General features: G+C 33.3%; 3 protein-coding genes and 1 pseudogene across 6 annotated transcripts; 2 read left to right on the forward strand and 2 right to left on the reverse strand.

The window, feature by feature from the left end:
• Window positions 1-1,045: 1,045 nt before the first annotated feature.
• Window positions 1,046-41,374, forward strand: LOC105331816 (uncharacterized). Of its 4 annotated transcripts, none has more exons than XM_066080318.1 (10): window positions 1,046-1,189; window positions 17,255-17,335; window positions 18,297-18,434; window positions 20,570-20,711; window positions 21,947-23,271; window positions 24,715-24,814; window positions 28,984-29,072; window positions 32,312-32,513; window positions 35,234-35,455; window positions 37,114-41,374. In XM_066080318.1, the coding sequence occupies exons 3-10, from the start codon at window positions 18,333-18,335 to the stop codon at window positions 37,173-37,175; spliced, it is 2,244 nt and encodes a 747-aa protein (XP_065936390.1). In that variant the 5' UTR covers window positions 1,046-1,189; window positions 17,255-17,335; window positions 18,297-18,332; the 3' UTR covers window positions 37,176-41,374. The 4 variants fall into 4 exon arrangements, with proteins under 4 accessions (XP_065936390.1, XP_065936391.1, XP_034336229.2 ...); XM_020068731.3 differs by lacking the exon at window positions 1,046-1,189 and adding an exon at window positions 15,113-15,331; XM_066080319.1 differs by lacking the exons at window positions 1,046-1,189; window positions 37,114-41,374 and adding an exon at window positions 15,109-15,331 and having other exon boundaries at window positions 35,187-35,408.
• Window positions 41,375-45,328: 3,954 nt separating this feature from the next.
• On the reverse strand, window positions 45,329-56,090 carry LOC136273463 (uncharacterized; annotated as a pseudogene).
• On the forward strand, window positions 47,505-50,060 carry LOC136274098 (uncharacterized). Its single transcript, XM_066080321.1, has 3 exons — window positions 47,505-47,958; window positions 48,326-48,566; window positions 49,152-50,060. The coding sequence occupies exons 1-3, from the start codon at window positions 47,643-47,645 to the stop codon at window positions 49,960-49,962; spliced, it is 1,368 nt and encodes a 455-aa protein (XP_065936393.1). The 5' UTR covers window positions 47,505-47,642; the 3' UTR covers window positions 49,963-50,060.
• On the reverse strand, window positions 48,230-55,453 carry LOC105331370 (uncharacterized). Its single transcript, XM_066080320.1, has 10 exons — window positions 54,940-55,453; window positions 54,529-54,825; window positions 54,275-54,414; window positions 53,554-53,628; window positions 52,691-53,264; window positions 52,260-52,429; window positions 52,021-52,137; window positions 51,244-51,456; window positions 50,055-50,963; window positions 48,230-48,559 (listed from the first exon to the last, which is right to left on the reverse strand). Exons 4-9 carry the CDS (start codon window positions 53,566-53,568, stop codon window positions 50,064-50,066), a joined length of 1,989 nt encoding a protein of 662 aa, XP_065936392.1. The 5' UTR covers window positions 53,569-53,628; window positions 54,275-54,414; window positions 54,529-54,825; window positions 54,940-55,453; the 3' UTR covers window positions 48,230-48,559; window positions 50,055-50,063.
• Window positions 56,091-72,089: the final 15,999 nt, after the last annotated feature.

Raw genomic sequence — 72,089 nt, forward strand, 5'->3', positions numbered from 1 at the left:
AATGATTCGTTCACTGGCTCAAAATTCTGTGAACTAACCTATGCACATGTAGATGTTAATAATTAACTTGAACTTATCTAAAACTTACCACAGTACTTGACATCCCTTAAAAACATGTGTGCATGTTAAATAATGTTGAAAAAGCACATTTAGCATGTGAGGTAAGGTTTGCGGCTAGCATTTTTTAGGAGTTGTACCAAAGTTACATTATATAAATAGTGCCTGTTTGGGAGGGTAACTGTTGAAATTGACATCCCGAGAAAACCGCTTCGCGTCGGTTGACAATGGTTTTCGAGGGGTGTCAATTTCAACAGTTACCCTCCCAAACAGGCACTATTTATTTTATTATACTGAATGTATTATTTTTAAAGAAAATTTTACTGCTTTTATATAGAAAAGAAGTGAATTCTACGGCGAACCGTACGCGCATAATTTACACGCATGTAACAATTCGTTGTGTTACCCGTTGCCAAGTGTGTTGCTAACGTTGAGGGTAATAGAACGGATTACCAACTGCGTCTAAACCAATCAGATTTCAGTATTTAACATGAAAGTATAATAAACCATTTTGTTCATTACACTCAAGTCTTTTTTTTCTCATGAAATTCAAATCATTTTGCGCGTCCTGTTTTAATTAAGCATTGAATCATTATTTTTTGAAAGATATAGTCTCATAACTGCAGCGGTGTGTGCATACAAATTGAATAACGCGCGCTTTTTTATTTTTTGCTTTCTTAATCCACGAACTATTAGCGTAGATTCCTACATATATTTAAACGAGAGGTATTAATATCCGCGTAAAATAGCGAGAAGCGCATCTCACGAATCTTAAAATCTCGCTTTTATTTTTGAACTTATGTGACCGTTATTGTTCGACATTTTCCTCATGGAAATTATGTGTTTCAAGATGACAATGCCCCCGTTCATAGATCGCGATTACTCAATGCCTATATGGAAGAAAATAATGTAAACACTACAACATGGCCAGCCCAGTCTCCAGATATTAATATCATTGAGAATATTTGTTTAAAACTTAAAAGACACCTGCAGTGTACAAGAAACACCATCGCGGAAGTGACACGTTTCTGGCAAAACCTATCGGTAGATTATATTCGCCAGCTGTATGACACCATTCCAACCCGTCTACAAGAAGTAATTAAAATGAAGGGCAATCTCACAAAATATTAAGGTAAGACAACGAATATTAAAATCAGGAGAGAAGTTTTATTGAGTAGTTAATGTAAACAAATCGCCGCCATTTTGACGTCACCGACGAATACTTTTGTCCAATGACTGTACATTAAACTATGATAAAAATTCGGCATTCACGATTTTGTGTTCTCGCAATTTGATGGAAAACTGCTGAATCGCGGAATTAAGTACTCGCGTAAAATAAGGAATCAACATTATAATATAGAATTTTTATATTATTTTTATATTTGACTATATATTCATAGCATTCATTTATGTTAAAGGTCCTATTTCTTATATCTAGTGCAAGGTCAAAAGTTACCTAACTTATACGTCAGTAGTGGAATATTCTTGATCCGTGTTTACAAATTGTGTATTCTAGATAGTCAGCATTAAAAAGATGGTCAACATGTTACTTAATTTTTGATTACATTTAAGTATTGGGACCAAGCACTAGGATTATTAATTGATTCATCAAATATTTCATGTACGTGATCACTGTTTGAATAAAGATAAAAATGTTGAATTTCGATAAAGTTTATTATTATAAGCCAATGCTGATATTGGTGTTATGAAGTAAGAATTTGGAAATTTGGCAAAGGAGTAAACTTTTAATTAAGATTATGAAACAGTGATCACAGGATGACCACATGCGGTCAAGTCACATGGGTACTAAGAAAGTTAACAAGTTGTGGAAACGTCATGGAAACCGGTTCTGGGGTATAAAATGGCCATGCGAGCCCTGACAACCTCAGTTGCGGTTTCTCATTAATAAAATTGTAACGACATACAACTTGTTTTCTTTTAAGGTACGTATGTGTAGTTCAAATCATCTTAGCTTTAGAAATAGCATTTATAAGTAAACGCAACTAAGATGTTATAACTTGGAATTTAAAATGTTATTAATTAATTATTTATTTTCAGGATATTTTGTTAAATTGATTTAATTATTGTTACTTATTAATTTGTTTTATTCTGTTGTTAGGAGTTGCGGTTTCTCATTAATAAAATTGTAACGACATACAACTTGTTTTCTTTTAAGGCCAGACAATAGAGGCTGAAATCAAGTACTAAGGTCCATTGCCCTCACAAACCAAGCTTCCCCTCAACTAAAGTCAAAATACAATACAACAATCTGGTGGAGAATCCTTAATCTTCGGAAATGGATCTTAGGAATGGCAAATCTATAAACAATTTCCAGGGAATGTTTCCCGTTAGACCGACGTCGGCTCCAACTACCGCCATCGGGGCAACACCAACGGCGCCACCATCCATCAGGATGCAAAGCCTGCAGAGGGCGAGGAGAATTTTGAGCGACCTGGCTACTCCCTCCTCGGATAGGCAGTCTCCTGATGTGCCGGCACGGCCATCCTTAAGACCAGCTACAAGTAATATTACTTCTGTAACTTCATCTGCAACGCCTCATTCAACTCATTCGGTTAACGTAACTGCATCTTTACCACCCTATTCACTATCATCCACTCATACGCCGCCACAGGAGATTCGGCACGCGCCGAATGTTATAAAATTGTCTCCATACCACCAGGCTGAACCCGCTAGTCAATGGTGGTCTCTTTTCATGGCCATGGTGGCATATTTTAATATGTCGGAATCGGCAGCTTTGTCTGCTTTTCCTTTTTATTTAACGGATATCCCTAAGCAGTGGTACTTTCAGCTTAATGATACGATAAAAACTTCTTTAGAAACATTAAAAAATTCTTTTTTGGAAAGATTTCAGAAACAAAAATCGTCCTTTGATTTAAATTTGTTAAATTTAAAACAATATAAAGAGGAAAAAGTAGACGACTACATGGCTCGTGTAACGCGTTTGACCACTGAGTATGATCTTCCCATGCACTTGCTTGTAGGGATCACTATTCAGGGGTTAAAATCCGAATTGAGACAAATCGTAATGCCTCAAAGTCCGGATACTTTAGAAAAAGTTCGAAAACTTGCTCTTGTGGCGGAGCAAACCATAAGTAGTACAGAAACTGCAAATGCTTCGTTTGCAGCTTCTATTCAGCAATTAGAAGACAGATTAATGTCAAGTTTATCTAACAAACTAGAAGCGACCGCGGCTGCAATTTCCAACACAAACAATTCAAATTTTCGTAACCAATCTTTTCAAAATCGTTTTAGCCAAAACACTCAAAGAAATTTTCGTTCGAATTTTTTGCAGCATCCAAATTCAAATTTTAATCAAAATTCTTCCAAAAACACATTTGTTAAATGCCAAGGTTGTGGTGGAAATTGCGCGAGCAGGCGAAATTGCCGAGCTCTAGGTAAATTATGTCTCAAGTGTGGCAAGCCAGATCATTTTGCTAGTGTCTGTCGATCATCGAGACGTGTTAACAGAACCCAATAGGGGTGCGCGCCTATCCCTGGGTACTCCAAGGATGGGCACAAAGGTCAGAAAGCGGTGGTTTTAGGATTAACTATGGCCCTACAATCGCGAAACACAATAGATGTACAAATTGGTATCAGAAAAACGAAAGCACTGGTTGACACGGGTTCTCAAATAACACTTGTCAGTCAATCATTTTTTCAAAAATCTGAGTATGCAAATTCAAAATTATCCCGCCCGGATTATGACGTGATAAAAGGGGTTAGTAACAATACTCTTCCTATTTTGGGTAAGTTATCTCTCCCGATTGAAATGAACCACAAAATTCTTTGGACTTCCGTTCATGTTGTTAGAGGTCTGAATCAATCTTTGATTATTGGCATGGATTTCATGGAAAAGCATAATGTTTCAATACATCTAGGTTCTAAAACTATTCAAATTGCAGAGGCAAACAACTCTTTACCAATTGTGGACAAGCATCATTTTGCTAGAACAGCTCAGAAAATAACCATCCCAGCAAATCATGAAATGTTAGTTCCCGTCAAAATCTCCAGACTAAAATGTAAACAAACTGTTTATTTGGAACCCACTGAAAATATAAATCATATGAACCTATTAGCAGCAAAAACAATCACGCGTATTCAAAATCAACGCGGTGTTTTAAAAATCTGCAATCCGACCGAAGAGGAAATCATGCTTAACAACAACGCTATTGTTGCCTCAGTTGAATGTGTAAACACACATGACATTATTCCTTTTTATTCCCCAGAATGTGTTCAAACTAATGCAATAGAAACACAATTAAACTCAAAAAGTCAGCAAAAAACTCCAATAACCTTTGACTTGAAAAACTCTGAATTAAATGATACTCAAAAGTCGGAACTGCAAAATTTCTTAAGAGATTACAGGGATATCTTTTCAGTGGATTTATCAGAAATGGGGAAATCGATTGGGAGATTTTCACACAAAATAGAGACATACGACGCTCCCCCCATTCGAATGCCTTTTTATCGTCAACCCCCTCATTTACAAAAAGAAATAGATAGACAAGTTCAAGAGCTATTAGAAAATGACATTGTTGAAGAATCAAATAGTGAATATCATTCACCTGTTGTTTTAGTAAAGAAAAAGGATGGAAAATATAGATTCTGTGTAGACTATCGCAAATTAAATAAAATTACAAAACCTTTGTCATTTCCCCTACCCAGACTTGAGTGTGTCTTTGACACTATTGCAGAGGCAGAATCTCAAATATTTTCTACTTTTGATCTGCATTCTGGGTATTGGCAATTACAAATGGATCCGGAAACCAGACATAAAGCAGCGTTCATTACTCAAAATGGAGTTTATGAATGGAAAAGATTAGGTATGGGATTAAAAAACAGCTGTGTTTCATTTCAAATGGCAATGTCACAAATTTTAAGGGGTTTACATTGGAAAAACATGTTGGTTTATGTGGACGACATTTGTGTCTTTTCAAAAGATTTCAATTCTCATTTACAACATCTTAAAGATCTTTTTGGTCGTTTGAGAAATGCAGGTTTAACCTTAAACCCTAAGAAATGTCACTTTGCGGCCAAAGAAGTTAAATTCCTTGGGCATCTTATTTCTAAACAAGGTATTCAAGTTGACCCCAACAAAACAAAAATTATTGATACTTTTCCGATCCCTCAAAAGATAAAAGATATTAGATCATTTTTGGGAATGTGCAATTATTACAGGCGTTTCATTAAAAGTTTTTCAACATTGGTTGAACCCTTAAACAAATTGTTGCGAAAAGACGAAGATTTCATTTGGAACGAAGATTGTCAAATTGCTTTTGAAACTTTAAAAAGAAAATTAACATCTGCCCCAATTCTTGCGTATCCAAATATGAACAAACCTTTCATTTTAACAACTGATGCTTCCAATTCAGCCATTGGTTATATTCTTTCACAAAAAGATAAGGGAAACAGAGAACATGTCATTGCCTATGGTGGTCGATCATTATCTAAACCTGAAAGAAATTGGTCCGCATCTGATGTTGAATGTCTAGCTGTCATTGAAGGTATAAGAGAATACAAGACATACCTTTCAAATAATGAATTCTTGGTCTTCACAGACCACAAACCATTACAATATTTAATGTCACAAAAATCCACAACTGGCAGATTAGCCAGGTGGTCCCTTGAGCTACAAGGGTACAATTTTAAGATAATTCACAAGGAGGGAAAAAGCAATGTAGTAGCAGATGCTCTCAGTAGAAGAACGTATGAAAATCAAGATGAAAATGTTACCCATTCTCATAGTATTGAAGTTTTTGAACATGGTGCAACTGTAGAAGTTGAGTTCCACTATGAAAGTAGTGTGCAGGTCACTACTGTGGAACCTGACAATATTGAACCAAACTTGTCTTTAGTACATGAAAACATGGGATCTCTTCAGAAAGAATGCCCTGATTTCAGAGACATATATTTGTATTTAGAGTCAGAAACTCTTCCCGATGTTAGCAAAGAACGCAAAAAGGTCATTGCACAATCAGAGTCATACAGTCTTTGCAATGGTGTGCTTTATCACTGGTTCCAGAGACGAACCAAAAAGGTCAAGGATGATGATAGGTGGATTAAACAATTAGCTTTACCCAAAAAACTTCGTTTAGACGCACTCACAGCTTATCACGACAATAAAGCTGGAGGGGCTCATTTTGGGGTAGAAAAGGTCATGGCAGCTCTTAAACGAAAATATCATTGGCCAAGAATGCATCAAGAAATTTATGATTACATACAATCATGTGAAAGGTGTCAAAGAATCAAAAAGCACAAACATAATGGTCCTCCGCCTCTGACATCTATGCCTATAGATGGTCCATTTGAACGATGGCACATTGATTTTTTGAAACTAAGTAAAACAACTGAGGGTTATCAATACTTGCTTCTGGTTGTAGATTCATTTACAAGATGGATTGAAGCTTTCCCTCTTAAAAATCAAGAAAGCAAAGAGGTTGCAAAAATTTTGTTTGAACAAATTTTTTCAAGATATGGAGCACCACTAAAACTAGTGTCTGATCTAGGGAAACAATTTACATCAAACTTAATATTGTCCCTGTGTGAAATCTTTAATGTAAAAAAACATTTCACTTCAGCTTATCATCCTCAATCAAACAGTTTTTGCGAGAGAAACAATCGAACAATCTTACAAGCGATTCGAGCTTACACTGACAAAGAACAAAACAATTGGCCGAAATTAATTCCTGGAATTCTAATGGCACTAAGAAATTCACCTTGTACTCAATCAACAGACCATTCTCCCTTCTATATGGCTTTTGGTCGTGAAATGAACTTGCCTTTTGATTTGAGTGTAACACCCAAAGACTCGCTGCAAGCAGATGCTAAGGAGCATATCCGCGATATACTCGAAAATTTAAAAATTACGCATGAGATAGCTAATCAAAATATAGCGGAGAAACAAGCGAAATCAAAAGAAAGATATGATGAACGGGCAAAAGAACCTTCCTTCAGATTAAATCAAATGGTTCTATTACAGCAATTTAAAACTCCAGTGGGTAAATCACCAAAGCTCATCGACAAATATGATGGTCCATATTACATATCTGAATTGGGACCAAATTTTACATACAAACTTCGAAGATGTTCAAATCACAAAGAACTGAAATCTTATGTAAACGCGAGCAGATTAAAAGATTACGTGCCAGGTGATGACATCAGAGATCAGCAACCTGAACAGGACATAGGCAGATTATTTAATGAAAATAATGACAATAATCAAAATGTCGTTGAAAATGCAAGGGAAAATTTAAATCCCCCTATAGATAACAATGTTGACAAAATCCAAGATAACACGTATTATCCTGTTGACAAAGTATTAAAGCTCAGAAATCGTACTGGTAAAAGGGAATTCTTTGTAAAATGGGAAGATGGTAGCAAATCTTGGGAACCAGAGGAAAATTTAAGCCAGGAACTTGTACGAGAATACTTCGTTAAACACACTAAACAAGGGAAGAAACGGAAATTTCCAACAACGCTTAAAAAACCATAAATACATGTACATCCAATAAAACATGTGGTGCTATGGGATATCTTTTCAAATAACGTTATTTTTTTATTTGGACGTTTTAATAATAAAAATCGTGGTGCATTATGTGCCTGATCAACACATTTTGACAAAACACCACTAATTTTTTTTTATCTTTGGTCTATTTGTAGAAATTCAATGGCCCACAAAATTATTGTTGATGATGATGTTCTGGGGCGTATTTTCCTCCCGTGTGTCAGTATTGGGAATGGTAATACAAGGGTCTCATCCTCTGACAATACCAGGATCAGTTCATCGGCTTAACTATGGTACAATTTTTAAAAGTGAGAAAAATTTTGTACTAACTAACGAGTATTGGAGACAGACTTATGAAATAGTTCTTCCGAAACTACCCCCACGACCTAATTTAAAATATGATTGTATTACATTACCATCTAAAGCTTGCTCAAGTTTTACAAGATTTTTGCATCAAATAGAAGATTTAGATGCTAGAACAATGCTTGAATTTAAAGACACATACAAGTTTTTAGATGAAAATGTACCATTTATTCGAATTTCAAATAGAAAAAAGAAATCTCTCTTACCATTTGTTGGTGACTTATCAAAATCTTTGTTTGGGACTGCAACAATGGATGATGTAAATATTCTAAAACAACATGTAAACTCTTTGATAAAAAGCAACATTAAAGTCGCTAAATTCATCAAGATGCAATCACATCAATTTTCTTCATTTATGTCGGCTGCAGACAATCGATTTGACAATATCCAGGAGAGTGTAAAAGAAAACTATTTGGTCATAACAAATTTATCACAAATCATAACGGAACAAATTCAAAATTTTCAAAGTGGTCTTCTTCAACTTTCCGAACTTTATAATTCTCATATGGAAACTGCACACACATTGGTAAAACAATACTCGGCTTTCAAACAATCCATTGGTAACTTAATTGATGGTAAACTATCACCTGCACTTATATCCACACCGGTCATCACAAATACCATCCAAGAAGTTTCAAAAATTCTAACAGAAGAATATTCAAATTTTTACTTAACGATTAAAGATCCAGAATATTATTATAAACATGGTCAATTTGTATTTGGACGACATTTCGGAGCAATATATGTAACACTTAAATTTCCACTTTCACATGAAAAACTACCACTGAATCTCTATCAAGTTATATCCATGCCAGTACCTGTCAATGAAACGTCCAATCATGCTACGCAACTGCTTGATTTACCGGACTACCTAGCCATTACATCACACCAACAGTACTATTTACTCTTGGACAAGACTGACTTAGCAACTTGTCACAAGCACCAGCTATATCTTTGCAATTTCAATAAAGCCCTCATGCCGGTCACTCAGAAATCCTGTATTATGAGTTTATTTGCTAATGATAAACAGTCTGTAAATGAAATGTGTAATTTCCGATTTCAACATGATTTACTTAGACCTACGGCTATTGAATTATCAGCAGGGTCTACTTTAGTTTACAACAGTTATCACCTCATTGTAGATTGCCCAAACAATCAAACAATTTTACATGGATGTTCTATGTGTATAATTCAACTACCTTGCAGATGTTCCATAACTACAAAATACTGGTATCTTCCACCCAGGTTAGTCAAGTGTCAAACAGAATCTAAAGTTCAGATATTCCATCCAGTTAATTTAGCATTATTGCAACAGTTCTTTAATGACTCAAAATTACTGGCATTACAAGCTGACACTACGTTTGCTTCTTCTTTAAAAGTACAAATTCCTGGATTTGACATGTATAAGCATGATTTTCAAAAAAGGCTAGTCGCAGATTCAAAACTTCATTTTAACATGAAAAAAATGACTGATGCTACTAAAAGAAACGAAAAAATTTTCCAATCACTATCAGAACCAATTTTGACTGGAGATATTGAATTAAATACTATCTGGCCGACTACTAATGATGTATTGACTTATATTTCATTTATCATGACAATTTTGGTATCTCTGATTTCAGGATGGTTATTTTTCAAACAGAGAAAACTTTTATTACTTATTTCGCTTTTAAAACAATCCCCTTATGCCAAAGCTGTTGAAAATGAATATGTTTTTCTACAAACTACAACTGAAAACCCTAAACACATTCTAGACGTTATCAAGGATACTTTGAAATGGGATCATGTCTTATTTGCTCTCTCTATTTTTATTCTTGTCACATGTGCTCTAGTGCTTCTTAATATGAATAAGCGGTATCGGTGTGGAACAACAATTATTCTGGAGGTAACTTCAGGTACTAATTGTGCGATCATTCCGCTAATTTCTCTGTCGTTGTGTCCATCCTTGCTTGAGATAAATCCACCCTCTTCAATTTCAAACATGTACATAAAAGATTTCCCATCGAGAATACTGATAACTGATTGGACAGATTTCAAAGTTACAAACAAATTACAATATTCAACTATAGAAATTCCACCCTGTACTAAACTGTCATGGATAAATCGATATCGAGTAAAGAAAGTTATGAAACAACCTTACATGGCATATATCTTGCTGAAACACGGAAACATAACAATGCCTATTCCTTCAATCAGCATCCAAAAGCATCTTGAGTATTACAAATATTAAGACTTCTGTCTTCTAATGCTTGCTTAGCACTCTCATTGTCATGTTTGTTTCTTATGTTACTCGCATTTTCTTTTCATTTAAACTGATTGTCAAATATTCTACGGATGATTGCAGACCATACTATAATAATAAGTTATTTATATATGAAAATATATTAGTAGCCAACATAAAGATGTATTAATAAAACTACATAAGATATGTGTTGTTTATATATTGTATATTTACTAACTATGTTATTATTTTTTTATATTTTTCATGAATCACTCCGATGATGTTAAATGACGACTCGCCCAAGGTGCTACACCATATTGTACACAATCTAATCAAAACAAAAAGGAGTGCTTTAAGGACTATGTATACAATGACGCTATATTTACCTAAATAGGTAATGGTACTAACACTTGTGAACTGTGCAAATACAAGTGAAACAAAGTGAACTGTGTAACTCCTAAACAACACTGTGTATTTACAAACTGTGATCATGTGACTTTCCACATACCTAACAAACGGTGAACATTATGAACAGTGGTTGGATGTAAACTGTGTACTTACATAACATTTATAGTGAGATGTTGTAATTTTTATCATTGTTTCGAATGGTTTTTATACACTTATAAATGACAAATCATGTAAAATATGGTTGGCACTCAAACTGTTTTTAAATTTGGAGCACCAAATTTTTACGGGCGAGGAAGTAATTAATATAGAATTTTTATATTATTTTTATATTTGACTATATATTCATAGCATTCATTTATGTTAAAGGTCCTATTTCTTATATCTAGTGCAAGGTCAAAAGTTACCTAACTTATACGTCAGTAGTGGAATATTCTTGATCCGTGTTTACAAATTGTGTATTCTAGATAGTCAGCATTAAAAAGATGGTCAACATGTTACTTAATTTTTGATTACATTTAAGTATTGGGACCAAGCACTAGGATTATTAATTGATTCATCAAATATTTCATGTACGTGATCACTGTTTGAATAAAGATAAAAATGTTGAATTTCGATAAAGTTTATTATTATAAGCCAATGCTGATATTGGTGTTATGAAGTAAGAATTTGGAAATTTGGCAAAGGAGTAAACTTTTAATTAAGATTATGAAACAGTGATCACAGGATGACCACATGCGGTCAAGTCACATGGGTACTAAGAAAGTTAACAAGTTGTGGAAACGTCATGGAAACCGGTTCTGGGGTATAAAATGGCCATGCGAGCCCTGACAACCTCAGTTGCGGTTTCTCATTAATAAAATTGTAACGACATACAACTTGTTTTCTTTTAAGGTACGTATGTGTAGTTCAAATCATCTTAGCTTTAGAAATAGCATTTATAAGTAGACGCAACTAAGATGTTATAACTTGGAATTTAAAATGTTATTAATTAATTATTTATTTTCAGGATATTTTGTTAAATTGATTTAATTATTGTTACTTATTAATTTGTTTTATTCTGTTGTTAGGAGTTGCGGTTTCTCATTAATAAAATTGTAACGACATACAACTTGTTTTCTTTTAAGGCCAGACAATAGAGGCTGAAATCAAGTACTAAGGTCCATTGCCCTCACAAACCAAGCTTCCCCTCAACTAAAGTCAAAATACAATACAACAATTATACGGTCTGGATAATGATTTCCTTTCTTTAAAATAAGATTATTTTTTTTTGTTTGTGATGCAAATATGTTAATATCAATGCTCTATTTAAAAAAAAGGGTGAAGCAAACACATAAAATTAATAGCAAAATATTTCTGTAAAACTTCATCAAATCATAGCCAATTTGGAGCAATAAGCTAATATCGAGAAAAGCAGAAATGCATGTAGTTAATCAAAATTGTGTGCAAATAGAGTATAATAAGAGATTATGTAAAATAATGTGAAAACTAAATTTAGAAAAAGGTATAAAAACTATACGCGATAAAAATGACAGGTTATATATTTTACGCTTTTCAGACGACGTTTTGACGTAACGTCATGTTTGTGACGTTATTTCTCTGTTTTGTCAAAAATGTCATAAGCACCCTTTTCTCAAGGGCGCAATCATTTGTATATATTTAATACACAAACACATGTACAGACACATTACATTTACATGTTTACGTAATTATACTACATTGTACATGTATGTATTTTCTAAGCAGAACAGCATTTGGAAGTATATACCAGTTTATATGCTGTCCCTGAGTTGTGGGTACACTGTACATACTAACTACATTGTATATTTTGTATTTTCCCCATCCAGGGTCCGCTCATATATGTAGAGCGGAGCGGATCAGAAACCCTTGATATGGGACGATGCAAGTGGCGATGTCCTTTGAATAGTTTGGCTATGTTTATCAGAATAATCAAACCCTAAATAGTCAGTCTATACGAAAAAAATCTTAGTATATGAATAAAGGCTATTTAGACCTAATGGGGGAAAAGTTTAATGTTAAATGTTAAACGTTTTTCAAAGGTTAATTCTCGTGTCATTATAGAGCTTTTTTCGCTCTTTGAAAAATGCGGTATTTCAAACACAATTTTTAAGCTCGGATATATATAAGTACCATTTTAAGAAAACCCTGGACTTTGGTAGGACGTCACTTTTATTTCTTGCATCAAAACAAGTTAAAAATGACGCTGGTTTCGAGTGAAATATACTCAGTACATAGATTGCGTAGTCTTAGCATAAATGCTTACAAATCTTCTTTATTTCAAGGAGCCATTGCTGGGTTGCCAGCAATGAAATACAATGTAAACAGGCCTACAATATACGTATACGTCACATTGCTGTTTGACACAACTACCTAAAACCCAAGCTCTTGCGAAAAAGGTGCCATGTATATAATGCTTATCTATTTCTGAGTATCTCAGAAAAAGAGGATTGGAAATTTATAGAACCATTTTAACAAGAGCTTGGACTTTGGGTAGTTGTGTTAAACAGCAACGTGACGTATGTCTGTCTCTTTCATTGTCAGCCACAGCCATGGCTCTCTGAAATCAACAAGATTTGTCTTGCTTTTGAGCTAAGACTACGCAACCGGTGCATATTTCGCTTGAAACCGCGTCATTTTTAACTTGCTTTGACGCAAGAATTAGATATCAACGTGCTACTGAAAGTCCAAGGTCTTGTTAAAATGGTTCTAATTATCACGATATGATTTTATCAAAATAATAATTAAGATGGCTGCATAGGGTGGAATATTGATTTTCAAATTTGTAGCTTCGAAATAAAAGTCTGTGGCCACGAAATAAAAGTCATGACCACGAATTCTAAATATATTCCAATGAAATAACAATTGAAAGAATTTGTTGAATAATGAGTCTTAATTAATTCAAACTTCATAATTCCTTCGAATAAACATTTATCTCTAAGGGCAACACATTTTTGTAAAACAAAAATAAAACCTTTAATCTACATTTACCAGTTACAAAGAATTTAACAGTAGATAACAGCCAAATCACGATTCTAGATTTTGTAGGGTATGCATTTGTTGTGTTTCTTCTCGTCTACAAGAAAAAATAAAATTACAATTCAAAAAAAAGAAAAAAAGACAGAGTTACTTATAGTACTGTAACTATGGTGGCATAGATCTGGTATATGGTGGCATAGATCTGCCACCACTTGTCAGATAGTTATGTCGACTTGTCAGATGATTATGTCGACTTGTCAGATCTTTATGTTGACTTGTCAGAAAATAATCATATTGACTAGAAACTCAATATTTTGTTGTTAAAGCGTGTTAATGACACTAACTGCCATTAACTTGTCATCATAATATCTGACAAGTCGACATAAAGATCTGACAAGTTAACATAATTATTTGACAAGTCGACATAAAGATCTGACAAGTTAACATAATTATCTGACAGAAAAAATAATATGGCCACTAGTTTAAAGAAATTTATCATTCATATTATAAGCCGAAGTGTCAGATAATGATGTTGACTTGTCAGATGTTATGTCGTCTTGTCAAAAAATTATGTCGACTTGTCAAAATTTTTTATTATACTTTCATGTTAAATACTGAAATCTGATTGGTTTAGACGCAGTTGGTAATCCGTTCTATTACCCTCAGCGTTAGCAACACACTTGGCAACGGGTAACACAACGAATTGTTACATGCGCGTAAATTATGCGCGTACGGTTCGCCGTAGAATTCACATCTTTTCTATATAAAAGCAGTACAATTTTCTTTAAAAATAAGACATTCAGTATAATAAAGAAGCGGAGGTTGACAATGGTTTTCTCGGGGTGTCAATTTCAACAGTTACCCTCCCAAACAGGCACTATTTATATAATGTCGACTTGTCAGATAATTATGACTTGTCAAATAATTATTTCGACTTAAAAGATGCTAATGTCGACTTGTCAGATCCTTATGTCGACTTGTCAGAAAATATTATTTCAACTTGATGGCACAAATTGGGCGTGGACAGGTTATAGTGTTAAATTTTTAAACACATGGATAAGTGACAAGTCGACTTAAAGAACTGACAAGTCCACATAATTATCTGACAAGTCGGCATCAAGATCTGACAAGTCGACACAATTATCTGACAAGTGGTGACAGATCTATGCCACCATAAAGTACTAGCTGTCGGTTAAATGGTCACTTTTTAGGCCACGGAGAGCGTGCCTATAATCTGATAATGGGTATTCTATAATTTTTTTGTTGCCTCTTTAATTTCAGTCTTTTTGAAATTATATCATATGCATGTAGCGTTGTACAAAGCCAAACGTTACTATAACAACGTCAGGCAATAAATGACTTTATGTTAAGTACTCAACATTTCATGTACAGCTAGTATTATACTCAGTGCAGCAGTGTAAAATGACTTATTTTCCAATTCTTTCAAACATGCACGTAATTCAAATTAACATATAGTTTTAACTCTGGGTGCGGACATGCCGTGACACAGTCCACTGCTTTAGCGATTGGCTGAACCTGCATGTCACGCAAATCTTGCGCGGTTAGCTGGTTCGTATTGACAACGCCAGTGACCTACATTTTTCATGTTTATTTTCACCTGCCAATAGCCCCGGATGTTTCGACAAAGCTTTCTGGTGAACATTTTTCCGATACACCGATATGTCAATATATTCTTTTAATGCTTATAAGAGAGTCTGCCATTGGTTTTCTTCAGTGTAGGTGCGAGCGAGAAAGAAGGACAGGTAGGATTTTTTTTTTTACAATGTAAACCATTATGACGAAATACAGACCTCGGTTAAGTGGGGCAATTTATATGGGTCCGAATGACGATATTTGGTTTTTAAAAGAGGTGACATTTATATTTGTTTCACTTCGTACAGTAGATGACTATAAAATTTAGATAAATATTGTGTACTTTATGCAAATGGATGTGAGAAAAAAATCGATGAACAGTTATAGAATGCTAGAGCATGTAGTCTGTGTGTATTTTACTTACATTAGTATGGACGATCGAGTCTATTTTCATGTTATAGTGTAGTTGTTATGGGCGATGTGTGACCCTAATTACTTAATTAATTAACCTAAATATATATTCTAGTAAAAATAAAATTCATCTATAATTGAGTCAATGCAGGGGAGAGTATTGTTAATTCTGGAGGTAAAGGTTTTAATTGACTATACTTTTCTGTCAGGGGCTTGGTTGTCAGATAGTTGAGTTCTTTATCATTTGTTCCTAAAGACAGAATTGATCAGAATTGGTAATCTTATTTGTCTTTCTGTGTGTTACATTAAAAACATTCTCCGGAAACCCCAAGCTGTTCATTAAATTTGTGTTAAAAAAGTGATTTGAATTGCATACTTTTAATTTTAATGTAGACTGATGAATTATTAATTATTTTGGGCATTTTATATATGACCATGAATTTAAAATTTTTATTATTGTTGAAAGTACATATAATTGATTATCACAAACTACATCTACGTCGTATGTTTACCATTATAAAAAATATCTTGCATTTTCACATGTATCATGCAGCATGCAGTTAATTTGATAATGGAGTTTTTTCCAACATGTCTGATGAAAATTAGTTTATTTTTCCAATCCAAAGATAATTAGGGTATTTTTTCAAATAATAGAGAGGTTTAGCAAACCAACGTGTATGGGTACGTGTAAGTGTAGAAAGGAAAATTTGTGCATTACATCATCAGTTTGTGTAATGACAAATTTCTACACATATGTACCCGAATGAACATACGTGTAAATTGCAAAGTACCTGTAAGGTCGAACTTGTAGCCTCTGTTTCCTTGTTGGCTATTCATTTTAATAAATATGTTAACTATTCTTAAGCCTGACTATTTAATGCTAATACTGATATCTGAAAACATAAATTTTCATTTAAGTTTAATATGTTATTGGCGTTTTATTTCACGCATCTCTTCCTCTAAAACATACAATGGCTCCATTATCTTATTAATTTGCGATAAATAAAAATATGCATATATAACCAATGATGTATATTAAAATTAACACATGCAGAATTCCTAATTTTCGTTTATGACCAAAATTCTCAGCTTAGTAGGAGAGGATATCTATAATTACATAAAAACATTTACACGTACAGGTTAAAAATGCTAAACAAGAAAAGTAATTGAGCTGGTACGCGTAGTTCTAACTTGTAACCTACACGTACACATTGGTCTGATAAACCTCTCTAATTTTACATCTGCAAATATTTGAGTCTTCCTTATATGAACCTTTAGAATAGCGAAAACGTTCAATTCTGTGTTTACATTTTAATGACGTCACAATGATCATGATGATTACCGCATGCACTTATTATGATCTGATGTTTGCATATTATTGTAAAGATAAAAACTTGGTTATGTTAAAAATTCTGAACGCTGTGCATTTTCAAACATAAGTAATTAATAAACAGCAATGTTAATTAAAAAGTTCATTGTGATATGAACTTGGTTGGTAATCTACATGATCTAATCTTCTGAGAATACCAAAGGGCTTCACAGGATTTGATCATGTGACCAACCAAGTTCATATCCAGTTGAACTTTTTAACTTGCTGTTTACAGTATTTCTTTATTATTGTTATTATGTTTATGAAACACATAAGTTCATTAAAAATCTTAACATTATTATAATCTTAATAGGTTTGAGGAAACCAGGAATCCAAATACTATGTAGGCGTTTTTTTTGACGGGACACAAATTTGGCGGATTTGGGCCTATAAGGTATACCATTAATTTTGGCGGATAAAATTTTGATGAATTCCTTTCCTTTCAATAAAAACCTACTGTCAGGGTATTTTCAATAGCTGAGAAGTTAAGACATTTGCTTACGCAAAAATCCTAATTAAGGCATCAATACAATGCAGTATGTCGCAATTGACGTCTGATCCTGGCTAATTCACACGCTTCAATACTCTAACTCTGCATGAAAAAAGTATACCTTAGAAGAAGTGGTGATGAAGAAACCATTAAATTAATCAGACAGTTATCTGTACAGTACCTATAGAACTATTTTAACAAGAACTTGGACTATGGGTAGTTGTGTTAAACAGCAATGTGACGTAGGCCTGTTTATTTCATCGTTGGCCACTCGGCCATGGCTCATTGAATTCAACATGATTTGTCTGGCTTTCGAGGTAAGACTACGCAATCGGTGCATATTTCGCACAAAACCAGCGTCATTTTTAATTGTTTTGACCAAGAAATAGATATAGTCACGTCCTACCGAAAGTCCAAGCTCATGTTAAAATGATTCTAAGACGATAATGTCTCCTAAAACAACACACGCTAACACCCCTGTCACTGGGGTAATATGCACCTGAACAGGGAAAATTGATAATTATGGTGTATAAACAATTAACTTCATATCTGTAGTTATGTTTTAGATTAGTTTTGTATTGATGATGAGTAAATGTACATTTGTATCTGCGACACAGTATGGATGTAACAATTGTCCTTTTTTATCATAATCACAGACTTAAAAAAATGTATGAAAATAATTAAAAGCTGCAAAAACTACATGTTTGTCAACAAAATCTACATATTAGATAAGTTCTTAAATTTGGTGATTTTAATTTTGGTGAATTTTCAGAAAATGCCAAAATAGGCCATAATTATATTCCCGCCTAAAAAAAAACCCCAGCTGTACGATAGTATATATGCATATATATTTTGACATTTTCAGAAGCTTGTTAAAAGGCGGATTTGTTGATTCTCCACAATGCCGCATGGAGCAATCCGGTTTCCATTCGGGAAATGTCATGTGTGTCAGGACCAGGCAACAGGAGTGCATTATGGGGTGGCCACATGTGAGGGATGCAAGGTGAATACAAGAATGTGTGCAACCTTTGAAATATAAAAAAAGTATGAGAGATGTCGATAAATGTTCAATTTTTTATTGAAACAGATGGTATTTTAGTGAATTATGCTTTGAATATTCAAGAATGTGTACCGTTGAACTAAATAGATATAAGAAAGTATTTGGGATGTCAAATTGTTAATTAATATTTCAATATTCATTTAATATTACACGTAGATGATATATTTATCCTAGCTTATGTGTGATTTATGGTTTGAAAAACATTGATTTCATTCTTTTTCAAAATAATTTGACTTACCTGTGGTACGTATTACAGAATATTGATCATGTACATGTGGTTGTTATTTTGGTTGATATATGTCACAGTGGTAGGAATTTATTTATTAATACAGAAAGGGAAACAGACATTGCTTATTTTAAGAAATAAAATACACTTTTTGTTTTCATGTGTGTTGCAGGATAACCTTGGAGGTCAAAAAATGTTGTTTTGAATAAAACTGAGGCATCGACTTCAGAGGTTATCCTAAATTTGGCATCCATGAAAACTTGTGCTTTATTAGTCCCCTACCGGTTTTCCCCGGAGGGGACTATAGCTTTCCTCTGCGTCCGTCAATCCGTCTGTCTGTCTGTCCGTCCATCCTTCTATCTGTCTGTCTGTCCCACTTCAGTTTTCCACACTTTTTTTCTTTATGCGTTTGAGTAATCCGAATAATATGAAATTTGCTGAACAGCTTCAAAATGTCAAACTACAGATCAAGTTTACAATTTTGTAGCGTCTGGTTGACATATTTTCGAGAAAATTAATTTTTTATATTTCAATTTTTTAATGTTTGGATTCGCTATTGGGTTCGGTGTGTATTTAATAAACGAGGAAAGTATGTAGTCAGGAATAATATCGTGTATTACTTGGACCATTCCTTTTTTTTTTGTTTCAAACAAACAAATAAGTTCTGTAAAATAGTGTCAAGCATTGTGTTGTAAATTTAATCGACAGTGTTTTTTGTATTACAATCGGGTTGGTTATCGGGTTGGTCTGTTGATATCGGGGTACAGAAGACGGTAAGAAATGATATTCTGCATAACAGTGCATTAATTGTTTTCACAAATTTCTACAAACCGGTAGGGGACGTGTATTGCTTATGCAATACTCTCAGAATGCTTGTTTATTTCTGTTAAACTACTACGGTAAATAGATTTTATGAAACTTTGTCATGTTTGTTGTTGATAAATACATAAGTACATCAGAATATGCTTACCGGTATTTGCAGAAAGTTTTAACATGATGATTTAAATGGGAGTTATGCCCCTTTATTTTAAATTAAAAACAATATGTGTATACCTCATTGTAGCTTTGTTAAGTAATGTGGGCATTTTCTTAAGGATATTTGTCCTCATGACACAACAATGAATGGAAGAATAGTTTTCATAGGGTTTCAGCTACTAAGTGTGTGGCTTTCGTTTTATTTTATACTAATTCTTAGCTAGGGTTTTAAATGGCTTGAATAAAGAGATGATCCCTCTACCAGCCTCAATATTAATCTTACAAGACAAATAAGTGAAAAGATTTCATACATGATAATATGATAGATTTTATCCATGAAAGAACTGGATACACATTTGATTATACACTATAGAAAAGGATGAAAATGATTTTCATGCAGGATAAATGTTAAATCATGTTTAATAATCTTTTATAATTACAATTAATCTGATAAAAGCCTAATATGATGAATAAAATAATTACAGGAGGCCCTATTACATACATAAACATGAAAAATGACATGACACCTAAATTTTTAAAGAATGCAATATTATTATAGGTTGTTATGAAAACAAATTACATCTAAATAGTACTAAACAACTTAATATCTTACATACAAGCAGCACAAAATTATCGCATCAGTATTTATAGGTGTATTGATGGTCAATTAGCAGGTGGGAAAGATTTTGCAGGTGATAAGGCTTTGTAGGTAATAGTGTCACTGTGCGGATGTAACTTGTAAAATGTGAGTGTTTTGACAGGTATTTAATGAGGCAGTATTCTTTTATTTATTCAAAACAAAAGTGTGAATCTGTTTATGGTTGAAGAATTTGATCACTATTACATTTTTAACATAAAATGTATTTCTTTTTTACAGGGATTTTTCAAAAGAAGCACAATACGAGGAGAAAAGTATAAATGTTTCTTTGGGGGTCAGTGTGAAATAACACCCCAGAATAGAAATCGCTGCAAATCTTGCAGGTTCAGACTATGTCTAGAAAGTGGAATGTCCTTAGAAGGTAAAACATGTTCCTACATGGCTCATCATGTTCTTTTGTCAATACTATATGTTAATAATTTGTTGTTTATGTTTGAAAAGGATTTAATTGTGGTTTTTTATTAACCAAACAAATTTGTTTAATAAAGGTACATTGAATTAGTTTTAAAAAGCATTCTCTCAAATTCACAAACAAATGCCAAAATTCTTTATTATTTTGATATATTGTAATAACAAGGTGATGAGGATTATGCTGTTCATGCAGTTTTATTGAAATCTAAATTATGTATATATAATCTCTTTTTGAGTCTTTAACTTTTCGTAAAAGGTAATTGATTTGTAAGCACTTTATCTTCATAGTACATTATGTTACATCAGAACTTACTGTATAAAATAATATTTACATATTCCAGTGTCTTTGTCTGTGATAACACTATACAAATCGATTTTGTACTATACAGTCCAATAAATTGACAAATGACATATTGTTGGGGTGCAAGCGTCCGTCCCGGGCTTGCATACTTAATATTCTAATTCTAATCGTACAACTGCTGAAAATTATATGAATATAAGTAATAAGGAATCATTCTTTGAATATGATGAGGTGATAATTTCAGCCGGGGCGGGATCAAATCTATCATAAAGACCTTTGGGCTTTATTGGATTTGATCACACCGCGCCGAAATTATCACCTCATAATTATACTCAAGGAATGATTCCTTATTCCTTAATAAGTTACCAGTTAGAATATATATTCATGCAGTTTCTTTCTGTAACAAACATGTCTTTATAAGGTATTAATAGCAGCACAGACATTTGTGATAATGTGAAAAGATACATTTTGCCTATTGCAAAAATTCTAAGAAATGAATAACTATTTTCATTTTACATTCATTGAAAGGAAATTTAAATATTAGACTTGAAACATTTAGAAGTTTCAGAAAAATTCAATTTTAGGAAAATTTTGGCATATTTGCTGTAGCTATTGTAAGCTGTATAAAATATATTGCGTACATCACAATGTTGACCCTTATGAAAAAAGTATGAATATTTCCCCTTGACAATACATTAAAACTTAGTGCAATTAAACATCCAAAAAGTCATGGATTTTTGGTTTCAGCATAATTTGTTAAATGTGTATAATGTTGTTAAGAATTAACTCCATTCTTTAAACAATTCTATTTTGATGTATGTATATGTGTGGTAAAATACTTATATTTTTTGATGATCAGTTTCTTCTTTTAATCTTTTTATCAGCTGTAAAGATGGGGAGGATTCCAAAATTGGAAAAAGAACGTGCATTAGAGTTAGCAAGTCAGGAGGGAAGTCATGGAATTGAGAACTCCATTAGGGATGATACAGTCGATGGTCAGAAAAAAAGCATTAAAAAAGGTGTCAAACGGGAACATAAATCAACAAGTGGGTTCTCCGGCTTCCAGGGCCAGAAAAAACTGGGTCATGACGAAAGTGCCCGGATGTCAAGCTCATTTGACAGCACCGAAAACAAACCAGAAGGTTTAGAAATAGTCTTTGATGTTGATAAGAGCAGGATAATGCAGCCAAGACAGTCTATAAGTTCTGTCGACTCCTCCACAGATTCTCAGAGCCTGGAGTATTTGGGTAAAAGAGTCAGCTCGCCTGAAAGTAACAGTGATTTGGGTCCCAATCCGCACTGCCCAGTGTCCGTCATGGCACCGTATAATGACATTAATTCCTTTACTTCATCTCTGCTTTCTGAATCCAGTACAGTAACTGGTTCAAATAATGTACAAAAAATGGAGGATATGGAAACAAATCGTATGATAAAAACAGAATATGATTCTCAGTTTGAGAATTGCTTACACAGAAATCCCTCTGGCAGCTCAAGTCTTACTTCACCACCCATCTTAGACGGGTACCACGCCCAGAATGGTCCCCCAGCATCCATCCACAGTAACAAATTCTTTCATGTGAATTACCCATCTGATATCAACACTGGTTTTGTAAGGCAGGAAGAAATGAGAACACTTGATTATGAGACTGACTTAAATGAGAAGTTGTATCCAAAGCACCCGCAGGCTTGTAATGTATCTCCTTATGACTCCAACAGCACTGCATTGGCTTATGGGGCTTCAAGTGATTCACACTGTTGTATTTCCTCATCGAGTAGTGAATCCACAATATGGGATAAGGAAATTCTGGGGAAGCTACAAGTGAATGATAACAGCTTTAAAATGGAACTGAAAACCTCCGAGATCTATGCGCCTGTTCGTAATCACTATGCATATTTGGGTGATGTTGAACTGGGCGGGATGTTTAACCGCCTCCCTCTCTACATTCAAACCTTGCAGCAGTTGGATGTTTGTCAGAGGACAGGGCTTCTCCTGAAACTGCAGGAAGTACCAAATGACATGATCAACAAAATCTGTAAGATGCTTGCGATGGAGGACAGGTTTGCAGTCAGTAAGGAGGGAGTCAGCATGGGGAAGGACTCCACATTCCTCATTCAGGGAACCCTTCAAAGGCTCAAGTTTTCCATGGATACTCTTTGGAAGCCCATCTGGCTGATGAGACAATATGTCAGACAAGGATTATCAAGCGTGGTAAACATTTAAAAAAAACTCTTCAAATTGTTGAAAATATTGACACTGATTTAAATAAGTTTGGGAGTTTCATGTTTTGTCAGTCATGCAATATTAAGACAATTTGGTATCAGGGTAATTTTTTCAATGATGATAAGGGACTTGAAATCATTTAAAAATTATTTTTAATCACAAAATATTATGTTGTACAGTCTGAGGCACGTCGGGACAAGGACAGTGCAGTGTCTGACAGAATAAACAGTTTGTGGCTTATAACTTACCTAATAAACTTAAAATAGTGCCTGTTTGGGACGGTAACAGTTGAAATTGACACCCCTCAAAAACCATTGTCAACCTCCACTTTGCGTCGGTAGACAATGATTTTCTCTGGAACAATTTCAACTGTTACCCTCCCAAACAGGCACTATTCAAATAGTATTACATGTACTTCTACACATGCAGTTTGACATACTGTAAATTCCTTACATTACGCGAGTACTTAATTCCGCAATCTTGCTGATTTGAGTTAAAGGGACTTTACACGATTTGAGCTCAAAATTTAAAATTTAATTTTTCCAAGTTTAATGCTTAGAATGGTTAATTTGGGTACTTTTAATCCTTTTTCAAAATTTGAAAGTCAAATATTGAGTTATAAGCAAGATACAGAGTTTTAAAATCTTTGTTTTGTAAACAAAGCTCGAGCTTTGTTATGGTTAACATATGTGTTTTATTGGTATAAGTCTCAATCAAATGTTGCTTTTTTCTGTTTATCATATTATTTATGAACACGTTGATCAGTTACCTTTTTTGCCACGAGTCATTTAGTCAAAGAAATGGTAATTTCATACTTTACATTATTTGTAAACAAGTATAAGACTCCAGCTTTGTTTACATACCAATGACTTCTTACCTCTGTATCTCTCTTAAAACTTGACTTCTAATATTCAAATTTTGGTCAATCATTCAAAATGAGCAAGTAAACCATTTTATACATAAAATAAGAAAAAGAAAATTTTGATCAAAAATTATGTTAAAGCACCTTCAAATTGTGAGTATATAAAATCGCAAATTGTTTGAATTTCGGCCCTTCTTTTTTGTGGAAATCTGTCATTGTAAAGACAAAAGCACAGATGGGCATTTTGATGTGATGATTTTTCGAGTTACAATGTATGCCCTATACTAAATGTGTCCCCAGCCATACATTATGTCAAGCATTCTCATCAACAAGTTATGTCAGAGCATGGGGTATGGGAGCTAGCTCACTATTTCTGTCATTAAAAAAAACAAAAACATTTTTACAGTCTAAAAAGGAACTGCACTTTGAAATTACAAATATACATTGATAATAACAAATTCTGAAAATGCCCTGAATCTCTCCATGATCCGAAAAAAAAACCCACTAATGCCTATGTGCAGCTTTTCTTGTCTTAATATATTTAATTGGTTTTAATTATTAATGTTTAGCCTGGAACTATAATCTACACTGGAGCCACAGATGAGGAACTGAATTATGTTTGGCCAAGTCTCATGCAATCTGTACAGTTCTATAATGATGTGATATTAGGTGAGTAGTATCTCTAACCAATTATGTCAATTTTCGGGCATTATGTATACTTTTTAGCTCACCTTAACCAAGGGCTCATGTGGGCACTTGTTCACTGTCTTTTGTCGTCTTCGTAAACATTTTACAATTTTTATCTTCTTCTCCAGAATCGCTATAGCCCAATTTCAACCAAACTTGGTGCAAAATATCCTTTGGGGATAGGCTTTTAAGTTGTTTTTTTCAATCGAAGGGCCAGTTCCTCTTCAAAGGGGAAATAATCAGGAAAGAGTAGAAATAGGGTTGATTGTTTTAAAAATCTTCTCCAAAACCATTGGGCCAATATCAACTAAATTGGGACAAAGCATGGGTAGGAGATTTCAAGTTTTACGAAATGAAGAGACAGTTCCCCTTCAAAGTGGGAGATACAGTAAAACACGGTTATAGCGAACACGCTTATAATGAATTGACGCTTACAGCGAAGTGAACTTCATTCCCCAAGTCTCTAGTTCATGTTGTAAACTTGACGGATATAACGAATTACGCTTATAACGAAGTTAAATTGACCGTCCCTGGGACTTCGTTATAAGCGTGTTTTACTGTACTTAAGAAAGAGTAAATGTAACCGAGCAGAAAGGAGGCAGTTGGAGGTTTCAGTCAATTAAGGCATTGACCTATAAACAAAGAAATTAATAATACATTAGACATAAAATACAATTTTACATGTACCTTCATTATATCTTTAGTTCCATAAATCTTTGACAAAAAGCAACCGTTACTAAATTTGTTTGTAAGGTCAAATATTATGGTATTACGAAACATGTTTTTATCTTATAAGTGGATATTGTAGTAACTTTGCAATCGTCTGGAATTCAGGTATCTTTCAATGTATCTATATAGAAGAAATTCTTCTGAAACTAAAAAGCTAGTAGATGGGGATGGGGATGAGGAAAAAGAAAGAAGGCTCAAGATTTTTGTAAATATGGCTTGTAATAAAAATTTACAATTCATTTAATATTTTAATAAATTGGTAATGAATTTAAATTATTTGATGGAGATTTGATGTTTTTAGCTCACCTGAGCCAAAGGCTCAAGTGAGCTTTTCTGATCACAATTTGTCCGTTGTCTGTCGTTGTCGTTGTTGTCGTCGTCGTTGTTGTAAACTTTTCACATTTTCATCTTCTTCTCAAGAACCACTGGGCAGATTTTAACCAAATTTGGCACAAAGCACCACTAGGTAAAGGGGATTCAAGTTTGTTCAAATGAAGTGCCACGCCCTCTTTAAAGGGGAGATAATTGAGAATTATTGAAAATTTGTTGGTATTTTTCAAAAATCTTCTTCTCAAAAACTATTCGGCCTGAAAAGCTAAAACTTGTGTGGAGGAACCATCAGGTAGTGTAAATTCAAGTTTGTTCAAATCATGGTCCCCAGGGGTAGGGTGGGGCAACAATTGGGGGATCAAGTTTTACATTGGAATATATAGGGAAAATCTTTAAAAATCTTCTTCGCAAAAACTATCAGGCCAGAAAAGCTCAAATTAAAATGGAAGCATCCTCATGTAGTGTAGATTCAAGTTTGTTCAAATCATGGTCCCCGGGGGGTAGGGTGGGGCAACAATTGGGGGTTCAATTTTTACATAAGAATATATAAAGAAAATCTTTAAAAATCTTCTTCTCAAAATCTATAAGGCCAGGAAAGCTCAAATTAAAATGGAAGCATTCTCAGAAAGTGTAGATTCAAGTTTCTTCAAATCATGGTTCTCATGGGTAGGGTGGGGCCACACTTGGGGGATCAAGTTTTACATAGGAATAAATAAAGAAAATCTTTAAAAATCTTCTTCTAAAAAACTTTAAGGCCAGGAAAGCTCAAATTAACATGAAAGCATCCTCATGTAGTGTAGATTCAAGTTTGTTCAAATCATGGTCCCCGGGGGTAGGGTGGGGCAACAATTGGGGGATCAATTTTTATATAAGAATATATGAAGAAAATCTTTAAAAATCTTCTTCTCAAAATCTATAAGGCCAGGAAAGCTCAAATTTGAGTGGAAGCATCCTCAGATAGTGTAGATTCAAGTTTGTTCAAATCATGGTCCCCGGGGGTAGGGTGGGGCCACAATTGGGGGATCAAGTTTTACATAGGAATATATAGAGAAAATCTTTAAAAATCTTCTTCTAAAAAACTATTAGGCCAGAAAAGCTCAAATTTAAATGGAAGCATCCTCAGGTAGTGTAGATTCAAGTTTGTTCAAATCATGGTCCCCGGGGGTAGGGTGGGGCAACAATTGGGGGATCAATTTTTACATAAGAATATATAAAGAAAATCTTTAAAAATCTTCTTCTCAAAAACTATTAGGCCAGGAAAGCTCAACTTTGAGTGGAAGCATCCTCAGATAGTGCAGATTCAAGTTTGTTCAAATCATGGTCCCCGGGGGTAGGGTGGAGCCACAATTGGGGGATCAAGTTTTACATAGGAATATATAGAGAAAATCTTTAAAAATCTTCTTCTCAAAAACTATTAGGCCAGAAAAGCTCAAATTAAAATGGAAGCATCCTCAGAAAGTGTAGATTCAAGTTTGTTCAAATCATGGTCCTCAGGGGTAGGGTGGGGCCACACTTGGGGGATCAAGTTTTACATAAAAATATATAGAGAAAATCTTTAAAAATCTTCTTCTCAAAAACTATTAGGCCAGGAAAGCTCAACTTTGAGTGGAAGCATCCTCAGATAGTGTAGATTCAAGTTTGTTCAATTCATGGTCCCCGGGGGTAGGGTGGGGCCACAATTGTGGGATAAAGTTTTATATAGGAATATATAGAGAAAATCTTTTAAAAAATTTCTTTTAAAAACAATTTGGCCAAGAAAGCTCAAATTGGCGTGTTACCATCCTCAGATAATGTAGATTCAAGTTTGTTCAAATCATGGTCCCTGGGGGTAGGGTGAGGCCACAATTGGGGGATAAATTTTCATATATAGAGAAAATCTTTAAAAATCTTCTTCTCAAAACTATTAGGCCAGGAAGGCCCAAATTTGAGTGGAAGCATCCCCAGATCATATAGATTCAAGTTTGTTTAAATAATAGTCCAGGGGTAGGGTGAGGCCACAATGGGGGATGAATTTTTACTGAGGAATAAATAGAGAAAATCTTTAAAAATCTTTTTAAAGACTATTTGGCCAGAAAAGCTTAAACTTGTGTAGAGGCATCCTCGGGTAGTGTAAATTCAAGTTTGCAAAATCACAGTCCCTAGTGGTAGGGCGGGACCGTGATGGCAGTTTGAATTTTTACATAGGAATATGTAGAGAAAATCTTTAAAAATATTCTGGGAAAGTTTTCGGTCCAAAACTCAGTACTTAGTGTGAAAGCACAGGTTATGCAGATTTAAGTATGATGAAACCATGATTCCCTAGAGGAAAGTGGGGCCACAAAATGGGGGGTGGGGGTATATAGGAATAGAGAAAAATCTTCTTACAGGTACAACAACAAAAGGGGCTTGGTATTTACCAAAAAATAAGAGGTGGATAAAAATTGGCAGATTTTCATTTTTTTTAAGCAAGATCTACTGTATTCAGTTGTCAAGATATTTTGATACTGTAATCATTATGCTAATTTGATCAGAATTAAGGCAATTGTTGCTCAGGTGAGCGATGTGGCCCCTGGGCCTCTTGTTTGAATTGTCCTCACAAGGCCATTTTCAAGGACTTTTTAAACTTTGGTTGGTGCATGGATATATTACAGTTGAACTTTGGTATCTGGTACACTTTTATATCAAATAAGATATGTTATAAGTGATTTGTAAGTCCCACCCATGCACTTATACTGTATTTTACCCTTGATGTCTCAAATACCCAGGTATCTTGAGGATTTTAACCAGTCCCATCTAGTTCGAGATAACGGGGATGTTTTGGTTAAATTTGGTTGGTCCTTTTCATATATTAAAATATCAGTTAGAGACTATAATAAATGTTGATTTGCTTGTAAGAAATATTTGTAATGTCAGAATTGTTTGTTACCCAAACCACTACTTCTATTATTAAACATTATTATCCAATTGTGAATAAAGGTTTAATTTCAAAAAATATCTCTTAATGAACCACTTTGACATTTGCGATTTATGAAATGAATTATTTGTTTACAGTGTATAGCTGGTCATTGGGGTAGAAAGCAGCATTTGAATCTGATCTGTATTTTGTGTTGTAGGATTTGCCTTTGGCTGCCCTGGATTCAAGAATTTACAGAGCGAGTTGAAGGAAATTCTGACACAGAATGCCTACTTTGAAATTTGGATTGTAAGTAACAGATTTATTGGAGAAGGCTTACATAGGCATTGCCTGCTGCCTAATCCTTTTATGTAAATGTATATTTGCATAATAAAATATGTTCAAATCAAATCAAATCAACAGATTTATTTAAAGAATTTAAAGCTACATCTAGTAGATAATTCCATGTGGTTTTTAAAATCATTAATAAAGCAGCAACAATTACAACATAAAACAAACTCTGGAAGTTATTGACATTAATCAAGATGTTTAATTTTTATTTTTTCATTCATCTTATTCGAAAAATTATAAAAATCAAGGTAGGTTTTCCCTAATTCATTGTATAAAAAGGGGCTGCAGACACAAGTTATCGATAAGGAATATCATCCTCTAGCTTTTACTTAATATACGTACATCTCTTACTTATATGTCTTTTTGATCATGTAAAAATTTAATTTTTTTTTATTCAGCAAAGATAGGAAAACTCCTAACTTTCCATAAAACCTAATTTGGTTTGATTGTACATGTATACCATATTTTATTTTGTACATGTATAATTATTAGCACTAAAGTAGTGAATAAAAATGATATTCAAAATGGGTTTATAAGACAATTTTAACTTACAGTCTGAGAGAAGAATTCATGATTACTTTAAAGCGTTACAGGAAATTTTGCCCCTTATACAGATTTTGCTGTCATAAGGCATGCAGGGATTGACAATACTTATAATCATGTTCTTCTTAAGTTATATTTCTTATAGCTATTAAAATTTATTAGAATCATAAAGAAATAAACTCTAATGACTAATATTTTATAGATATCTTTTAGTTTGTATGTATAAATGAGGTGTTAATTGGCTGGCAGTTTTCCAAATAATTTAAATCATTTGTCTGTGTTGTATCAATATATAAAGTACTGTGTTGTATCAATATATAAAGTACTGTGTTGTATCAATATATAAAGTACTGTGTTGTATCAATATATAAAGTACTGTGTTGTATCAATATATAAAGTACTTGAAAGGATCTGTACTGATAAGACTGTGATACAATAGAAATGGAGACATAAACACGCATCAAAATGTGTGATGATTTGTCACTCAAACTAATTATGATGGTATATTAATTCACACTTCTGAATATATTGCACACATTATTGGTAAACATCTCTAATCATCTTGAGACCAATGCAAGGTATTATAGTCTTGTGTGGAAATGAATCACAGAGGGAAGTGAGCACGGATTCGTTTGGAATAGCATTAGGTGTGCTGTTTGTATTATTATTTGATATAAACTTAAGGATGTCTTGAAAATACCATATGTCAATTGAATGCAATTACATCCTGTTATGTTGTTGAAAAATGCAAGACAGTTCACAATGTGTTTATTTTTCTGAAATACATGTATACACATACATGATGCATCATGATCATGATATACAGATTAACGATCTCCGATCCTCAGCAATGTTTGATATCTCTAAATTATCCAAAAAATTTTATCCCTTGTACTGTACGACAGTCTCTTTCTATCAGACCAGATTTCCGGATATTAAATGTTTAACCGGACAGGTTTTCACTTTGATGTTAATAAAAAAGTTTTCAGATAAAATGAAAGAAGCGTGGTTTTTGATGGTCTAAAATTTACATCATAATATCCGTGCCATCGGAAATCCGGAACACCCAACCATAAATCTGCCTTATATATAGACAAAATGAATAAGTCTTTAGAAGTGTTAATATTACCCTAAGCCATTTAATGGACTGCTTGGTTTAGTGGCTCCACGGAGACCTATAGAGTTTAAGGGGTTCCATCCACCGTTGCAAACTTATTTTCTAATCTGAACTCAGTTTGTATACGTTACTTATTCCATTATATTTGTCGTAGCCAAAATGCCTGGATACCATAAAAAAATTTCTTTCTATTTTATTTCATTTATAAAGTTTGAAGGATAAATAGCATTTCTAGGATGAAAAAAATATTTTGAGGTTGAGGGTCGGAGAACCTTAATAGCAAATTAGATTTGTTAGAATAGAAAAAATCTAATTTTGGTACAACTTACACTGTAATTTAAACGTTCTACAGAAAAGAAGTGTGTTAATGAGCTCTCATTAGTTCCAGTCTTAAAACTACTCTCCAATGTAGATTATTGATTTCTATTTTGTAATGAAAAAAAACTACATGCATGGCATAATTTTCAGAAATTCTTGTTAGCAGAGATCTAAAAATTTCTACTGCAATTGTTAATTACCTGGTATGTTGTTCATTATGTAAAATCTTTTTCTTGAAGTCTTTGTAAAGATTTTGTTGGAACATTAATTAGAAATTATTTGAGCTGTCCATGTATTCATTAATACATGTGATGCAATATTTTAATTTACTAATATTTTTGTTGGCAAATGACATTGCTGACTTGTTTTTTAGGGTTTTTTGGGGGGAGAGGGGAGGGGCAGGTGGAGGATCAAAGGGTGGGGTAATCAATGATCAGGATATACTGTTTACAGGGTTATTTTTGCCCCTTGTTATTTTCGCCCCTCTGCACTTGTAAATAGTTTTGCCCTGTCTTAAATTTGCCCAGACATGATTGTGTACTGAAGATATAACTTCGAAAATTAGTATTTGCCCAGTCTTAAATTTGCCCGCTGACAATGAGGATGAAGGGGCGAAAATAAAATGGGGGAGAATATTTCCCTGTATACAGTAGTTGTTAGTTCTATCAAAATTTTATTTCTCAGTGAGCACAGTAAATGTGCATCTATTTTCTATAATCATGGAGATTTCAACTCAGAGATAATGTACTCATACATCAAAAACGGAAAAAAGGAATGAAGTACATGTATCAAGTAAATACTGTATACATGTACAGGGTTATTTTTGCTCAATGTTATTTTCGCCCTTCTTTATTTGCAAACGCTTTCATCGCGTTTTGAATTTGCCCAGACAAAGTTTTGTTTTAAAGAGAGATTTTTTAAGACTTTGGAATTTGCTCAGTCTTAAATTTGCCTGCTGACCACGAGGGTGAAAGGGGTGAAAATGAAACGGGGGCAAATTTTTCCCTGTATACAATATTCATTGACAAAGTGAAAAAAAAATGTTGATCATTTCTTGGAGAGAAAAAAAAATTTGCTATCATATGGATTCCCATACATTATGAAGAAATAGAATTCAAAGTTTGTTGACATTGACAATTAATATTCACATCCTATAGCAGCATGGTTTCCAGACAACATTGCTCCATTATATTATCACAGGTCTATTCTTTTTTTACAGCTGTTGATGGCTGACTTCTGTATAGACGGCAAATGCCATTTTCCACTGCCAAACAAACAAATCTACACAAACGAAACAATGATTAAAATCCTGAAGGAGAAATCAGTTGTAGAAATCAAAGGTGTTTTGGAGAAGATCAACAAATGCCAGCTGTGTGACTTAGAAATTGGTCTCCTTTGTGCAATTCTTCTTATAGATCCAGGTACATAAGATCAGTTTTACAAGTAAAAAAAATTCTTTTGTCATGAATGGCAAACCATCGCAGAATTTGGAGTTGGTTGTTCTTGGGCAAGTAATTTATATTATGACTCATCATAATCTTAGTCCATGTACCTAGATGTGAGTGGGTATGGTATATGTACTCCTTGATAGACTTGTGTCTTGCAGAGGCTTTGAACTTTTGCCTATACATTGTACATCATTCTTTGTTGCATTATCATGAGGAATTATACCTAGTTCAATTCAGTGAGCACTAATATTTTTTCTTTTGTTGCATTTTGTTGTTTAGTGGATTCACAAAATCAGAAGTTCATCAAAATAAGAAACAACAATTTGTAATTGCACTATTACCCCTAAATTCACTTGCAATATCTTGGAAAAAAGTATGCCCACATTTTTTTTTGAAAATCACAGTAATTTACCTTCAATGAAGTAGATGTAGACTAAAACATTTAAAACTAGAAAACTGACCAGTCAGAAAGGGCCCCGCTATGACAATTAATAGAGAGAAGTGAAAAAAACTTTGAATTCCATCCCCTTTATATTAACATTGAATCTTCTTTAAAATTTCAAGATAATTCCTGAATGTCCAAAAACTCTAAATAGTAACCTTGTATCTGCATAAAACAGGGATAACCTCATGTCTTATAAAAAACTAAATTAAATGTCTATTTAAGAAAGATTTAAACAGGTGTTTTATAAAATGCAAGCCTTCAGTGAATGCAAATACATTGTATCACCCAGGGTTGACCTCAACTTCAAAACAAACATCAGTTGCAGACAAAGATGTTCATTAATCTTCATATGACAGATAGAGATAAGCCTCTAAATTTTCTGCAGCAGGCAAGATAATTAATCCCAGGGGATTATTGTTCTGCTCTCTCATCCTTTTCTTCTAAATTTACAATAAGATTTTTTTTTTCAGAAATGACATAATGGGATTATTATCTGATTACCTGTTAAAATTAACAGCATTAAGGCAGAAAAAAAATTAAAAAAATAATTAAAAAATAAAATAGTGAAAAAGGATATCTTAATATATATCTTGATTTTAGAATTCAATAAAATTATCATAAATCAATGTGTACGGTATATTTTAACCAAAATAAAGTATGAATATTATATTTTAAATCCATTTTTCAAAGAATGTACACACTACTACACATCATTCAAAATTGACCTTACTTCAAAACAAAGTTCATTTGCAGACACAGGCAGTGCAGTAATTAATTTCAATGTGACAGATAAAGATAAAGCTTGGGATTTTCTTCCTGTGGAAGGTTAATTAATCCCAAAGGACAAATATTACACAGCCTTCCAAGTATACAATGGTAACATTCTCAGCAGTTATCTCTCTTTGCCCATTCATTCTTATGAATAGTTAACAAATCTACCCCACCACCCCAGCTCCAAACCAGAAGACATAGAGAACCAAACTTAGCATCAAAATATGTATTTCTGCCTACTGAACTACCATACCAAATTTGAACTTTATTAGGCTACCATAAAAAAAGTTATTAGAAAAAAACAGAAAATTTGTGGACAGAAGAGTGACAGACGGACGGACAGAAGGACATACGGACAGAGTGATTACTATAGGGCACCCGCAAATCCTTGCGGGGCCCTAATAACTTTGGATGTTTAAATAGAGGTAGCTTAAAGGGACTTGGACGTGATTTGAGATCAAAATTTTTATTATTATTTTTTATGAATAAAATGGTTTACTGGTACATTTTAAATGATTGACCAAAATATTGAATGTTAAAGTCAAGTTACAAGCGAGATACAGAGGTTGAAAGAATTGATTGTTATGTAAACAAAGCTCGAGTCTTATAGCTGTTTACAAAAAATGCAATGTAGATAATTACCATTTCTTGGACAAAATGACAAGTAAAAAACAATTCAAACTAACTCAATATCTTCATAAATACTATTATCAACAAAAGAAAGTTACATTTGATTAAAACTTACGCCAATACAACACATATGTAAAAAATGACATTATTCAAGCTTTGTTTACAAAACAAAGAATTATGACCTCCATATCTTGCCAATAACTTGATATTTGACTTTCAAATTTTGACATGATATTATAAACGTCTATATTTATCAATATAAACATTGAAAATGGAAAAATAAAATTTGAAATTTTAAGTCAAATCGTGTCCAAGTCCCTTCAAGATACACAGTCTGATTGAAATCAAACCTTCCATTAGCTCCTTTATTTTGCTGGTCATGTGGAAGTCCTTCCATGCGACCACTAAATAAAGGAGTCAGTGAAAGGTTTGATATTAATCAGACTGTAAGATACAGATCTTGATATTGATTATCTTATTGCTGGAGCAGATGGAAGTTTTTTTGAGTAGCTATATGCAGGTTTGAATGTTAAAAAAATGCTGTCCTGGCTTATTTTCATGGTTCATGCAAATTTGGATTTGAAACATAATTAATTTTTGTTTACTGTACTGTGTCTAAGGCACGTCAACCACAAATTACCTAAGGTTCTGCAGTTAATAAACTAAATGATATCATTGTTTTAATATGGCTAAAATCGATGATTGTTGCTTTGTACTTTGGTACATTGTACATTGCTGTGATGTTTTTTCTGCAAGCATTTCAGATTGTTCCTGTATCTCATGTGTATTCTACATTACAGTGATGAACATTCTGCAAGAGTTTCAGCCTTGTGTCCCTGTATTTCAGATGATGAGAAGCTGGGAAACTCCTCCATGAACTTAGAGCCCCTGAGAGCTCTACATTCCCATTACTTAGACATCCTAGCCACAGTCGTCACCAAGATCCACACCACTCAGAGCACGAAGAAACTCAGCGACATCTTCAGCCTTACCCCCCTCATTAAGAAGCTGTCCACCCTGCTTCAGTTGCAGGTCACCCAGTACGGTGTGGAGCAGGTCCCCGATGAGGGTGAGTAGTAGTTTTAGGTACCAGGGTCACATCGGCAATTTTTTTGGGGTGAATTTTAAGGTTAACAAATTTAGGGAAAGGAAGCATTTACCATATAGTTATACCATGATACTTATCTGGATTCCTTCAGTGCTTTACAATGAGGTGAATATATTGGTAATGAATACTATTTCATTGACAAAAATTCATTTTTTAGAGCCCATTCCGATTATTCAGATGAATGATTGTTATGTAATGATTTTTCTCATGCATTTGTAGCATACTTGTTTAAAACTGGTTGCTCAGAATAGAAAATTGACAACTGTCGTCAAGAGGAGTAACTCAAAGGAAGAACATAATCCACAAATTTAGAATTGAGAGAGACTAAAAATATATGATAACAAATGAGGCACAGAATAGATTATATTTTATATAAATGTACCATAAACAGGCATCAAAACCAGGATGTGTGAATGCGTGAATTAATTTTCCATCGGGATCATTACACATTTCAGAAGAAATTTGAAAGCTATTTGAAGGAACTTCGAACTGATATGTGTGCAAAAATATAGAGAGAAAAGTTTTTAAAAGGCTTCTCGGAAACCAAACTGCCAGAAAAGTTGAAACTTGTGTAGAAGCATTCTATGGTAGTGTAGTTTCAAGTTTGATCAAATCATGATCCCTGGGGATAGAATGGGACCACAATTAGGGTAGAGTTTTTACATAGAAAATTATAAATTGAGAAATATATCTTTAAAAATCTTCTCAAAAATCATTTGGCCAGAAAAGCTTAATGAGTGGAAGCATTCTATGGTAGTGTAGTTTCAAGTTTGTTCAAATAATGATGTCTAGGCTCCACAATTGGAGGCCCCCAGGTCAAATTTTTACACGAGAAGATATATGTATGGAGAAAAATCTTTTGAAAATCTTCTAAAAAACAATTCAGCCAGAAAAGCTGATACTTTTTATGGAAGCATCCTCGGGTAGTGTAGATTCAAGGTTCATTCATATGATGATCCCCTTGGGTAGGTTCGGGGCTTAAGTTAAAACTATTAGATTTTTAATAAGTACTGTCACATTGATAAAGTACTGCAAGGGGTAAAATATATTATACTGATTTTTGAAGATCATTGAGTTTGATTGCATTAATTCTATCTTTAGATATTACTCACATGATTCATTTGGGTTTTTTTGTCTATAGCTCAGAATTCTGGTAGGGAAAGCCTGGAAATTATTTTTTTTTTCTAATATGATTATTCATATTAGAAAAAAAAATAGTGTAATTATTCAAATACAGTGAAATAAATCTACCTGCCATGTGAAATTACATATCATTGATTTTAAAATAAATACTAATCAATGAAATCAACTCTCGTCAGTACTTCAATTAAAACATGCTAATAGCCTCTTCCCGGTGTTTGAGATTTTGATGATATTTTTTTGACACAAATCAGTTCTTGTCTGGTCATTTGTGTATAAAATATGACACCCATAATATATTGGATTTGAGGTGAAATATGTATGTGTCAACTGCATGATTATGCCAAAGGAATTTCAACCTTCTTTGATTCTGCATTTGGTTGTACTAAAGCACATGATTGGCATGTTACAATGACATTTCAAATTAATTAAGTCAAGTGGAATTCTTTGTTGAGATAAAGATTTGGTTTTTTTTTCAGATTGTCTGCAGTCCATTGCCATGAATGCCCAGGCCAATGTAGAGAAAGAGCATTTACTGTGAGAATTAAGAGTCAGATTAAGGAGAGAATGAAGAGTCAGATTAAGGAGAATAACAGGCGACCAACATAATCAGAATCAGTGACACTAAGGCCAAGCGACAATCATGAATATCCAATGTTTATATGTCTTTCAGTCTCGAAATCCAATGATATATTTTGAATGGCTTTATTTTGTCTAATGTGGTACTTTAACTTGTGTTTAGTCATATTAGTGTGTGCCTTATTTATAGCTATTTATAGTGGTCAGGCATGTAAAAATTAGTCAGTACTAAGTGATCAAACATCAATGTTATAGCATTCACACATTTTCAGTTGATATATGACGTTTATGTCCGCTGTAGTTAAACAATGCCAGCTAAATTCTATTAATTAATTGGTTTGTCACTGACTGTCTATAGAAATGACTATAGAAGGCAAGGAGAAGGAGAGTCTTAAATGTACTTCTACAACCTGACATATTTATGTAGGTATAGTCAGAAACAAACCTAACATTACCAGGTAGTTTTGTTTTGTTGAGGACCCGATCTTTCTATATTATTGTTAAATTGAAGAAACAAATACAAAGAAAAATGATGTTACAGGTGGCATGTTTTTAATCTATTATCTGCTACTTGCTGACTATAGAAATATAGTTGGCAATGACATGATGCGTTTAATCAAAAGATTTTGCAACATTTTAATCTGATGCAAAAACAAATGACGTTTATGTCCTCTGTAGTAAGTCTGTTCTGTGCAGGGGCATAGGTTTGTTATGGCTGTTATCTGTTCTTTCATAGCTCACTATATGTGTGATATTCCTCAGTCATTGTTAATAATCATGTCTAATATGTCAAAAAATATTTATATGGTATTGTTTGTTGTTAATATTATTTGCTGCTGAATGAAATCCTGATTTAAATTCATTAAAAAATTTAAGTCAAGTTGGTGAAATGTAGTTAAGATGTCAGCGCTTGCTTTTTAAAAAGTATATGGGTCTAGAAGTGGGCTATATGATGTTAATATATGTATTGTAAGTGACATATACTTTCTAATGTGAAATATAGATTATTGTACCACTGTTTTTATCTGTTGATGTTTGATATTGTTCTCAGGTCAGTGTTAAGGCCAATGGCCTCTTGTTTTGATGTATAAAAGATTTCATTTTTGACACAAGTTTGTAATCACACACAATCTTTTGCAAAGAAAAAATGAACATCGAAAGAGCGTGATTGTGTGATATTTTATTTCTTTTAAATTTGAATCCACCCGATTGTTCATGAAGCGTTACTGGTGATACTTATGCTAAAAATGAATTCCTTTAATTATTAAAGACAAAAGTTCTTATGCCTAAGAAAAACATGTTATTGTTTTTCATGCTATACTTTGTGTAATTGTTTCCCATGAGCCCAATACATATACTTTTTAAGTGCTTAAATCCTATTCTTGATACAGAGGCCTTGTAAACAGAGAAGGAATTTAACAAGTGTATGTCCGAGTTTTCTATCGTTGAGCCACAAATCAAACTGAGTGCTCATATATAAGACTAAGCTCAAATTTTGATGGCCAAACCAGTTTGTTGCTCTTCAGGGTAATTTACATGTTTGACTATGATTCTGTTTCTTTTCTTTGATAAAGTACTCTATATTTTATGCCTGGCTTCGAAGAACGTAGGGCTTATTGGTTTGCTGCTGTTTCTCTGACAGTCTGTTGGTCCACCAACAGTTTACGTTCATTTTCTTTGCAAAAGTTTCACATATTGAAATGAAATTCGGTAAACAGGTGTATCATAATAATATCTAGGACAATTTTGATTTTGGGTATGATCAAGCAATTTTTGAGTTATGCCCCATGGACTTAGAAAGATTCCAATTACTGTAGTACTTGCAGTTTCTGTTCATTTTCTTCTCAGAGGTTGCACATGATATGGGGAAAAAATTTGGTATACAGATTTATTATAATGATATCTAGGTCAAGTTTGATTTTTGGTTCAATTGAGCAATTTTTGACAGAGTTATGCACCTTTGACTTAAAAAAAAATCCAAATATTTCCGGTATCAGTTCATTTTCTTTGCAGAGGTCTCGAAGGGAGCAGGGCATAAGTGTTTCACAAACATCTCTTGTTATGATCTGTTAAGCTCAAACTATTGTTTGCTTAAGCTATTGTTTACTGGAGAAAAATTCGATCCATATGTTTTAGCTTTTATCTTCAAGTGTTTTATGCAGACCTTTACTTTTAAAGGAGATGAATAAAGTCTAAAAATAGCCACAAACATCCAGCACTCTTAATCCATTACTTAGGCAAAGACGTGCATGCATTCGCCAAAGTGTGATAATAAATGTTGGTTTGTACACTTAGAGATAGGTGTTAAATTTACATGATTGATAACCCATGACTTGACAATTAATCTGAAGCCACATAGATGAGATTTTTATGTTCAGTCTATCAAATTTTTTGTGATATTTTTTTGTGTGATACGATTGTTCATGATTGAATTTTAGTAGTTCTACAGAACAATTCTTCTTTGTATTAGAATTTAGAACCATTTTAATAAGACCTTGGACTTTCAGTAGGACGTAATTATATCTATTTCTTTCGTCAAAACAAAATGATGCTGGTTCAAGCGAAATTTACACCAATTGCGTAGTCATAGCTCAAAAGCCAGACAAATCTTGTTGATTTCAAAAGGCAATATATGAGTGGCCAGCGATGAAATAGACAAACCTATGTCACATTGCTGCTAACACAACTATCAAAAGTCCACTCTTGTTAAAATGGTTTTAAAAATTAGAAGTCCTGTATTGTTAGTTTTTGTGATACATCCTTCACCCATAATTTGCAACCTATGGAATGGTTACCGTAATAATATATGGTCTTTAAAATTAATTTTATTAATGTTTAAGAAATTGCAATTTGCAAAATAATCTGCATACAAAATTATTGATCTGCATGCAAGATTATTTAGATGATTCATAGGGCTTTGTTATAAAGCTCTAATCTATACTTTAATTGGCTTTAATTTCTTTTAAATGGATATTCTACTGTTATTATATTATAAAAATTATCTCTTCATATAAATGTAGAGTCATCATTGGAGCTGTTTTTAAAATCTTTTTAATGTCATTTTTGAGGCATTAAGTTCATTTTTTAATTTTTGTAATTTAATACTAACTTGAAAACTGTTATACAACAATGAGCATTATTTACTTACGTGTATAACACCCTGTGCATATATTAAGATACAGGTACATGTTCATACAAATCAATTAGGGGCATGTGATCTGTATTACTGAAGACTGCGAAATATTCGCCCCTATTTATTTTTGGCCCCTTTCACTTGTTGTCGGTGGGTGAATTTAAGACTGGGTGAATTCCAATGTCTCAAATAATCCTTTTAACACAACTTTGTCTGGGCGAATTGAAGATGGGGCGAAACCGTGTGCAAGTGAAAATGGCAAAAAAATTCCTGTGTACAGTATCATCATTCCATTTGTAATGCAGCTAATACCATTTTTATGTCAAACATTCCTCTAGCAAAACTTGTTATATAGTATAAATAATTTATATATCTTCCTCCAACTTTGTTAACAAAAAATGAAATTTCATTATAAGGTAGATAAAGTACAAAGGTGCAATTTCAAATATTGAGATTAGAGAGAGATACTGCCAGGTTTTTTTGTACCATTGGTAAAGCAGGCAATCTTAAAATGGACAGGGACACAATTTAAGCTGAAAATTTTCCTGATTTCTCTCTCTCCATTTTTGCTGAACTAGGGTATATTTGATGTTCAGCCAAATTTTGAATATAAGTTGTCCATTTACCATCGAGATACAGAGGTTGCAGTTCTTTATTTGATTGATTTGGCTTTGTTTCTATGGTTATTTTTATATCAAATAATATGTTTATTATTACTGATTTATAGGGTTATCCAGATGTATGTTTAGGGGACATCAGTGCTAATGCACTTTGATAATAGACAATCAGCCTGTTATTTTGTGTTCACGAACATTTATGTCAATCATTACAATGACGTAAAGATGAGACTTATACCGGTAGTATAAGGAGGTGATTTGAAGAAGTATCCTGTGACTTTCAGAGTTGTGTGATTCTCTATTGTAAAGCAGTACTCCCAAAAATGAAGAATTTGATTCATTTATGGTTGTGTTGATATTGTTCTCTTAAAACTTTCGAAGTAGTTTGTTAAATAAATGAATACTTACGACTTTGCCTTAGTGTTGTTATTCTAGATATGTTAGATATGATTTTTATATTTTCTAATCCATATTTTAGATTACCAAAGTGACCAGTTTATCAATCAGAGGGGGGTTTTTCTTAAAGAAAAGTACACTTGTTTGTTTTAAGCAGAGTTATACGAGAAATTAGGAGTTTTTTCTTTAAAAAAGTGGACTTGTTTGTTTTAAGGTATCCGATCCATAATAGCCTCAGATTCAATGAATCTGGGTGCATAACAGATATGTATGGGCTTAATACTCTGTATACTTGGACATAATTTTCCTATTTAAGTATTAATATGTAAGAGTGGAATGTGTGCTAATTAATGACCTTTTCCTTTTTTTTTGGAGAGTTGTCCCCCTTTGCTTTTATTCTATAAAAATTAATTCTAAAAAAAAAATACACGGTATAAAATTTATTTTTATTAGTGTTTGTATTCCTAATGATAAAATACATCTTTCCACCAAAGCATTTTTTGATATTCGTAGTAATTACTTTTTTAATTTAAAAAATGTGCTTGTCTCCATAGACCTTAATGCAATTTTCATTAATTAATTACTGCTTAGTTAATAATATTTTTGAAAATTTTTCTCGGTAAATCTTTTTCTACTCTTAAATGCTTTCTTTAAATATCAAAGTATTAAATACATGATGAATATTCAAGGTAGTAAAAATTTGGTCCTAATATGGATCGGATACCTTAAGCGGAGGTTTAGAAATTATGGTACCGTATATCAGGTTTTTCCGCGTCATGTTTTTTCCGCGATTCAGAACCTAGATCGGTATATACAATTTACGCGAATCAAATTTTCACTATTTCAAAGTCTTAGTGAAAACATAATTCAAGATTGTTTAAACCTGTGAAGTTAGAGGGTAAAAGTATCTAAATTGCCGCTCTTTATAATGAAAAATTCGGACAATTAAACCATTTACACGATTTTCTTAATGTTAAATAATTACCGATAATTATTTTCAGAGACGCACACAGTCATAGAGAAATATATTATGTACCGTTACACATACCAGTAGCTCGAGTATAATTAGACATCGGTTTTCGCAAGAAAAGCGACCGTTTTAATTAGCTTGGCAATGGATTGTTAAATAAACTACGAGGCTTACATACCTGTTCTCTGCCGCTTAATTGTCCTCCGATCCTGCAATTTCTACTCTAAACTTACTGAACACAGTTCATTTTACTCTTACATACGTTTACTTCATAAGGAAAGAAAGAACGATATTATAAAAACAAAACATTGTATCAAATTTACGCTGATATATTTTCCGCGATTCAGAAATCGTCGCGAACAAAGCGGAAATTGGATACACGCGGAAAAAACCCTGATATACGGTATATTATTTAGTATTCACAGTCCTTTATTTAAATAGATACATGTACTTGCTCTTTCATTATTTACTGACAAATGAAAAATGTGAACAAGTCCTTAATACACACAATTGTGTTTATAGAATTATTTAAATGAATATTTTTTGATATTTACATTAGAATTAAATTGCCAAGATCTACAGTAGGCTATGAGTTCTGGAGTGTCTTTATGTTTTAGATTTTTAATGACGTCTTGATTTATTTTACCCTTTTCATATAATCTACATGTAGTTATAGCGGAAATGAGTGGAAAGTACCTTTTTGGCGCAAGTTCCATCATGACGTCATGCTATTGCCTATTGGTGTTCGCCCGTTGTTGTCCGTCGTGTGTTAACATTTTTTAAGTTCTTGAAAACTGCTAAAAAGAGAAGCGAGACCGACCATTGGTTTAAGACGACGAACAGAAGCCCGATACTAAGTATTAGCCAAACCACAATCACTGCAATCTACCAACTGCAGTAAATCTGCAAATCAGTTAAATTTTTCAATTATAGACGACATTTTTTAGATCTTCCCAAGCAATAATTCACTGAAAAAATAAAATGTCTAAGTACCAGTAAGTCACAAGCAATGTCCGAAAATCGATTGAAAATTTGATTGCGTCTGATTTTCAATCGACTTTCTGGTGAGAATCGTAACTTCACAATGACCTTACCCATGCAATATCATGAATTGATGTTATAAAAATCGATTTTTATCGTGTGACTTCCTCATCAATTGACTTACCTGAGCAAGGCAATTTCAAAAATTGAAAAATCGCATCGTGTGACCGCACCAATTACTGAACGTGACGTTATTTGTGCTCAAACAGCTCCATCCCCTTAAAAGAATCACCAATAATTTCCTAACCATTCAAACACCACTCCAAGGTTTTCCCCAGCAAAGAATCTGAGGCATGCACCTTAGACCATTCCCGAATTCTAACATTAACATGTCATATGTCTTTTGGATGTGAACACTTTCAACATTGACACATTGCTTACGTTTCTTGAGTGTCTGAAGTTGTTTGTTTTTCATTGGTGTTTGTTTATTGATACTGTACAACGTACAATGTCTGCTGTCGTCTGGTTGTGTAAACTTCATTTGTCATGTTTTCTGGACCTATTAATTTTGTAATTTATGTTCATTTGTTATTCATCTAGCCTTGAATACTGTGCCACATTGACATGTTATATGTTCTCTAGAAGAGTTAACTTTCCACGGATAGGCTATATACTTATATTCTTTAATAATGACAAAAATATATATTATCATTAATTATTTATTTATTTTTCAAAGAACAGACATTCAGTCACACATATACATAAACACACATACTTATGAATAAACACCTACACGTATTTAGTGGTTACTTGCCTGCAGGAAAAAAGTTTAAATAGAAATAGAAAAAAAATAGTCATAAGAAAATTAAACCAGATGTCAGCATTAAAGACACCTTTCCAACTATCTCATAATTTTTCGAAATATTGTTATTTACAAGTTTTTTTTCCACCATATCTTTCAATATTGTATTTTACTTTTAAGTGACAAAGGATCAAGCATGGCATCTTATTTGACATAATACAACAAAATAAATATTGTTTTATATAAAGAATTGTAAAATTAATGACTTTGTTATGAAACGACAATGGAAGTTGACCAAGTATAATATCAGACATATTAAGGAGGCCGATTTGGGTTTTTTTGCGGAAAAACTACAATAGCAAAATTCTTTATTTTTTAACCATATGTAATTTAAACCAACTCTAGTTTATATGCGAAGGTTCATGAAAATCGACCGTCTGGTTCTTTTAAGGGACCATCTCAAAATAGAGGTACATTTACTATAGGGATGTATAGGAAACTGTCATTTTCCGCACATCATAGCAGTTTTAAAAAATACTACAATAGCTTTTTTCTCTCAAATTGTTATATATGATAAGTAATATCATTTCCTACCTTATATGTAAAAAACACAAAATTCTACCGTCTGGTTTTTAGTGGGGGCCATCTCAAAATATTAAAATGCACCAAATTTTGCTATATATTTGGATCATCACGAATGATGATTGGTATAATGGATTCATTCCAAAAATGAGGAAAATATCCTCGAGGATAGCATCATTCTGTATATAAAATTTCAACAGCGTACAATTTTTACTTTTTCTTTTATGTTATTTCTTATAACGTACTCCTACAAAGCTTCATTTTATCATAACGTCATAAAAGCGCAATGGCAATGCTCCCCTACCGCACAACGTAAAAATCGTGTTAAAAATAAAAATTTCCTTTAAAAATCTAAATATTTTGATCTGTTTTTTTGTTTATTGTGTTCAATTTTATAAATGATATCGAAAAAAATTCATAAGAAGTATAAAACAACTGTGTTATATTAGAATGCGCAAAAACATGCGCTATGAAAACTATAGTCGGCCTCCTTAAATCAAACTCTTTCAAAGTTCATTCTGTAAACATATAAACTAAGTTCACTCCAGAGGGTATGTATTTTCTCACAAGAAATAAAAACATGTATTATCGTTTCCACATTATTTTCACAAAACCCACATCTGTCAGTAATTGTTTATGATAGTATTCAACTGGGATAATTTTGTGTAAAATTCTAAATCAAAGTCATTGTACAGAAGAATCTTTGGTAGTTTTAAAACAAATTTTAAAAATGTCGTATGCAGTAAGATCTTCAACATTATAATCAGTTAGATCTGTTTTCCATTTGGTTACAGCTATTTGGACAACCACACTTTCATTCAAAACGTAAATAATTTTTGTACACTTTTAATGAATTAAATTGTTTGGGGAAAAAATGGTATGCATGGATTAGGATTTCTTTCAGCAGAAGTCCTGTCAAATTTTGGACGCTTGAAAAAACTTTAAAATTGCTGTTTTAACACTACTGTATTGTATTATACATATATTCTTGAGATTGTATTTACACTTAAATTCATCAATACCTAAAAAATTACAATTTTCATCGTAAAAATCTTGGATTACCTCTACACCGTTTTTGTACCATATGTATTTGCCATGTGTATGTTAGAGTTGTACCACTGGATACTGGAGTATCTAAAAATTATCTTTTGTCTTTGGGTGATCAGTACAGGTAGTAATAAATGATAATCATGAATTTAACACATCTTTCCAAAAAGCATTGTTTACCTCGTGTAAGCATTCGATTACAAAACTATCACCAAAATCAAACAATCTGCGTAAAAATCATTTCAATAAATGGTAAATAAAAAATCCATCCATGGTTTGTGTGATTTTGTAAGCCTTTTTATCCAAGAACACTTAAGTTGAAATATTTTAAATACTTTGATAACCCTTCTTTCAAACAATGTCAATTCGGAAAATATAGCAAAGAAAATCTGAAGAATTGGCCAAGATGGTATATCTGCTGCATCTTTGGCGGAAGGGGTTTCAGGAGAAGTACATGTACCTCATACAAATAAATGTTTTCTTGAACGGAAATTTTGAGAAATTTATGGCGACAAAAGAAGCACCACTCCCCTATATTTTAATTATTGTTTTATATTCTCTTGATTGCATACACAGTTGTTATACACTGTCAACATTTTTAATTTTATTCTCTGAACAGCGATCATGATAATGCTCACCGTCAATTAGTAAGCAAATGAGAACTACCGGAGGCATTCAAATGAATTATTTTTGCATTAAAATGCATATTGCTTCAAATAAAGATTGTGAAACTTTTTATTGAGTTTGAAGCAGAGGGTTTATGAATTTTAAAGATTGTGTCTGGAATATAGAGGGTCTTTTCAATGGAGAATAGTCGAAGTAATAGATGAAATTCTGTCTAAAACCCTGCTTTTAAAGATCAAATGATTAACAATCAGCACCTGACCAAATTAATCATAAATTTTATCATACAATTGCACAACTCCTGAATGATATCATCTTCTGCACATCAATGCCAAAAGCCTTCAAGCCTACAACTCATTTCTAGATGAATATGCAAATCTGTCAACAAATACCAAATGGCAAATCCGTTAACATTGACAAAAAATGGTAAATAAACACCCTTTTCATTGATAATACAAGAGAATGTATAAACATACAAAGCAAAATTCAGATAATTAACAAAATTACAGAAACACAATTTCTTATTATAGAAGACAACAACTGAACTAATTAATTCATTAAGGAAAACTTGCTCACCACTTGTTTTATTATGAAAAAAAACACCATGCATTGCACACTGATAAATGCACGGTGAATCATGATGGATGAGAACAATATTTGGATATTTTCTTTATACCAAATAATATTTCATGGTTAAAGAAATCACTTCTAAATATTTACGTAGATCTGATAGCTAATTTGTTAACCACATAGCCTTCTTAAAGCAGTCCTCAGTTTATGATAACAATGAACAATAAAAATCTAAACAGGCATGGTCAGCTTTTCATAATGCACACTTGCAATTTAGAATCGTATCTAGTGAAATATTTAGAAGCACTCGACCTTGCTAACGCATTGTGTATCTTTTCATAAATCCTCATCGGATTGATATTTTAGTCTCTGTGTGGTTTTTGTTGCCTGTCTTGTGATTTGTTGAACCGCCAATAACGTTTTTGTTGCTCCAATAACTGCGATCTTCCTCTTCTTTGATTCTTCTACTAAATTGTCGAAGCTAACTCGACCAATGACAACTTCTGGCATATCTTGCCAAGGAAACGTCTTAGATGTGATGAGATAATCCAGCCCCGTCATTCGGCGCACCTCGGCCGATTCCGGTATCCTACATCAAACCTCGGATGTATGATGTGATTTGATATGTAGCTACGCCTTACATTTGTAATGCGGCCGTTTAATCACTCACACGGAAACAGTGCCGATTACAAAAATTAGTTCTCAAAATGGCGTCATTTGATGAGTGTATCGAGTTTGCATTAAAAAACTGTCCTCTATTTCAAGAAAAACACATAATTCTCAAAGAAAAACAGCTACAGACATTGAAAACACTATATGACGGAAACGACTGTATTTCTATATTACCTACAGGATACGGTAAAAGCATAATTTTTCAGTTACTGCCTTGGTTCACTCAGCGAAAACTGCAACGCGATAAACCTATGTGTGTGTTGGTCGTTTCACCTTTGAATTCTTTGATGATTGATCAAGTGATGAGCTTAAGGAAAGGGGGTGTTAAAGCCTGCTATTTGAATATAACAGGTATTTAAATATTATATTACTATACGTCAGTACGTGCACTCTGTTTACTTTGACTATTTATAACGGGTGTAAATACTTAACGGCTATTATTATTGTAAGAGATCACTATTTTATGATATTTATTAGAGGATATTAATGAAAAATAAAGTTGGTTAAGATTAAGGTACCTTTTGTTAAATGCTGTAAGTTTAGAGATGCAATGTTAACCTTCCTGTATGAAGTTGGAATAATCTGTGGACAAGCCCTAACAAGATATTTTAACATTGTCAAATGATTGATCATTCTGTTATTTATATACCGATTTCATTTCATTATAGACAAATATAACAATATATAAATTAGTAAGTATATATGTCCCTCTTTCAAGGTACACATGGTATTACATATGAAGAAAGTATTGATGATGAAGAGGATATTGATTTCACTAGTTCAGAATGTCTGGAATCTGACGTTCCATTTGAACAACTGGCAAATGGAGAATTCATCTTAATATATTCTCATCCAGAAGCTTTCATTAAAACTAAGTTTTCCAGACTGCTGCGATCCAAATTGTACCAGGATATTGTTGGAGCTATTGTTGTTGATGAAGTCCACATGGTTTCTGAATGGTAAGATAAAGAATATATAGTATTTATTTGAGATCTCATCATGTCCAGATCTAGAGGGGTGGGAGCTTGAAACCCCCAGACTCCTTTGATTTGCAGGGCTATTACATTTATACAGTAAACATGGTAAAGAAAGAAACCATGTTGTTGGAAAATAAAGAAAACTTTCAAGGACTCGTGTCTAGTTGAGAATCACTAATGTACCAGGTATATGCACAAGGACAGTCAGGTAAGACATGCGTTCATGTAAATAATGGAGATGATCTAAAACATATTTGCTACGTAAGAGGGTTCGATTCCCTCCCTAGGCAGTTTTAATTAAGAGCTGGTGCAAAGAGGGCAAACAGCCTAGTGGCCCCACGTAGCCATGTATTTCATGTATATGTTTATAAAAGATAAAATAATCATACATGTATATAATGATCATTGATTGATATCCACTTTGTTTCAAAAAACTAATTTTTCATACTGTTATTTTTTTAAATAATTCCTTCTGCTTCAGCTGCATAACACTATTTTCAAATGATTTAACAAACCATTATTTTATGCTAAATTTTGCTTTATTTTTGGTTTAATTTCCTATTTCAGGGGAGATAATTTTCGCCCCGCATTTAAGAACCTTGGTGAAGTGGTCTGTGTGTTCGAGGATGCAATGCATTTACTCCTAACAGCAACAGCAACTGTGAGTGCCACTGAAAGTCTTTCCAAGGTAATGAATTTGAAGGCACCAGTTGTGGTTGCTGAAAATGTGGACAGACCAAACATTTTCTTAGAAATTAGAAACAGATTACCTAATATTAAAAAATTTGAGAAATATGATGATTTGATCCACCCAATTGCACTAGAACTGAAGGAAAAAATGCATGCATTCCCAGTAACCATCATGTACATTGAAAATCTAGAAGCAATGGGATATTTTTTTCAATTTCTCATGTATGAGCTTCAGGATAATGCTTATGATGGTGAACAAATCCCTCAAAATAGGATCTTTGGACAGTTTCATAAAGATTATCCCGAGTCGATGAAACAAATCATAATTCAAGAACTGACCAAAACCAACCCAAAGCTTAGGTTAATTCTGGCGACAGTTGCTCTAGGCATGGAATTGAATGCACCAAGTGTCGAACGTATCATTCATTGCAGACCGCCAACAAATCTAGAGAAGTATTTGCAAGAAATAGGACGTGCCGGACGTAATGGACAACCTTCTACAGCTGTAATGTTTTTCAATAAAAATGACATTGCCAAAAACCGAAAGGGAATGACAGAGGAGATTAGAATGTATTGTACTGAACAAAAATGTTTAAGACTTATGTTGGTTAACTACTTTGGTTTCGAAAATTTCATTTTTTCTGGTGAGAGAGAGAACTGCTGTTCAAACTGTAAGGTATACATGTAGAACTTGAATTTCTATTGTAAAGTACATGTAGTCCAATAAATTTTGTGAATAAATTTCCCATTAAAATTGATACATGTAAAATGCTTACTTACTAGACAGCTCTACTCTTGGTCCGATTCCTCATCACTGCTTTCTGGAACAGATATTCCTCGCTTAAGTCTTTGAATTTTTCTGTTTATCGCTTCCTTAAACTGGCATCTTTCAAAATCAAACGGAGATTTCTTAATTTTCTTAAAACTTTCTAGTGTCCGCCCTTCTGTGTAATTCCAGATCTTTAACGGAACAATAACTTTTAGAATACACTTAATATCTCCTTCTGATGAGCGTTTTCTGTGATGTGTATTTCTGTGGGAAATATTGGACATTTTATCAAAGTTATCAACAATATCCTGGATAACAGGTGCTGCTTTTGTGATGGTGTCAATGGCTTTTTCAGTTTTGTTGGACCCCAGTCCACGTATCAGTTCTTTAAGGACAAGAACTTCGTTCTCTTTTTGAAGATCTGCAGCCTTGTTTTCTCCTTTATGACCAGTCAAATTCACAAACGAGCCATACCTGACTTTCATAGCTAGTTTTTCTGTGAGCAGAACTTCAGTTTTTAGGATATAGTCAACACACTCTTCAAGATACTTTGATAAGATTGAGTGGCTGAAAAATATGGGGATGCAAAACTTTAATGTTATATTTGTTCTATCTGAGTCTCCCTCCTTGATTGCATCCTTAAATGTCAAAATAACAAAGTACCATTGAAGAAATTGAAAAACATAACTTTGTAAATCATCTCTGTCCTTTTCATTGATCGAAATCCTGACTGGAATCCTTCGATTCAACATGTTTAATTCAATATTAACTCCTTCCTGTGCATCCTCCAAGGAAACATTGAAAAGAACCTTTTGATTGTTAATGACTAACTCAAACTTGAGCATTTTCCCTTCTCCAACAGTACTATTCACGGTAAATTGTGAATTGAAGATTTCTACATTCAGTGATACCTTGGGCTCCTGAAAGGAGGCATTAAATATGTTTAAATATGAGTCATTCTATAACATTTGCTAACATCTTATTTAACCTGTCAATTAAACTTTGTATGATACATGTATGTGTTACTATATCTATATACCTTACTGAAATATGGTATCAAGAAATGATCTCAGTGACATTATTTATAGTCAAACTATTATTAATTAAGATTAGATATGGTAAATGTGGTATCGTTTTAATTCTAAGGCACCCCAATGTTGCTGACTGTGACGAAAGTATGTATACTATACTGGTATTTACCAGTTTTGGAAATGTACAGATGAGGTCCTCAACTATTTCACCCATGATAGTGTGGAAAACTTCCTCCTTATACTTGTTGTGCATGAACTTAATATTTCTATTCTTCAGAAGGGGATGTTGAGGTTCTGCATCCAATGTCTCCATACCAAATTTGTTCATGATAAATGATAAGAGGTAGGCATTTCCAACTGTCAGAACAAAATCTTCGTGAGCCTAAAATAGATTATTTTATGCACTGTTATGTCAAAGAAGAACAATACTTATTTTCTCCCTCGTTTCACTCCTCCGAAAATAAATATTTTCTTGACTAATTTGTTGAAAAACAAAAACAGATTTTTTTTTTAGGATTGGTGCGCTCGTTACAAATCGCATTTTTAATATACATACGACATACAAATAAATGGCAACACAAAATATTAGTTAATCTCAAAAAACATATTTGGGTCAGGGCGGGTAGGGAAAACCAAAGACAACCTATACTACTTTGTAACGAACGTCGCATTAATCGAATACTCCCCGGGAAATCTATTTATACTGAGAGCGAAAGCGCTCGTGCATGAAAAAACCAGTATTGAAGTAAACCAGATAATACGAATACTAACGGAAATAAACGAAGTTAAGAACGTAAAGAAATAAATATTGTAAAACAAAGTTGTTCTGTATACTCAACTGTAAGTAACATTTGAAATTACATTATTAAAATTAAACACATTGTTGGACACTGCATGTCAACAGCAAATAGACTTTAGAATTTTAATTCGGTAATTACTGATATACCTCAAATCGACTCTTGACATTTCCATTGACATTGCTTCTCTCAATGATGAGTTTCAAGTTATACAATGTTCCTTTGTCCCTGCCACTGCTGGTCTTGTAAAACCTCTTGTACATTTTCTAAATTTCCAAGAAAATGATACTAGAAAACTGGCATATTACCAGTAAAAGAATGTACATGTATTAATTGATAGAAGAAAAAAAACCATGTTGATCATTAATTTCATAAGATATTTTTCTACCTCCAACAGATCTTGTAATGTATGAAACATTTCCACAATAATTGGTTCCATATGCTCCAATCTATCTGCAGCTGTCAGTGCACCATCTTGACATGCTTTTGCTCCCTGCAACCTGACTCTGGTCAGTTGGTCACCTCCAACTGGGATCTTCAGTTTGTCCAAGTCATTAGCTAAATGTTTGTTAAAAAAAAAAACTTGAGCTAAGCGGGGCCACTAGGCTATCTGCCCACTTTGCACCAGCTTAATAACCATTTATGCCTAGGGAGGGAATCGAACCCTCATACATAGCTCAAGTGTACTACTAAATAAGCTTATTAAATAATTCTATCCCAAGAATATAAATTTAAAATTTGTCTTAAATCTAATTTTGGAAAACTTAAAAGAAGTAAATCAAACACATTAGAATTGATGACTGGTGATGAATTTCTTACCTCTTCCACCTTTTGTATACCACTGCAAAATTTGTTTTTCATAGGACTTCATAATCTGAATGCAATCAGAGTAACATGTCTCATTCTTCATTAGAACTGGCATCCAACAGACTTCAGACTTTTGAGACATAGCATCATCTTGAACATGTTCAATATGCTGTGGAAGAACAGACTTCATCCATTCAAATTTTGATGCATACATACTTATGATTCTGCCAAGTAAAATTTGTAATGACTTCTTATATACAAGGTCTTCATCAGAAGTTGGAACAAAGTCTTTCCAAGTGATGTTTCCAATATCTTTCAAACTTTTTGTGTTATCCAAATTCTCTGTTTTAATCCGGTCAAAGACAAAATCTGATGCAAAAAAGTGATAATCCCTATTTTTATTATCCATTCGGATATCATTTGTAGTGACGTAGATATCAAGATTATCACCATTGATTTTTCCATCTTTTCCTTCAGAAACCTTCTCTATGATTCGAAAATCAGAGAATTCTGCAAAGTCTTTTAATAAATTCCTCTTTGTCTCATGTGATAAGGTAAAGTGTACCTTATTAAGTCTTTCTAAAAGCTGAAAGTTTTGAATAAAAAAATTATATGTCTTAAAAAGATATTTCAAGTGAAATTAAAAGACTAGTTTTTTTATAAATGGGATGGTAACTTTTCATCTAGTTATTTGTTACATGTACCAATATGTGAAATTGGTCAATAAATGATATTCACATACATATATTATAATAATATATTTATTATTAATTTTATCCTTATTTAGAAATTAACATGTGTCTTTCGATATCATAATGGGCTCATGATAACTGAACATGGGTGCTATAAAAGAACATATTTCCTGAAATACTTACAGCTATATAGACCATCACAGTGGTAGTCTTCAAAACATCTCAGTTTTCATAAAATCAAAGGTATAAAGGAACTAACTAATGAAAATTGAAAATAGCATAACAAAATAAGTTACACATATGCTCCCTGACATTCACACATCCCCCTCTCCCTCACAAATGATTGAAGATTTAATTAATTTTAATGGTAACTTTCTAATCACATTGTTATTTTCAGATAATATACTTGAAAGGAAGTAAGGTTTAATCAAGGTGAGTGCTAACGGTGGTCTCATAATCATATTTCCCATCAGAATCCCTTGCCTTTTACGAACTGGTTCAGGGAGTATATCTAGGTTGTTATCATAACAATATATATGAATGAACAAGGTTAGTAATAACAAAATACAACAGCTGCCTGATCAATCCATTTTCATTGTGTGGTTAATCATTTCCTATATATATAATTATATACATTTTAAAAATTTCATTATTAATAGAGATTAAATGCAAACAGAGAGTTATAGATGTCAATTTATCTCCTTATTTGAACCCCAATCTTAGAGGCATTCTCAATAATTACTTAAAATTATAAGAATTTCAAAACTAAAATAAACCATATATGGATTTATACTGGACAGCCAAATATTGCAACATGCATAACTTGCTAAATAACAGCCGGCTAAATAGCAGCTGAATAAGCCATAATATGAACTAATGCATATGCAGGTGAACAAATAAATACCTTATTATCTGCATGGTATCTTATGCACAAGGCTGTAAAAATGCGTTGCACAGCACAGGCCTTCACATTGTGACAGTGGAGTATCATGCCATAGATTGTTGAGATTGTGGCAAGTTTTGACTCCATGGAGATCTTATCACCTTTATTAATTGTTATTGAAACAATGACTAAAATACTGCTAAAACATATTTCAAAAAGAAAAAGAAATATGAAATGAATGTTTTTCCCCATGACATCCAAAGATAATAACCTACCTATGGCAGAAAACAGCACTTGGAAAAGTTCAGGGCACTTCTCACTCATCTCAATAGCTATGTCCTTAAACCAATTCCTCTTACAGAGTTCACCTGTTTCCTTGGTAAATAATACACTTTTACCAAATCTGCTAACCTGTTCAACCGAGTTACATATACTTTGAGACACATTAACACTGAACCTCTCCATCATTTCAGAAATTGTTACTTTGTCGTCCTGTTCTTTACTCTGTACTAGTTTAGGCCTACAGTATCCATGGTCAGGTGTGTCTATTACCTGTGTGTCAGTTGCTGCTTCTGATTCAATTATAAAACTGTGAGTGAATTTAAAGCTGATGGCATTGATTCTGTTATATGCTTTTTATGTATTGATTTTCTGATTCTATTGAAATTGCTTTGATTCTGACTTACCTGAAGTGTTAAATGACAATTTTTGTTTGGATTTTTTTGGCTTCCTCTCCTCTTCCAAACTGATGTGTTTAAGTTTCTCCACAGAATGTTCAATTTGCTCTGCCACAGTTGATTTTAGAGTTGATGGTGGTGTTTTGGGCATACGTTTTTGTCGCCTTTGCACATTGTAGTGAAATTGACAAATGTTGTCAGAACACATTTTCTTGAACTCAATTGCATTTTGACATTTAAGTACACAACTTTCACACACACACATACTATGGAGCAGAGATAACTCTAACGTCTGCCCGGTGAATTGCTGAATTTTTTTCACATAATCCTCTTTAGTAGCTTTAAATTTGGTTAGACAGTGTAGTCTCTTACTTTCATTTTTACACAATAAACAGAACTCCGATTTCCCGATTTCAACTATAGTTTTTACCGGTGTTATGGGCGCCGCCATCTTTTTTTAAAAGTAGTTCCAATATGGTGACGTACGTCATACAGCCGAGGTTAGATGAGGTACGAATCTGCCGAGGTGTGCCGAATGCCGAGGTTAGATGAGGTACGAATCTGCCGAGGTGTGCCGAATGCCAGCCCCGTAAAAGTAATCACACTGTCATTTTTAACAGCTGCGTTCATAAGATTTTTGAGATCAATTGCCGTCTCTCGTGTCACGTTTAATACGTTCGTTCTTCTTCCAACAACCAACACTGTCCCGTTCTGGTAAAGATCTGAATGAAGAACTGAGACAAGAGTTTTCAGAAAAGACTGGGTAAACAAGATGTTTCCATTCACAAAGGCATACAAGGGAGACTCAATTTTTTCATAGCGTCTAAATACATATGTTTAAGGACTGGTACTCCTTTCCCTGAGTGTATAATTGGAAGAGAATCCCATCCCATTGCCCTGACATCTCTTTTTAGACCCGTGTCGTTTGTGAATAAGATAGGGTATAAATAAGGCGAGAATAGGCTCCAGTTTCTTACAGTGTTATTTCTAATCAAATCAGTCTCGTTTGTTTTAGACCATGATGTAAATATTGTCAGAATGGGACCAGATATATAATGCTTGCGAAAAGAAAACTTCATTTTAGTCAAACTTCTGTGCTTTGCAAACTTTTTGAACTGAAGTGCTCGGAATGTATTCGTGCGACTTGCATAGTTATTTGAACCAATCATCGCCTTCGTATCCACTGTCACATGATGTTGATTTGCTTTTATCAGACTGAAATTATTGTTATTATTTTTTTTTTTATAGTTGAGCGTTCAATAGCTTTTCTTTTGTGGAGACCCGAGTCGATGTCTTTGTACCAATACACGTAATGCCCGAAACAGAGAACAGTAAGTACGACCACAATACCGTGCTTGTTGTCCCCGGCAAGTGACCTCATTATCTGAAAACACAAAGAAGTCATAAGTATTAATACATGGACAAACAAAGATTATAGAGCTCATCAAGGCGCGGCATCACCTATGGTAGGCTGTTATCGTCATCGTTTATATAAAGCATAATTATCTATATCATGATATGAAATAAAGAGGAGGCCCACGGGCCAAATTGCTCACCTGAACAACAGTTCTTGTCTCTCTTTCTTTGAAAATTCTAAACCGGTGAAAGTATTTTAATTGTGATGTACTTTAATTCATATTATTATCGACAGATGTCCCATACCACCTTTTAAAATATAATGTTAGACGATTTAATATAATACAAAATATTGGATAAGACTTTTTCATAAAATTTTTATATCGATATCCTATGATCAAAAACCAAATTGTTCCATATTTTGATTTGATTACAATTAAATTATATGAAAAAAAATTAAATCATATGACAAATCGTATACATGTGTATTACTTTCTTTTTATAAAAAATGAATATTGAGTTATATTTATTATTCAATATCATTTAACATCCTACCATATGACACTGTAACAGAGGATGCAATTTAAAAGTAATCTCAAAATTCCATTTTAAAATTGAACACTATGTTATTATTACATAATATAAATATAAATCACGTGATGTAACATGACAATATAGCTTTGTATATTGTCAAATCAACATTATGTAGTTTATTGTGATAAAATTAGATACATTATTATAAACCATTTCATATAAAACAACATAATAATTATGATGCAGTATGATATCATAAGATATTATATTGTTTTATAAACTTCGTTTATGTAAATAGCTATATATAGCCTACTCCATGAAGCAGAATTTATTAAAAAACTCGTACGTGAAGAAATAAATCACTCGATGTGGCCTTCAACTCAACATTCAGGTATACCGACGATGTATTATCAATTAACAATTGTTATTTCCATACTTATGTTGACTCGATATACATGTATCCCAGTGAACATAAAATAAAATATACAACATAGTCATCTTTTCGTAAGTTCTATGGTCGATACAACGACCTTGTCAGCAAATACAATTTTCCACTGGGTCGCATGCTGACTGACGTTTTTCAAACTAATTGTTTGACCATAATTAATCACCTAATTATCTACGGACTTTTCCGTTTTTTAGCTCACCTGAGCTGAAAGCTCAAGTGAGCTATTCTGATCACATTTTGTCCGTCGTCCGTCTGTCCGTCTGTCCGTCCGTCCGTCCGTCCGTCTGTCCGTCTGTCCGTCTGTAAACTTTTAACATTTTGCACTTCTTCTCTAAAACTGCTTATCCGATTTCAACCAAATTTGGCACAAAGCATCCTTATGGGAGGGCGAATATAAATTGCAAAAATTAAAGTCCGATCTGTATTCAAAGCGGAGAAAACCTTGAAACTGTAGAAAAAGGGGGGTGCATTTTTAAAAATCTTCTTCTCAAGAACTACGAGGCAAATTCAACGTAGTTTAGCATAAATTATCCTTATGGGAAGGAAAATATAAATTGCAAAAATTAAGTGGTAATTTTGTTTCAAATCGAAGTTATTACGAAAATAATAGTAAAGGAAAGGCGTATTTCAATCGGGCTCGGCATCCGGTAAAATGGGTAGGCAAGACTTGGCCTAGGCAAAACAAAAGATTGGCAGTTATTAATCTGCCAATCTCATTAAAATTTCAGGATATTTGATGGACTAGTATATTTGTATTCGCTGTAGATATTGCTGCAAAATAATGCGTATTTGGAATTGACAATTGCCGATCTGCCCTGGCATTTATTTTGCCACGGCCCGGGTTTGCATTACCCATTTTACCAAGACTCGTATTCCATACTTCTAAAACGAGGTTCTTTGTTTAAAGCAGCCATGACATTATACGAAAAAGGGTCGATCTGACTATGATGAATTTGCTTGTTGTGCAACAGTTCGCGTATGAAGGGAAGTTTTGAAACATGAAAAATATATTGGTGCCGATTTTGTGAAGTAAATTGAGGCTAAATATTTCAATGCGTTGACAGTTTTCACACATGGCGTTGGTGTTAGCTTGTTCTGATTTTCGTTTCGTTTTCATTATTTATGCTTTGTAACCTGGAAACTATCGTCTGTATTTCGTGATTTTTCGTATCAAATCAATCAGAGACTTCGGTAAATCAAACAGTTACGTTAACTGTTTACCTGCGCATATTAAGCAAAGTCTGATGTAGGGGTACTGAAATACAATTCATTCTATCGGTAATTCGGCATTATCTTTTGCGTAATGGTAGATTAATGCTATAGGTTTTGTTGAGATGCTCGGCATTTTCTCTAGTTTATTCAGTTTAAATAGAGTTTAATATCGCTTACGGAAATATGTAGGTATATCCATGTATATATATATGATTCATTTCGAAAAAATAAATTGTTTTCTTTATTTGTTATACATGTAGTGCATGTTGTTTACAATTTCTATTTACTAACCATATTTGAGTGTTAAGCTTCGAATTATAAGCAAGATACAGAGATTTGCTCAAAACTCTATGTTTGTACACAGATCTTAAAAGCTAAAGATTAAAAAAGTATAAAAAATAGTCAATATTTATTACGAAAATTTTCAAAATCTGTTCTTCCAGAAACCCACTTATTGAATTGTAAACTTAACCTTTTTAGCTCACCTGAGGATGGGACCACAATGGGGGGTCGAAGTTTAACATGAATATATAGAGTAACTCTTAAGAAATCTTCTTCTCAGAAACTAATCGGCCAGGAAAGCTGAAACTTGTGTGGAAGCATCTTCAGGTAGTGTAGATTCAAAGATGTGAAAATCATGACCCCTGGGGGTAGGGTGGGGCCACAATGGAGGGTCGAAGTTAAACATAAGAATATAAAAAGTAAATCTTTAAAAATCTTCTTCTCAGAAACTAATCGGCCAGGAAAGCTGACACTTGTGTGGATGCATCCTTAGGTAGTGAAGATTCAAATTTGTGAAAATCATGACCCCCGAGGGTAGGGAGGGGCCACAATGGGGGATCAAAGTTTAACATAGGAATATATACAGTAAATCTTTAAAAATCTTCTTCTCAGAAACTAATTCGCCGGCAAAGCTGGAACTTGTGTGGAGGCATCCTCAGGTAGTGTAGATTCAAAGTTGTGAAAATCATGACCCCTGGGGGTAGGTTGGGGCCACAATGGGGGATCGAAGTTTAACATATGATTATATACAGTAAATCTTCTTCTCAGAAACTAATTAGCCAGGAAAGCTAAAACTTGTGTGGAAGCATACTCAGGTAGTGTAGATTCAAATTTGTGAAAATCATGACCCCTGGGGGTAGGTTTGGGCCACAATGGGAGGTCGATGTTTTACATATGAATAAACAGAGTTATTCTTTAAAAATCTTCTTCTCAGAAACTAATCAGCCAGGAAAGCTAAAACTTGTGTGAAAGCATCCTCAGGTAGTGTAGATTCAAAGTTGTGAAAATAATGATCCCCAGGGGTAGGGTGGGGCCACAATGGGGGGGGGGGGGTCAAAGTTTAACAAAGGAATATATAGGGTAAATCTTTAAAAATCTTCTCAAAAACTAATCAGCCAGATGATTCTTTATAATTGTTAAGACTTTGGCCCCAGGACAATTCTTTGGCCTCACGAGAAGGTTCAGAGTTTGATGTACGTTTATATCCCATATATAAACTATTGTTAGGGATCTTTTTTAGATCTGCAATACTCAACATATGATATGACTATAAAATCATCCTGTTAGAAAAGGGACTAATTATTATAAACATAAGAATATCCAGGGGAAAATGGATTTTATTTATACAGGATTTACATGAATTATTGTACATTGTCCAGATAGTTTGTATTATGACTCCATTGAGCTGATTTTATCATACCTCTTGTTCCTCAGGTGAGCGATGTGGCCCATGGGCCTCTTGTTCCCGATTACGACAAAGAGCACACGGCGGGTGTGACCGGTCTGCAGAGGATGCTCACTCCTCCATGGCACCTGATCCTACCTCTATCTTTTTAGAGGTCCGAGTAGCTCTGCTTTAAATTTGTATTTCGTTTTATGGATTTTTGAGATGGTTGACAGTTTGTTATTGTCATTTTTTCATTGCAATAAAATCATGAAAACTCGCCGTAATGACAAAATTTCGAACTATTAAATATTAACATATATTTATTCAGCTCTGGAAAAATTTAATGCGAAGCTATATTGAATACTTTTGAAGAGAACGTAATTAGAGCGTGAGGTAGGGGCAATCGACGCACGCCTACGACGTTATTTATGTATTTTTGGCGTTTTGTTTTATTTTAATCAACTCTCCTATGCAGTTACTCTGGCAAACCAGATGTGAAACAGTGTTTGGACCTGAAGCACAAATCACCACCGCTGACAAAACTTAGTACTTTATAGTACTTGAAAATAAATTCTGAATGCATTCAGAATCATTGTTTTTCAAAGAAACTTATTAATAAATACATTAAAAATAGTCAGACTTTAAATGGTACAAACAATTCAGATATTGAATTCCTTGAGTTCAATATTGCTTGGATACAATTTTCCAGAAATATTTCGATTACTGATACACAATGCATCGTAAAATTTGATGGCATTAATTCTATCTTTAAATATTACATAACATGATTCATAATGGGTTTTCCGTCTAGAGCTCGGAATTTTTGTAGAATTTGATGGCATTAATTCTATCTTTAAATATTACACAACATGATTCAGAATGGGTTTTTCCATCTTTAGCTCGGAATAGCCCGATAATTCATTTTAGAAAAAATGTGTGTAATTCTTCAAATATAGTACTAAGAAACTACTTGCTATGCGAAATTACATATCTTTTATTTTAAAATGAACAATAATCAATAAAATCAACCCCATCAGGTCTTCAGTACTTTGATTATTATTGGTTTTTATCGTAAAATATTTTAGTAATATAAGTGGAACCCATGGCATGTACATGTATTGTATTTGTATCCCACAAAAGACCTTAAAATTAGTTTTATTTAAAAAAAAAAAGAAGTAGTAAAACATATTTGTAATTAAGTTTTATCCGACGATTTTTTAGAAATGTGACAAACGCCTGGGAATCCTTGCAACCGAGTGTCTGTCTCCTTGAAATTATCTTAAAATTAAGTAAAATTGTCAGACGGTTTTAATTTACCGAATGACCGGTGTCGTATAATTTAAGGTCCGCCCCGCATTCGGCGCACCTCGGCCGATTCCGGTATCCTACATCAATAGATGAGGTACGAATCTGCCGAGGTGTGCCGAATGGTCCGCCCCGTAAAATGGTCCGGGCGGACCATTAATATTAACATTTAGGGTCCGCCTTTGCTCTAAAAGGGTCCGGCCCGTATAAGAAAAGTTCCGATTAACATAAAAGGTCAGGGGTATATTTTTTTTCAATTTCGAGTATTTTGTAACAAAATTAGTGGTATTTTTTTGTTATTCTTTTAAAGGAGTACCTACCCGAAGTGAGTTAGTAAATATCCGAGCATAGATTATGTATAAATGAAAATACATATACATGTAGCTTGATGAACACAATTAAAATCACAATGATTATTAATATATAAAAAAAATCAAATTGGTAATCTTCAGGTACCAATGATGTTTAAAATATATTAACAAAAGACAGTACTGTTTTTCAATTTCGAGTATTTTGTAACAAAATTTGTGGTATTATTTTGTTATTCTTTTAAAGGAGTACCTACCCGAACTGAGTTAGTAAATATCCGAGCATAGATTATGTATAAATGAAAATACATATACATGTAGCTTGATGAACACAATTAAAATCACAATGATTATTAATATAAAAAAAAAATCAAATTGGTAATCTTCAGGTACCAATGATGTTTAAAATATATTAACAAAAGACAGTATACTGTTCAAATTTCTCGGCATTTAAGCCAAAAATTCGAATCTATTATTTTTATATAGTAGTAGAGATATTATTATAGATAATGTGTACTTACTCTGAATGTATGTTTATAAATAAAAACAACGCTGAAGTCATTGACAATTTCATGTCCACTCCAACGTTGGAACTCATTTATTACTTAATTACTTAATTTTTTTTTTATTTTTCAAAGTTAAAGACACTAGAATGTCCTTTGCAAAATATACTAATTTCATTGCCACTTTTTTACCTTGTTTTACTGAAATTGTGAATTTTTTGACAAAATCAGTTTTTTTTCCTGTTTAAAAACTGAATATACTGACTTAAAGATCAATTCTATGTAAGAATCAATGATTTATAAAAGAGTCTGGCCACGCATAGTCACCAATTTTCCTTATATTTCATACATGGACACACCTAGGTGTAAAACGCAAAAAGCCACTAAAAGTTGGTTGCTGGGGGTAACCGTTGCCATGGTAATCGAGGCTAAAGATTGGAAAATAGCAAAACTTACCTACTTTGAAGCCATATTGGAAGGTTTTGCCCACTAATGTAAACTATCAAAGACATAAAACAGCCATTGTCCTATTTTCAACTATTTAATTATATAAGAAAATTGATGGAGAAACCAACACTTTTAAAATGTTACCATGGAAACCGTTACAAATTTTTAAAATCAGTTTTTTGCGGTTTTTTAATAAGCCAAAATGGGAAACTGTTAAATTTTAACATCTATATCAATGTCCATGCAATATATATTTTATCATGAAAATTGACATCCGTTGCTATGGCAACAAGGCCAAAAATTAAGAAAAACTGAGAAATTGAAGATTATTTTGATATGCTTTCATTCCTGATTTTAGAATTTATTTGCAATTTTTTTAGTTGGAACTTGTAAAAATATATCTAAATTTTTATTATACACCACAAAAGCCTTTGTTATGCAACAGAGAAGTGTTGTTGCTATGGAAAATTTGGTTGCGTAAAAAATCACACAGAAATTCTTACTTTTTGAAAAGTCCTTAGCAACAGCAGTTATTTTTAGAAAATTTCAGATTTTTTTCAAGTGTCATTAAAGTTTAGGACATACTTTATTTTTTTCTCACCATTTGATTTTATATATTTGTTCATTATAAGTGAATAATATCCATTTAAAGATGCCTAAAAATATTATAATTTTCCTTATTTTTAAGCTTGTTACCATAGCAGCGGTTCTCAATTTTCATATTTAAATTTTTAATTGCACAATCATAATAGTGTTTACCAAAAAAATCCAAGATTTGCACTTTTAATTCAAATTAGATGAAGAAAACAGATTTTAGAATTTCTGTTTAGAAACCATGGAAACGCTCTAAAAATATGCGTTTCTCCATGAATTTTTTTCTTTCTTTTGAAAAATGACAACTATTTTTGATAATATATTCTACCCTGGAAACCCCAAGTTCTGCACATTACTCACGATATGTTCTTAAATGAGCATTAAAATGCCATTTTTACACATTTACCCTCGGTTACCATGGCAACGGGACCACATAGCAACAAACAAATGGTGGCCACCGAATTTTGATTCTTACATAGAATTGATTTTAAAATCATATTTTATAAAATTTCAATAAAAAAAAAAAAAAATACTTAAAATAAGTTAGAATATTGGCTTTGATTTATAATGAGCCCCCCCCCCCCCCCAAAAAATACACATACTTCAAAATTACCATTTTAGACTCTAAGCAAAATGACTTATAGATTAGCAAATTCCATCATTAATCATTTTCTTGGAACATACGATGTTTGTTCACATTTTACAGCGGCGTAGTAATACACAGTGTAAGACAGAAAATCTCACACTGCTGTCTCACACAGGACAAACCGATCCCACACCGGTGATTATGCGAGAAAATGACTACTTAACGAGGCCGAGTACAGAACGAGTACGCACGCTTTCGCGCAGCGTTTCATTTGTATTGTGACGTCATCTTTTTGCTTTGTTGACGCCATGGCGTGATAGTTTCAACTGCAGATATTCAGCGAAATTTGTTGAAAATAGCTCGTTTGATGTGTAAAATTGATATTATATTGTGGAATAAACATAAATGTCTCGAAGTATAAGCTATATTTGGGCTCGGGTCGAAAACGTGAAGAGGGTTCAGCAAGCCTAACCCTCTGTCACGTTTTCTTAACCCGCCTAAATATCGCTAAATTTATTTATTTCATGACATTAACCATGTATTTTATACATTTACCCTTAATATGTGATGTTATATATTTATTTATTACCGAAATATGTCTTAATGTTTTAATAATACAATAAAGGTCACCATTTCCGTCTTTGTCAAATAAAAAATAGCCATTATCTGACAAACTGGAAAATTGGGCGTACAAAAATAACTTTGATAAGACCCCTGGAACAAACCAGGAGGTAAAAGGGTTTTTTTATTTGACAATTTGATGCCTTTTAGCAATAACTTTAATATGTAGAACAGAAAAAGAAATCCCTAGGGCAGAAGTTTAAAAAATGTGCAAATTTGGTACATTTCAAGCAAAATCCCATAGGATCCTATGTTAAAATTAACAAACTTTGAGATGACCCCTTAAACAAACGGTGTGGTAAATGTCTTATTTTTTTAACTTAAAATAATAATTATATCAGTAGAAATTCTCGTTCAAAATTTCATTCAAAAATCTAGGGCAGAAAAAATTAGACCCGGCCTCGTTAAGCGCCAATTCAATTCAATTCAGTTTATTCGCTCAAACCATGAAATGGTACATGAGGTCAATCATTATATACAGTTCAAAAGTCAGAGGTACATTGTATAAATGAATAGATAAGTAGTAGATAAATAGTAAGTAAGCATAAATATACAATATATACAATGATGATAGGAAAAAGTATAATAATTGAAGACTATTATATCAGACTGTATATTTTGATAATAAAATTACATAATTTTTTCAGGTTTGTAGCTTTAGAACAAGTCATAAGTTCGCAAAACTTAATAGTATTTGGCGCTGACCAGTATTTATCATCAAGATATTTATTTCTAAATGTCAATAGCTCTTTACATTCAAGAATATAATGGAATTCGTCAGCAATTTGACCTGAATTACACAATATACACACTCTTTGGTTTAAAGGAGCATTGTACCATCTCCCAGTCTCCAATGGGAGATGGTGATTTGAGGTTCTAAATTTCATAAAAAACCTTTCTGAGCTTATGTGGCAATATATTAATGTAATTTTCATAACAAAAATTTTCTTAAAAATCTTGAAATTTGCCCTTTTGACGAGTCATTAATTTCACTAGACCATTTTCCATGTAACAGTTTGCCCCCTCCCCCACATCTGTGGCCCGAACCTACCCCAGGGTCATGATTTGACCTAATGGTAATACAAAAATGCAAATAAATTTTAATTATTTCCAATTTATCTTCCTTGAAATAGGGTTTAATCCTTCCTTTGTACACACTTGAATTTTCTTGGCCCAAGAGTGATTTGTGCCAAGTTGGTTGAAATTGACCCCCGCTGTAAACAAGAATAGAAATGGGTTACAACGTATCCAAGATATCTGACTTTGAATTCACTTGAATTTTCACTCTGTACAGCTGATTTTGAAGTTATAAACACCGAATTGGTAAAGAAATCGCTGTGTATAGTTTTTCATATCCGTAGCAAACACACAAACATTCTTTTATTTCCACAAATTGATTGTTAACAGATACGTCTCTTTTCTCGTCGACATATGGCGGGAAATGACGCTGTACTTGTATATAAATTGGCTGAACTGTTCTTGACACTTTACATGAATAATTCTAAATAACATTTTATATAGCTTTATTATTTAAATACGATATTTGATTTACAAAATTTATGCACAGCCTGCTTAACTTTTATAAATTATTTAATCGCGATTTTACAATTGTATCGGCAAATTTGCTAATATAAATGTGTCCATTTAGCTCACTTGAACTTTGTCATTTTTAAAAATTTTTCACAAGGATATTGTGGTGAATGGTGGACCGTTATCTCCTTTTTCTTTAAAGTGCACATCAAACGAATTACAGGACAGTGCAGGAGACCTATTGGGATATTATTTTCAGGTCTCAAATTTTGGCTGTACTGGTACCACCAGGTGGTTTTAAGGGGTCCATATCTCCCTTGGTTTTGATCACAAGATCCATTTATATTTCTTATCCAGGCGATCTTTACTGCCTCCGAAGTTGTTAATGCTCCTACAAATTATTGATGCATTAATCATCTTGATATTAATTAAAGTATGCCGATGATAAAGTAAAATATATTTTCTGTTTGAGGACTCTCAGTACTTTGATGATTTTCCTTATTAGCCGTTAGCCTCTAATGGCTTAATGGCTGCTGTTAGTGGCTGCTCACTTAAGCAGGTTTAAAATGTCTAACAATGGAGTAAACTTTTCATAATTTTGGTTTCATCATTTACTTTGGGTGATGCAATTTCATACCAAATAGTTTGTAGTACTAGTAGGGAATATCGTCAATGCAAGTATAGTTCAAGAACAATATCGAGTCTACTCTTTCATCGCCAATAAATAGAATTTTGTTTTATAGTGTCTTATATCTCGAAATAAATCTAATGTGTTGACGCTCGTAATAATGAGATACATGTAAATGTAACTCGTTAAGATGGCTACCATACCGGTACCCCGATACAATACGTCAATGTCTTGTTAAAAGGCAGGATTTTTATTTTCTAAGATATACTGCACAGTATCCCTTCTTTCCTGTACTTTCTGTAAACTGTAGTAAAGATTACAATATGTATAGACTATTTAACAAATAATGAAAAAATATACCGAAAAAACTTTAATATATAAAGGGGTAATTATTGTACAGAGGTCACTTTTCTTTATGTAGAGTGTGCTCATTTTTTTCAAAATGACACTTATTCTTCAGGCAAAATGGTCATTTTTCAACGTAGAATAATGACCAGGGGGTCATTTTTCTGCCAAGAGTAATAACAGGGGGGGGGGGGGGGGGTTATTCTTTGTCGAAAAAATTACCTCTAGTCATTATTCTACAAGGGTCAATATTCTACTTTACACCGGCTCCCATATTATTAGAAAATGTTTAAAGGTGTATATTCAATAGCCAATATCTGCAGAGCTACAATATTTGACAAAATGTTTAAAGGGGGTTTTTCCAGCCAGCACTACATGCATAAATATTACTTGATAATGTTTAACGAAATATGTTGATTGCCATTAATTGCAAGCTACACGGATGATCTCGATTTTGGTCAAAAATTATTTTTCCGAGTTTAATGTATACGATACTTTATTAAGGACATTTTAATAGTCAACCAATAATTGAGTTTCAGTCGCCGTGTTATAAGCGAAATAGAGAGCTCACAATTCTTTGTGTCATGTTAACAAAGCTTACATTATGTAAGTTTTGAACTTCGAAGTGAAAAATACAGTTTTAGACCTAAATTGAATGAAAAAATGACAATAACAAACCGTGAACCACATCAAAAACCCATTAAACGAAATAGAAATTCAAAGCAGAGCATCACGGACCTCCAAATAGATAGTGGTAGGATCAGGTGCCTAGGAGGAGTAAGCATCCTCTGCTGACCGGTGTCGTATAATTTAAGGTCCGCCCCGTAAAATGGTCCGGCCGGACCTTTAATGTTAACATTTAAGGTCCGGCTCTCCCCTATAAGAAAAGGCCCTACCCGTAGTCACTTGTTAAAATTTCTCTTAAAGTAATTGTTCTTTTTGCTCGTGTACTTGTATTCTAAATATGTCTTTGATTACATAATCCAGTCGGCCATTTGCGTATTACTTTGTGGAATATCAAATATTCATAGCGGATTAGATTTTGACCAATTGTTTAAGAATCTGAAAAAAAGAAAACCAAGAGTATTTTGACAATAATTTGTACACACCATTTAGTCCCTCTTCCGGTGTATATGTATTAGCAGAGGGTTTCATGACAGGTAAACACGGGTAAAAGAAGCCCTGCAGGCATTCACACCTGTGTTAACCAGAATACACCCCTTAACTGAGAGAGAAAAAATGTCTCTGCTGTAGTGCTCTACGCAACTAAGATTGTCTTTTTAATTGCTTTGTTTAATTTTCAGTAGATCAGAAACTTATGATAATATACTAATAACTTATACGTCTCTAGGTAGATTTATCACAATGTCGCATATGTGGATTACCGTAACAGATGGTATACGTTGACAATATAGTGTATACATGTACGTACTGTGGTACAGTAAATATAAGGGCGAGAAAAGACAAAAGAAATTAATCAAATGATACGTGTACCTATAATTAAAAAGCATGTTTAAATTGACTACAGGTAAATTGTTTAAAAACGTAATAAAGGTGATAATGTAATAATATCTCTCTCTCTCTCTCTCTCTCTCTCTCTCTCTCTCTCTCTCTCTCTCATGCGCATGAAATATAGTTTAAAAAGTGTAATTGTTTATTTCCGACAGTATTCGATCACCTCATTATTCTAAAAGAGTTATTCCCTCTTTCTTTAATCAAACGTACAATACTTTTATATGTATATAATGATGCAAACATGTAATTAAGCAAGGATTTGGAAACAAGTAAACACTAGTCTTAATATAAGTAAATCCGTTTCCATCGATAATGTTTAAATTCTATATCACAAAGCGCTTTAATGCAGAAATATATTTGTAAACTGCCTTAAAAAAGTCCTTGTTGATTTAAGAAAAAAATTGTATCTCCATGGAGTAAATTATTGACGTCCTTATCAAATGGATAGTGTCTAGAGTAGCAATCTTGCATTGGTATAGATTAATAACTCTCTCTCTCTCTCTCTCTCTCTCTCTCTCTCTCTCTCTCTCTCTCTCTCTCTCTCTCTCTCTCTCTCTCTCTCTCTCTCTCTCTCTCTCTCTCTCTCTCTCTCTCTCTCTCTCTCTCTTCCATGTTGATGAAGTGCCTAGTTACATATCCTTCAATGCAGCAATGGTATCATTGGTATATAGGAAAATACTTAATCAAGTTGACACTTGTATTGACTCTAATTTAATGATGATCTTTTGTTTTAGTGGGTAGGACCCAATAATACAGTTAAAGAAATGGTCCGCCACGTTGAAATACTGAATGCAGATAATTAATATTCATATGATAAATATTCGTATGAATACTTGTTTTGATTTATCCATATAACCTGTAATTTAGGGCTAGGACCTAATATTATGGCACACTTGTTGAAATACCCAATGCAGAAAATTAACATTCATATTGATACTTGCTTTGATTGACCCCGATGTTCTTTTAATTTAGGGATAGGACCTAGATGTTATATTATGGCTCATTTAGAAAAGGTCCGCCCCATTGAAATACTGTTTGCAAAAAATTCTCAGTATTTTGACCCGATGACCTTTCATTTTAGAGGTAGGACCCAATATTATAGTTCAAGAAAAGGTCCGCCTCGTTAAAAGAACTTCATAGTCATGCATGAATGTAGTGAGTTTGTTATAGATTTTTATTGTGATATTTTTCAGTTGAACTACGTAATGTTGGAGTGGACATGAAACTGACTTCAGTGTAGGTTTTATTTTTTAAAATGTACTCAGAGTAGTTACACATTAACTGTAATAATATTTATATAAATAATTTTCATCGTAAAATATTTCAATCAAAGGGGCGAGAACCGATACATGTACATATATATGTACATGCATTGTGTCCTTAAAAATTAGTGTAATGTTAAGTAAGAGAAGTAGTAAAACATATTTTAATTGAGTTTTATCCTACGACTTTTAAAAATGTGACAAACGCATGAAATTCGTTGCAAACGATTGTCCGTTTCGTTGAAATAATCTTAAAATATTAAGGTAGGTTTGTCCTTTATGTCTGACGATATCGATTTTCATCTAATGGCAATAAGAAATATGTGGGGAAAAATAATGAATGCTATATGTGGGGGTAGCAGGCAGGAATCTAGAGTAACATTTTACCGAAGTGTGAACATTTGGCTTTTTCACACAAATATTTTCCACAGGTGCATGAGGACACCCCCCCCCCCCACACACACACACACCCACCCCCCACCCCCACCCCCCCCTGGGTCTAAACCTTTGGTGAAGTTGACTTTTTTTTATAGTAATTCTTTTAATTAAAGTCGTGTACACAACATGTTCAATTTTAAATATCTAAAAATTAACGGAAAATTAACGAGTAATGTACCCCCCCCCCCCCCACCACCATTGCATAAGAAAAGAAGATCTTTTATATGCAGGTTGGGTTGTTTAATATAAATTGGAGCATGTTGTGTACATGACTTTTAAGGAATTTCCACCAAAACAGTGTCAACTACCCCAGGGGTCTGAATTCGGGGGGGGGGGGGGGGGTCCTGTCCTCAAGCACCTGAGTGTGTTATTTTTTTTATAAGAAGAAAATCGGATTCCTTTAATTTTTTTGCCAGAAGCAAAATGCATATACAGCCGAATGAATAGGGCTTTTTACTAATCTTACATGTATGTCTTTAATTTCTTATAAACAAATCAATTCCTTTTGATACCCCCTTCCTTGATTATTATACTCCGATCCAAATATAAAGTTTCAAATAGACAGAGGGATTGAAGAACTGAATAATTTATAATAATTAGCATAACTTTCACTTAATAATATGCCCTAGTCACAGGGGTGTCGTATCCCCCCCCCCCCCTCTCTCTATGACATATATACATGTATAAATGTATTATTTATATATATGTCATAGAGAGTAGAGCGGATACGATGCCCCTGTGCCCTAGTGCAAATAAAAAGTAGCAATGATATCGCTTGCATGTACCGTTGTAATTGAATTGTAAAGAATATTTGATTTTAAAAAGGGTAACGTTTTTAAGCATGTATCGTATTGGAAAGATGTGCAAAAAGAGGACGTTGGAAATGTCCATAGTTTCCATGATTATTTCAAACAGTCAAACACCTGAAGGTGTGAACCCCTCACACCTGCAGGGTAGATTGTGTATACAACACCTGGTTCAAGCCATTGTTTAATTAATGACACCAATCAGTTTCATTTCTTGTTTATAAAAGAAAGACCGGCAAATCTGAAGTTGAAATGAGAATCCAGTTTTAAACAGTAATAATTTTTGTGATTTATTTGTGTTCACCAAGCTACATGTATAAGTATTTTCATTAAAACTCTGTGCTGGATATTTACTGACTCACCTCGGGTAGGTACTCCTTTATAAGAATTACAAAATAATGCCACTTATTTTGTAACAAAATAGTCGAAATTGAAAAAATAAAAATGAAAAAATGTACCCCGGACCTTTAATGTTAAGCGGACCTTTTCTTATACGGGCCGGACCCTTTTAGGGCAAAGGCGGACCCTAAATGTTAACATTGAGGGTCCGCCCCGGACCATTTTACGGGGCGGACCTTAAATTATACGACACCGGTCACACCCGCCGTGCGCCCAATGTCATATCGGTAAAAATGTCATTATCGGGGAAAATGTCGTAATTTGGGGAATATATCATGATCGGGAAAAACGGAGAAAATTGGATAAACGCAATGAACGATTTATTTATGCTTAAAACGAATTATGAGAGAGAGAGAGAGAGAGAGAGAGAGAGAGAGAGAGAGAGAGTATTTCAACATTATCACTTTTATTTCTTAAACAATTTACCTGTAGTAAATTAAAACATGCTTTGTAACTATAGGTACACGTATCATCTAATTTATTTTTTTTTTGTCTTTTCACACCATTATATTTACCACAGTACGTACATGTATACACTATATTGTCAACGTATACCCTCTGTTACGGTAATCCACATTTGCGACCATTTATTATCTAACTTATAATAAACTAGTGATAAACCTAGAAACGTATAAATTATTAGTATATTATCA

This window comes from Magallana gigas, chromosome 3 (assembly GCF_963853765.1).
Source record: "Magallana gigas chromosome 3, xbMagGiga1.1, whole genome shotgun sequence".
NCBI lineage: Eukaryota > Metazoa > Mollusca > Bivalvia > Ostreida > Ostreidae > Magallana > Magallana gigas.

Bases quoted from the DNA above. Each gene is read 5' to 3' on its own strand.
- LOC136274098 (XM_066080321.1), top strand. From the start codon at position 47,643: ATGGCGTCATTTGATGAGTGTATCGAGTTTGCATTAAAAAACTGTCCT. The intron at 47,959-48,325 runs GTATTTAAATAT...CCCTCTTTCAAG, and splicing joins CTGCTATTTGAATATAACAG to GTACACATGGTATTACATAT. The intron at 48,567-49,151 runs GTAAGATAAAGA...TTCCTATTTCAG, and splicing joins GTCCACATGGTTTCTGAATG to GGGAGATAATTTTCGCCCCG.
- LOC105331370 (XM_066080320.1), bottom strand. The intron at 52,430-52,690 runs GTAAGAAATTCA...ACAAACATTTAG, and splicing joins GTATACAAAAGGTGGAAGAG to CTAATGACTTGGACAAACTG. The intron at 51,457-52,020 runs GTATATCAGTAA...AATCTATTTTAG, and splicing joins ATGTCAAGAGTCGATTTGAG to GCTCACGAAGATTTTGTTCT.
- LOC105331816 (XM_066080318.1), top strand. From the start codon at position 18,333: ATGCCGCATGGAGCAATCCGGTTTCCATTCGGGAAATGTCATGTGTGT. The intron at 23,272-24,714 runs GTAAACATTTAA...ATTAATGTTTAG, and splicing joins GACAAGGATTATCAAGCGTG to CCTGGAACTATAATCTACAC. The intron at 24,815-28,983 runs GTGAGTAGTATC...TTTGTGTTGTAG, and splicing joins CTATAATGATGTGATATTAG to GATTTGCCTTTGGCTGCCCT.